At 41.3% G+C, this 72,089-nt stretch overlaps 1 protein-coding gene across 3 annotated transcripts; it reads left to right on the top strand.

Moving 5' to 3' along the window:
- Positions 1 to 11,844: 11,844 nt before the first annotated feature.
- Positions 11,845 to 46,758, top strand: PCSK1 (proprotein convertase subtilisin/kexin type 1). 3 transcript variants are annotated; one of them, XM_039545790.1, is made up of 14 exons: positions 11,845 to 12,245; positions 13,990 to 14,094; positions 17,773 to 17,883; positions 20,220 to 20,366; positions 21,492 to 21,568; positions 23,980 to 24,068; positions 27,147 to 27,319; positions 29,725 to 29,937; positions 32,845 to 32,945; positions 35,046 to 35,279; positions 36,859 to 37,016; positions 40,159 to 40,292; positions 42,363 to 42,524; positions 43,759 to 46,758. In XM_039545790.1, exons 1-14 carry the CDS (start codon positions 12,063 to 12,065, stop codon positions 44,119 to 44,121), a joined length of 2,250 nt encoding a protein of 749 aa, XP_039401724.1. In that variant the 5' UTR covers positions 11,845 to 12,062; the 3' UTR covers positions 44,122 to 46,758. The 3 variants fall into 3 exon arrangements, with proteins under 3 accessions (XP_039401724.1, XP_039401726.1, XP_039401725.1); XM_039545792.1 differs by lacking the exon at positions 11,845 to 12,245 and adding an exon at positions 12,415 to 12,558; XM_039545791.1 differs by lacking the exon at positions 11,845 to 12,245 and adding an exon at positions 12,880 to 13,134.
- The last annotated feature ends 25,331 nt before the right edge of the window (positions 46,759 to 72,089 follow it).

The following is a 72,089-nucleotide window of genomic DNA, read 5'->3' as shown; positions in this document are numbered from 1 at the left end:
AATTTGGATAATACATGGAGATGGAAATACCATCCTGCGGAGGAGTGAAGTTCACATGCAGGCCTTGCCTATATACAAACTTGCACAGGTTTAGCTACACCAGTGCAAACTCCTGTGTGGACACTCTAAGGCCTGGTCTACACTAGGGGCGGAAGGGGAGGTGGATCGATCTACGTTACACAACTTCATTTACATGAATAACATAGCTGAAGTCAATGTTCTTAGATTGACTTACCGTGGTGTCTTCACCACAGTGAGTTGACTGCTGCTGCTCCCGCATCGTCTCCACCTGTGCCTCTTGTGGCGGTGGAGTACAGGAGTAGATGGGAGAGCGTTCAGGGATTGATTTATCGCGTCTAGACTAGATTGCTGCGTGCCAATCTGGCGGGTAGTGTAGACATACCCTTTTTTCAGTTTTCTGTGGCTTATTGTGGTTCAGGGCCAGCTCTAGGCACCAGCAAACCAAGCACATGCTTGGGGCGGCACAATTCCAGCAGCGGCAGTTGCGCTCTCGGAGGTTTCTTTGTTTGTTTGTTTTTTTGCTTGGGGCAGCAAAAAACCTAGAGCTGGCCCTGTTTTGGTTTAGTATAAACCTGTTTCTAATCAACATAAACTACACCAAAATAAAGTCAGTTTAAACCAAAATTAGAATGTCCACACAGGAGTTTGCCCCAGTTCAAATAAATTGGTTTAAATTCACACCTTTTAAATCATCCACATATAGTTACACTGGTGCAACTCTACATATGAACAAGTCCTCAGACTTATTGAAATGGAGCTACCAAAATGGTGGTCAGATACAATGGTCATAGGCAAGATATAAGAGCTTAGCTAGTGGAAAACATAGCAACATCATAGGAAATAGAAGTGAAATACATTCAAGCTTCACTCCATCCATTGAATGAGAAAACTAACATGTCCAGCCACCCTTAGCGTGATGACAAATAAAGGGTTGTTATAGGTGACTGGGTGCTACCATGTAATGATTGGAGTATAGCAGAACTACCATGTGATGATTGTAGTACTGTAGTAAAAACAATCTGCATAAGATAAATCATTCATGTTCCCCTGTATCTGTACAGATCTGACAGATTTGTATTAGACCTGGCGGAAATATTTTTAACCAATTTTTTCATTGAAAAATGCCCTTTATCCAAATTGAAAACTTTTGCAAAAAAATGAAAATTTTCATTTTTCATTGATATTTTTATTTATTTAAATTGAAGACATCCTTGAAATGGTTAATAACATTTTTGTTTACTTAAAGCTGGGGTTTTTTGGTACATTTTTTTTCCATTTCCTTTCATTTGTCTCTCAAAGTGTAGTTGTTTTCCATTTGTTTCTTCTCTCTACCTCTTCCCTCTTCCATTACATATTGCTTATCCTTTATGTGGGGGGTTAAGAAGATCTTACTACTAAATATATGAATGGAAAGCACTATATAAGAAGTATTATTTATTTATTTGGCTTCTTAAAATATTTTGCACAAAAATTGCTTTTTAAAAAAATTAAACTTTTCATTAAAAATGGTTGAGATCATCATTTTGAATCCGACATGAAGTTTTCTGCTAGATTTCTAATCAGTATTTAATCAGTTATTTATGAAAATAATTTTTAAAACCATAATTGAATGTACTGAAATTTTAAAATGTTCATAAATGACGTTGATACATACAATATGACATTTAAATTAAAATATTAATAGCTATTGCAAAAAAAATTAAATAAAAAACCGGGATCATTTCAAATCCTATGCAATGGAAAGAACTTCAAAATTACATTTTTTTTCACATTTCCCCATTTTTTTAACGAGCTCTGTTATTAATCATGAGACCAGCAAGTGAACCTTCTGCATGACCTAGTGTCTAGAAATCAAACCATACCTTCTTTTGGCTTTGTCCCTTCCTCACAATAAAGTCACTGCTGCTTGTCAGTTCCCTTTGTGTTTTACACAGTCCTGCCAGTGCATTTTCCATACCTTTTGGTTGAATTAACTTGAGACTTTAAATAAACAAAAGTCTACAGGTTGCTAAGAATGGAAAGATTAAGGTTGTTCACCAACTGCTTCCTGCTTGTATACACTGTATGCAGTGGGTAATGTGTGGTGTCATTAAGCCCATATTCCAATTGCATGTGTGGCTGGGAGGGCATGTTTGTGTTTCATTTATTCAGATACTGTTAGACATCCTCAGTGTTCATCTGCAGGAGAACTGAAAATGTGTCATGCACTATTACACAAGCAAATTTAATGCCCCAAAATAAACATGCACTATTAGTTTGCAGGCAGTAATTGAAGTAAAAACAGGTGTTTCCTATATTCTGTGTGATTGCCTACACATATGGCTTCTTTTATATTAGCCTTCAATTACTTTGTAGTGTTAGCTCCAGCTCAAAAAGAAATAGTACTGATTATAAAGAGTGGGGTTTAAGAGTGTGCTTTGGTGTAGAGCCAAATTAAATCTAAGCAGGATGGGCCTTTTAATATTGAAATAATTAAACTAAATGAGCACACAAATTTTGAGCCACCAAATTATGTTTTTTGCCACTGTAGTCATCTAATTTCTTGATTTGACTTAGCAAATTAAGACTAAATGTAACATCTGGTACGAAAAATCCTGCTTATCTGTTAATTGGTATTAACATTCTATATTTGCACTCTAGAATCAATAAAAATACTATAGACACCAATGGGCATTTTTAAATTTTCCAGTAGAAAGTCTTGTTTTTCTTTTGAACCATTTAGCTCTTCTTAGCTCTTCTAAGATATCGTACTTGCTTTGTAGAATCAGTGACAAGAACTACAGAGTTTATCTTTTTATAATACTGTACTTTTTTACAATGAATCTGTCATCTGGTTTAAGATATTCAGACAAGACAATGTTGAAAAGCCCAGAAAAGCTTCAGGCTCTAACCTAGAGATCTAGCTCATTAGGGAACTACCTAAATACTCAGTGTGAAAATCAGAGGTATTGAACAACACTGACATAAAGCTCCAACTTGCACTACCCTGGTGTTGCTCAGTGCATGCCACTAGGTGCGGAGTTATGAGAGCTTGTAATGGTTACAACTGTCCAAACACCTAAATCAGGTGTAACATTTGTCATCTGACAAAAAAATATTTATTAACCATGGCCCCCTCTCTACTGCATTAAAAGCAAGGAAGACGTGTCTTGTCCAAGCCTCTATGTTTGCTGTATGTGTCTGCATGAGCACCCTTGCACTGATCCATGCAGCCAACTTTTGCTGTCAAATTACATCATGGTACAGTACAAAGGATCAGTAATACCCCCAAGGATGTGCTCCATTGTCTCTTTATGAATAAATCTTCTCTTGCTTACCAACAAGGTTGCTAACAGTTTATCTAGGAGGAAAGAACAATATTTTAGCTTAGTGGATTCTAATTATTGAAATAAGGCCCATGTGAGCAAATAAAAATGCAGAGTTCCATTCTACATACGCAATTGACTCAAATGTATGAAGTTACATCAGGACTGAATTTGCCCTATGTGTTTCACTTTATGACTGTTTCACAAAGAAATGTTGATATGCTCATGATTGTTCCTTACAAACAGTATTTCTCCCACCCCAAAACATAAAATGCAGGCATTCACTTGAAGATGTGTGATCCTTTCAACAAATCTGGGTCAAATTTCAAGTTCTTATCAAAACCAGAAACAAGGTAAGTTTTACTTGGCGTCGGTTTTCATTATGAAACTTGCGTAAGTATGATTAGCCCATATTGTGGTAGTGTTCTCCAAATTATACAAAGATGAGGGAATTTCATTGATCTCTTTGGACATTCCTCCAAGGTGTTTTGATGATTGATGACTGGTTTCTCATTCTGACAAGTCTGACTGTTTTGCTGCTGTGTCTTAAGTGTGTTTATTATCTTGTAATCAGTATCTTTGATAGATGACAGGCTGCCATTGATAGGGGTTTGCAGTCTTCTGGATCTGCCAGACCTATCATTTGTGGCAGGTTTTGACTGGTGTTTTTGAGTGATATCTTGAATGGGAAAGCTTATGGATCAAATTTGCTGCTAGTGTACACAGGTGCAACTTCACTGATGTCAATGGAGTTGAGCCCCATGACACTAGCAATGAATTTGGCCCACCGTCTATAGCAGAGGTAGGCAACCTATGGCACGCATGCTGAAGGCAGCACGTGAGCTGATTTTCAATGGCACTCACACTGCCTGGGTCCTGGCCACCGGTCTGGGGGGATCTGCATTTTAATTTAATTTTAAATGAAGTTTCTTAAACATTTTAAAAACCTTACTTACTTTACATACAACAATAATTTAGTTATATATTATAGACTTATAGAAAGAGACCTTCTAAAAACATTAAAATGTATTACTGGCACGCGAAACTTTAAAGTAGAGTGAATAAATGAAGACTTAGCACACCACTTCTGAAAGGTTGCCAACCCCTGGTCTATAGTGTGCGTCATCAATTGTAGTGAGCACATCAAGAAAGAGAGCATAAAGTGCATCAATATATAGAATACATTACCATTCTCAGATGAAATTTGTTCCAGTGTTTCAATCCCATCGAAGGCCCTATGGAGCATATAAGCCATATATTAAGATGATTGAAATGGTTCATAGGGGGCCTTGTTCAGGCTTCTTTCGTAAAGGGTTGAATTTCAGACATAATATACAGAGATGCACATACTTTTTTGAGATTTTGTACTTGGAGTTAAACTCAGGCCAATAATGTCTATTAATGAGTTTATTTTATTTTCCATACTTTTATGGATCATCTGGTTAAACTATGGCTTCTTGTAATTTAGCAACTTCCATTTCTTCCTTCAATTAAAGACCTACAATCGATGACACTATTTCTCATTCACTGATTATTTATTTTCTGCCTCTTCAGAAAATAAAACAGGAATATGTATATGTGACATCAAACCACAGATGTATGCTCCAGTGCTGTGGGCACAATTTGAAAATCTAGCCATTTGAATGACTGGAAACTGAGTTTCCTAGGGTGCGGGGGGGTGGGGAGAGAGAGAATGTAGCTCTTTCAGAGTTGGAAAGGGAGTACTATTATCATCTGTAAGATATATGGAAGATGTATTTTCTGATTGTAACTATTAAGATTTTGTAAGAAAAATTCAATATAGAAAAAAGATAGTTGGCTGCTCTGTGTTCATACGATCTGGAATTAGTATTTCACCTTGGCAGCTTCAAATATTTCTGTTTTCTCAAGTAGTCATGGTGATGACATGCTCTCCATTATAACATTCTTCAAGTGCAAAACATAAATCGCTTCTACATGAGACCATTCAGAATTAACAAATAAACAGGGCTTGATTCTGAGTGGTGCTAAGCACCTATATATCTCAGTGAAGTCAATGGAGGCTGTAGGTGTTTAGCGCCTGTCATAATCAGACCTACTGTATAGTTACTGACACTAGCCAGTTCAGTATATTCAGCCCTTGGTGTGATCAGCACTCACTGCTTCTGTTGGAATATAATGTCTTCATTTTCCTGGACTGCTACCTTAAGGGTTTTTTTGTTGCATTGTTATCTTTGCGCTGTACAGACCTTTCTTAATTGCAGTAATCACCCAAAGCAGTTCCTTGGACTACTTGGAGATATATATATGTGTATGTTCTTTCCTTTGTATCAATACTACAACCTCTCACACAAATTGCTTTTTGGCTCCTACTCTCCCTCCTCCTTCAATGCAATTTAGGATGTGTTTGTCACTAAACATTTAAACAGTTCAACAGAAGCAGTTTCTGTGTGCTAGTGGTTAAGTCAAAGACGCATAAGGGTGCTTTTGATTGACACTACAGCATCTCTGTTGCAGGCTGGTTTCAAAACATAGATGTATGAGTGGAGATTGGAAGATAAATCTGCAGTTTTGCATTGTTTACTTAATTCTGTTGTATCTTTAGCATGTATAATATATGCGGAAGTTTTGTTGCCCTTTTTGACCTGAGCAGCTAGTCAAGTGTTGGGGCTCTGGCATGTTCCAGGCAGCAGTAGAAACTGAGTGAGCCTGGTATTCTCTTTGATGCAATCTTGTTTATTTATCAGGAATGAACAATGTCCTGCTTCTCCAAACGCAGGAGGAACCAAGAACAAAAGGAGCAGATTCTTAGCTTAAAGCCCCAAGCCTCTTAACCAACAGACCCAAAAGCTCTCTCTAGCTTTTTGCAGGATCACACTGTGCTCACAGACTACAGCTTGGCTTTCTTGCTTTTTGCCTTTGTCCTCTCTGTTCTTGTCTGTTCTCAGTTTTTGTGTGTTCTCTTACACATCCACTCACATGCACCTGGTCACAATACCCAGTAGAAACCCCTGCCCACATGGTGCTAGTTTCTGGACAGACTCTTTAGGGCTTGTTTTAGGTGTAGTCCCTTAACTGTCTCGTATAACTATTTTAAATGAATGCTGCATTCACACATCAGTGTGAACAAGGTTTTAACTCATCTCAGAAAGGTATGATAGTATGTGCAGACACCTAGATTTTCCCAGGTGGTCTCTGTTCCTGTGTACATATTTTCTGTAGATGCAGAAATGTACATTCAAATATGTGGTCAGTGCTGAAAATCTGGCCTAGAATCTTTAAAGGCTTATTTACAGGGACATAGGGAAAAAAAGTGAAATTCTGGTCCCACTGAAATCAGTGATAGTTTTGCCACTGAATTTAACAGGGAAATGATTTCACCCACTGGATGAAATGACTATTTTAGTATTATATTTACCTGAAGGTCTTGGAGCAATTTACCAAACATAAATGAAATATTTCTCAAAACATCCCTATGAGATAGGCATTTACATAAGGAAACCTAAAGCACAAAGAAATGAAGTGATTTACTAGGTCAGTTAGAATCAGAACTGAGACAAGAGCCTAAGGTCTCCTGCCCGGGGGCCTGATTTTGTCTTTTTACACTGGTGTTACACTGCTATACTTCTTTTGACTTCAGTAGCGTTACTCCTGATCTATGCCAACTTGAAAATAAAATCAGGGCCTGAGGGTTGAAATCCTGGCCCCATTGAAGTCAACGGCAAAATTCCCAGGGACTTCAGTGGGGTCAGGATTTTGCCCAAAATATTTAGATACTACAGTGATGAGCACAGTAAAAATGTGAAGATAAACAAATTCCTAATTCTGTACTTTGACCCTAAGACCATCCTTTGCCTCAAGAATTTTAATGATTTTTCTTAACTTATGGACTGAAAAATGATCCTTTTCATTAATCTTTCTCTGTCCAAAGGTTGATCTTATCTCTGCCCACCTCCTATGCCTTTCAAGAAAAAAAGTCTGCTGAAAAATGAAAAGTAATATGGGTTTAGAAAATCAGTTTGTCTTTACATTAAATTGAAGTTGTGTATTTAGAATTTTTTTTTTAAATTGGTCTGATTGATTGTATATTAGCATATATTTAGCTATAGTACCACTGGGTACATCATGGAATAAACACATCTGTCGCTCATAAACAGTGCAAAGTCATGATGTTTATGGAGCATGAAACAATTATTTTTGGCTTCACCTGATTCTGCTGTACAGGCTATTGCTTTTACATTGCATTATTATTAGACAGAAATATAATGGGCTACAACCTTCATTTTTATTACATAATAAAGGCCATATTGGGTCACACCAAAGGTCCATCTAGCCAAGTATATTGTCTTCTGACAGTGGCCAATGCCAGGTGCCCCAGAAGGAATGAACAGAACAAGTAATCACCAAGTGATCCATCCCCTGTCACCCATTCCCAGCTTCTGGCAAACAGAGGCTAGGGACACCATCACTGTTCATCTGGCTAATAGCCATTGATGGACCTATCCTCCATAAAAGCCAGGGTCAGGATTTTCAAAACAATCTAAGAGATTTAGACATGAAATCCCATTCATTTTAACTGAGATTCTGTAATAGGAATTAGAATCACCTTTTTGCAGCTTTGACATAATTTCTTACACATAGATACAGCTTTTATCGAATTATTTAAATATTGAGTGAAAGTTTATCACACAAGACAATATGAGCTTGCAATGTTATAATATTGATAAAAAATGAAATAAATATCTAGGTAGCCAAGAAACTGCATTGAGTGATTGATTCTACAGTTAAGAAGGCTTAGAAAATTCAGGGAAGAGACTTATAATGTAATTGTCCAGGAAACTGAAGAAATCATATTCTTGGCACTGAACACTGATAAAATCAAGGAACGATTAAAGTGAATTAAAATTAATGGAAGAGGTATACTAATCCTAGTTGGCTTTAAAAATCTCAACCTAGGTTACCATACTTCAGTAAATAAGAGTATTCAAAATTAGTAGCACTAAATTCCAATGTTAGTACCATTATGTTAATTGCTGTTCTATTTTAGCCTGTCTAGTCCAGTGGCTCTCAACCTTTCCAAACTACTGTACCCCTTTCAGGAGTCTGATTTGTCTTGCGTACCCCCAAATTACACTTCAGTTATAAACTACTTGCTTACAAAATGAGACATAAAAATACAAAAGCGTCACAGCACACTATTACTGGAAATTTGCTTACTTTCTCATATTTACTATAGAATTATAAAATAAATCAATTGGAATATAAATATTGTACTTGCATTTTAGTGTATAGAGTAGTATAAACATGTCATTGTCTGTATGAAATTTTAGTTTGCACTAACTGCACTAGTGTTTTTTATGTAGCCTGTTATAAAACTAGGCAAATATCTAGATGAGTTGATGTACCCCTGGAAGACCTCTGTGTATCTCCAGGGGTTCACATATCCGTGGTTGAGAACCACTGGTCTAGTCTATTACTTACATCATCCTTCTTCTTCCCTTGGCCTCTCTAAACCTCTTGCTTCTATAATCTTGCTACTTCTGTCTCCTGTAAATGTGGTCCCTCCCCCTTGCCAGAATCTTTTGTCCTCTGGCAACCTCTACCATTTTCTGTCTTTTGACTTCCTGCCTCATTTGTTTCGCACTTCAGCTGAGGAGCCCAGCTCTGCCAGATGATTGACTACAGGTATCATAAGGCATTCAGACACCATGGTAATAGGCATGGTTTAAGAACCTGTATAAAGCAGAACACAAAACTACTTTCCCATGGCACTTCTCTGAAGTTTAAAGCAGCTTGCTTTTTATTTGTAAAGTGTTCTGGTGATCGCAGGTTCGTCCAGCATTACTTTCTCTTCTACCCAACCTCACCCCCACTGGTGCTTCAACTACCTTTGTCAGATTTATTTTGTATTAGGAAACTAAGAATACAATTCCACTCTTCTGCATGGCAGATCTCCACTTGATTCTAGAGTGTCTGTCTAATCAATTTTTATCTAGATATTTATTCTGAACTCATCACTCTAGAATATGAGCACCTTGGTATCTGATTTCATTTCATGTTGGAAGGACAGTATATCAGACTAGAGACTACCTTGTATCTGAGAGAAGGATTTTGTCCAAAGGGATAAGCTGTTTACTGCTCTCACATTTTAGGTGGCCTCTATGAAATAGAACAGACATGCTGGTCAGGCTGAGGAATAGTGCCAGGAAAACTGCATCTGTGCCATGATTTTGACATTTAAAACATTTTGATTTCTGTGTGCTGCATATCAGTGACTGACTTGACATCAGTGGAAGTCACGCAATTGAATATGAGGGCCAAATTTGATCTTTACACTATAATGTCTCTGAGAGGGTTAAGCAGGCCATGTAAACTACAGCATACAATGTTAACTTTTCTTATAGCATGATTGCACTTTTTTTTTCTTTTCTCAGACCTTTTTCTTAACTTTATATCTGTATGCACTATATGTAATGACAGGCCGAATTTGGAACGTCATGGGAATAGTGCAGTTGAGGTTGGGTGGTGGGCAACGGTTTGGAAAATATAGGTACAAATGTCATGTTCAGCTATATCCCTGGAAGCAGTATTCAGGTGCATTGTCTATTCTTTGTAAAAATAAACTAGGAGCATTAAGCAACCCCACTTGTAGTTGTTCAACTACAAAACCAAACTGACCAACTGTTTAGGACAGGTAATGTCAGGCAAAGCAAGGGTAGTGACTAGTCTTCAGGAGGGTTTCTGAGCTGTGAGAAGAGGGAAGAGAATTAAATGGCAGCAGAAGAGCTAAATAAAGCATAAGAGAGGGGGAAATTATGAACAGACAATAAAATGATATTGTATATATAATTTTCTGTTCATAACAAATGTCAGCATTACTGAGGAACAGAGCCATGCCATGATATGGCATTATAATATTTTAATTCTTTCAGAATTAACAATTGTACTTTATTTTAAAGACATAATCAGACTGGGGAGCGGTGCAGATTAATGCATACCTGTGGCGCGATGGAAGTAGACAATGTGCATTAATCAAGCATTACTGCATATTAAGTTCTGTCTTATTAGCTTAATTGAAAAAATGTTTTGTTGTCCCAGCTCTTCTCTTTTATTTGTTCTCTGTCTTGAGCACAGCTCTTCCCAAGGATGGCTAGCAGCTAAAAAAAAACAAAAACAAACCCATGCTGTAAAAGTTTTGTTTTTAATTAAATGACAACATCTTTATTTATTTCCAGTTTTTAGTACAGGATGAATCTTAAGAGTTTGTAGGAAAAAACACCAACCATATGTTCATCTTAAGATACCGCCAGGAGTCTGCCAACGCACTTGCCACACAGTTCAATTACTACCTTATTAAAAAAAGAAGTTGGATCTAAAGCCAGAGTCAAGCGGAGCGGAGATTCACGGCCGAGAGGGCATGAGACTATCCAGATGTACAGCTCACCCAGATGCAGCCGCTAGTCGCTGTCCATCCTAGCCATGCTGAAATGTGACATACTTTGGACTGCATTTGAGCAAACCTGCACTTAGACACAAGGAATCAATAGGACTCTGCGTCTTCCCTTTCTCAAGCTGTTTTAACTGCATGTTTACTTCTAAGCACTTAGGATGATCTTTCTTCATCCTGACGTAATGAAAAAGATTGTACTAACAAAGAGGGAAAATAAACCTTTTACGATTCTGAACGTTTTGTACTCGGCTAAATATCATTACTGGGAAGACGTGTAATTACATAGTCACTACTTCCCATTTATTTTTGTAATTAAAATTTGAAATATTTTTTCCAAGGGATAACATCAGATATTTAGGATGTACCTCTAACTCATTGTCCCATCAACCCTTTTCCCTGCAAAGAGCTCTTCCCGTTTAAACAGAGCAAGAAATGGAACAGGTTTCCGACGTATATTCTTTATCTCAATGTACGAGCTATGTTATTTTGCACGCAGCACACACTGTAATTCATACTGTCACGCTTGTTCCCAGTGCCGTGATTTTTAAAATCCCCGGGAGTAAGGAGGTAAACTAAAGTTGCATTAGAAAACTGCACATCCCTTTGCTGCAATGGGAGCTGTAGCTGCTTTAGACGAGGTTAGTGGGAGCTGTTTATCTCTTGGACGGCATCTATTTACAAGTCAGCTGCTGGGGCAGTGCAAGCATTTCCCCAGGGCGCTTAGAGCCAGCCTGAGAGCTGTATCGGGCATTAATTCTGCCTTCTGCGGGTTAGAGCAGCCACCTCCTGGAAGAGGAGCCTAAAGCTCCCTGACAAGAAAAGGCACAATAATGTTCGCTAGTGCCATGCACTTGACAGAGAGCTTATCTCTGGCAGCGCTCAGGGAGGAGGATGTGTGGGCAGGTTCAGCTCCTAGAAGAGGGTTGGCTGGATTTTTTTTCCTCCTCTTATTTGAATGTGCGTCCGTCCCTCCGGCTTATTTTAGCAACCCCCCCTCCCCCTCCCCGCTTGGGAATAGCCCGCTCGCTCGGGGGCCAGCTACATTTGACGTCAGGCTGGCGTTCGTAGTTTTGACGTGTAAACACTCGGTTCCAGCCCGGCGCGGGAGAGGGTTTGGGCTCTGTTCAGCCCCGAGCCAGAGCCGTGGCGCGCTTGGCTGGGAGACACTGCGCCCTGCAGCCTGCCGGGTGTCCGCATAGCAACCGGGAGCGAAAGGGCTCCGGCTCTGCAGCCATCGATCCGCTGCCTGGTCTCCCCCCCGCCCCGCGTGTGTTTGTTGTTTGGTTTCCCGCGTCCCTCGCCGGGCCATGGACGGGAGACGCCGCGCTGGGCGCCGGGTGGCTCTGGCTCTCTTCTGCGCCTGGTGCGCGGCCGCCAGCCTGGCGGGCGCCGAGAAGCAGTTCGTCAATGAATGGGCGGCGGAGATCCCGGGCGGTCCGGCGGCGGCCCAGGCCATAGCGGAGGAGCTGGAGTACGAGCTGCTGGGCCAGGTAAGGGGCAGCCGGCGGGTAACTTTCGGACGCCTCTCCCCGGCCCCGAGGAACCAGGGACGTCCCGGCGCTGGGCTGGCTTGACACGCTGGGGCGGGAAGGCGATGGGCGGGCGCCGAGCCAGTTAGCTGCGGCGTGCCCAGGGTTGCGCCCGGCGGCAGGGCCGGAGCCCGGGGGCGAGGCGAGGCGAGGCGTGCCCGGCTCGGGGAGAGTGGTGCCGCCCCGGCCGGGGCTGCCTTGAAACTCGCGCCCCAAGGGCAGCTGGCAGCCCCGAGAGCGCTCCCGCCCGGCCCCGCCCCGCCCGCGCCGGGAGGTGGGTCCAACATGGCAGCGCCGCATTCAGCAAGTGGCCAGCGGCGGCCACCCGGCGGCGATCTCCGCGCTAGGCGCGGGACTGCGAGCGGGCGCTTGTGATGGCAGCTGCTCCCCCGGCAGGGAACGGAGCCTGGTTAACTTTGCTTTACCCGGGAGTTGGTTCTTGCCTCCCCCGCGTGCGCGCGTTAAGGAGAAAGGTGCCGTAGTGTGTGTCTAGCCAGCGGACAGCGAGTCCTCCCCTGCCTGGTGCAAAGCCAGGGCAGGCTCCGAGCTTAGGCAAACTTGTGGCTCTGCAGGCGGGGCGCGGGGGTCGGGCGGCGCTGGCTCGGAGATGCAGAGCTCACCCTCGCCCGCCGCGTCTCTTCCCGGCAGCCAGCGCCTCGTGCGCTCGGGATGCCGTGATGTCAGCGTTGTCAGGGATGAGTAACTGCCTTGACGTAACAGCATCCTTGCTGCTCCTCTTCTTCTGGAGCTCCAGCCCCCTGGGTCGTGCTGCTCCAGCCAATGAGATTGGCGGCGTTAGGAACCAAACCACTGTGCCAGGATAAAAAAAGCCTGTATCTAAGTAACGCAAGTAGGAGAGAGGATGCTGAAGACAGAGAGCCTGGGGACCCAAGTCTAAAATCCATCTCTCCTCTTCCAGTCCCCCATTTGCTAGCACCACACAGTTTTCCCAAACATTGTCTTGGCCCACTTATTGTCTAGTGAAAGACAGGCCTTCTCCAGCAAAGAGATTTATCCTTTCTTAAAACAAACTGTACTGTGTATAATAGTAGGTCCATGATTATGGCCTGGACCTGGTCCCTTTGAAGGCAATGGCATAACTGCCACTGACTTTAGTAGACTATGGATGGATATGTGTATTACTCCCAATCTGTCATATGAAAATATAGATTTCATAGCTGTAAACAATAAACGGGGGTAGAGAACCCCATCAGCCTATTTTGCACGCACAAGGAACTCATATTTGCATACTCACTGGCTACACATTTGGATACTCCAAGAAAATATACATTCCCTTATTCAATTCCATCAGCATCCCAAAGAGATGCTGTAGGCAGTAGCATGTACCATGGTCAGAAATAAAACCTCGTCCTCAAAATGTAATATAATTAAGATATGTCAAAATAGGGACCAAGTTTTACTTTAATTTATACCAGTGTAAATCAAAAGTAACTACTTCAGCTTTAGCTTGGACTGTGCTCCTTGTTTTCCCAACATTATGCCAAATAACACAGCTTTTGTTAGTGATCAACACCTTATCTTGGAGAGAATTTTATTTTAGAATAAAAATATTATAAGCTATACATTTATTCTAGTTTTCACTCATTTGAAGATGGAATCTAATTCTGACAGGTTATGAATGTTGATATTTGTTTGCAATGGAAGAAGTATCTGGCAGTATGTAAAATATTCCTTTGTTTTATAGATTGGATCACTCGAAAATCACTATCTCTTCAGACATAGAAGCCATCCAAGAAGATCTCGAAGAAGTGCCATTCATATCACCAAGAGACTCTCTGATGATCATCGTGTAAGTGTAGCATTTACCCTTTCTGATATCCAGCATCCATGTTGTCAGCTTATTGCTTGACTTGTAATGTGGTCACAGACACATTTTACAAGTCTAATATATTCTTCCATCCATTCTCATGTGGAGTAGTACATTATTCCATGAACAGGCCCATTGACTTCAAGGAGTAAGGCACTGGTCAACGTCGGTAAGACTGGCAAAATCTGGCCCTAAGCTGCTATGTATTTTTCTGCATATTGCTGTTTTATAATTATAGACCTGCAATGGTTCTGGATTGAAATGCTTATGTGTGGTTGGTGAAAATACATACAAAGAACTTACAGGCTTGATCGAAAATCTGTTGAAGTAAATGGTAGTCTTTCCATTGACTTCAGAGGGCCTGACTGAAAACTCATTCTGTGCTATTTCTAGGAAATCTAGGTCTAGTTAATAGTGTTTATATAGTAGAAAAAAATTAGAAAAAAATGCTGAGATTCTGCTGCAATACCCAGTTTCAATAACTAGCTGTCCAGTTAACATTTTAAAAGGGCCTGTTACAGGGCCCAGTCTTTCAGTATTTGGGCACTCAAAACTCTTATGGAAATCAGACAGCAGAAATCATCAAGAGGAGTTTTGACCTTGTAGGGTCCTAGTATACTGGTGAAACAGACACTCAATTTATCTAATTTTATGGATGGTAAAGGTGGTGGCTGCTTTTTAAACATGCAGGTAACTGGTTAGTTTTTCAGTAACAGAAAGCCTAGCTTAAAAGTTAGGAATTTTCATAAAAATAAAAACTACTATCTAGCGGAACAGCAAAAATCTAAATCTAAACTTACCATAATATTTAGAAATCCAGTTGTGAAAAAACATTTAATCATTTAAGAAGAAAAATATTTAAGTGATCGGTTACTCAGAGAAAAAAATTAGACTGTGGGCTTTTGTTAGGAGGCAACATTCTATATGAGAAGCTAGTCACAGATGAGAAAAAATGGGTTAGGATATACTTTGTTCTGCTTGCTCAGTTTCAAAGTCACACTTCCCCTTGTGTCTTACTGCTAGCATTTCCTTTGATAATGGAGATAGGTTCAAGCTGAAAAATGTGAACATTCTACATTTGGAGATGTTTATATCCAGGATTTGGGTTTGGCTCATTGCAAATAAGGGTTGCCTTACCAAATGCACATCCAGATCTGGCTTCACATTTTCAACCATAATACCAAGATCAGATCAGATCCAGAGTTATATTTAATTTATTCATTACCAGGGGAAGTATCACCATTTTTGTTTCTAGTATATTTCTCTGCTGTAACACAGAAAGTGGAGGCAATTGCCTGACTGACTTTGATGACAATCATTAATGCATATTTATCTATTGAAGTAAAGAATAGAGTGCTTTGAAATGCTGCAGGTGACATTTGCAAAATCATTTCCAATTTGCTTTTTATTTACCATCTAGTATTCAGATAAGCTATTTGAAAGTGTGAGACGTGATTATGTAAGTATATACAGTAAACCCAAAGCAATGCTGTAATGCTGTACAGTTATACATAGACATCTTCACTAAAGATCTATACCTTTTCAAGAGCAGCCTGTCTTAAAAGAATTAAATACATTTTTAAAAGACAGTGGACAGAATCCTGCCTTTAGCTATGTTTGTAGCATTCCATTTACTTTAGTAGGGCTGTGTGGGTGTAAATTAGGGAAACTTTTGGCCTATAGTATTGAGAATATTAATTTGTTTTATCAAAATGCAATAAGTAAGGTCCTGGAGCTATGCCTCTTTATAATCTGCCCAGTGTTTAAAGTAAAATGTGTAATGCTTTTAACTGTTTTAAAAATGTGTAATTATCTGGTTCCCTAACTTCTTCCAATATTCAGACTAGTTTAAAAATCCATTTTCTATCGACAAAATTACATCAAATTCAAGGGATAATTTTAACTATTCTATATATCAATGGCTGGTTGGTTCACAATGGGTTAGTACAGAGCCTTGTTTCTCTCTATTAGATTGACCGTTTGAATCAAGCCCAACTACATAGTGACAAAAATTTGGCTTGTTAGACTATGTTTTTCACTGATATATGAGTTTGGTGATCTCGGCTCATTTCCCAGAAGGCAGTTGTCCTCATCACAAAAATGATGAGCACAGTTGACATTAATTGTTAACAAGCATTAACTGACAAAGAGGCCAAGCACTGAATGGACATGGAGGAGAGTGAAGGATTACCATCCTTACTTGTGTAGAAGTGGTCCTCCTGCACATTGATGGGGCAGTAGTAGAATATTTCTTGCACTAATACTGTCCATGTTCATTGGATAAGGAGGGGACTACAGTCTCCAGGGCTGTCACTCAGCACACATTTTTAGCACTAAATGTACACAAAGTAGGAAAATCTATATTATGCGGTGAACTCTCAAATTATGTACGTGTAGCGGCCTCAGTTTTTTTAGGCTATATTCTCTTATGTGGAGCTTTTCATTAACTTTCCCTTATGTGAAATACATTTAAATCATATCAGTATAACTGTTCATTAAATTAGGTTTTTCATAGTCACAATTGTGACTGACATATCCTGTGACAGATGTGTAAATCAAAAAGGTAGGACAGCACAGCATAGAGAGACGAGTCCTAATCAAAAAACTTAATCTGATATTTAGGGTTAGGGAGCTGGGAACATCTTGAGCTGAGGACTTGTTGTAAGATCTTGGCAAGTCAACTAACTTGTTTTCACTTTGCCAAGCTGGAAAATGGAGCAAAAAGCAAGTCTGTGTTAGACACCAGCTATGGGCCAGATTCTGATACCCGTACTCATGTTGAGTAGCATCTTACTTCCATGAATAGTTCCCCAACTGAAATAAATAGCACTATTTGCAGAATAAGGTTCCACTCAGCATAAGTAAGGGTATCAGAATCTGTCTCTGTTAAAATTGAACTGAATTTTTTCTGGGTAAATAGACAAAGGAGTAATTCATTCCAAGAGACAAAATGAGAAACCTTTTGAAAATACCATCAAGTAAATTAGACATAGTCAGGTATATCTATAACTGGCATGCAATTACATGCATAGACACATTCACAAACACACTTGAATGTATGCATTTTGGTGTAACCCCACTGACTTTAATAGAGTCACACCAGTGTTGAATTTGGCGTACTATTCACTGCTTTCTAATTGTTTACACTTTGAAGTGGATTGTGATCATAAGTGCCATTTGGAAAGATGCTTTGAGTGACAGATTGACTATGAGAAGCAACATTGCTGTGACTGTAGCAAGAATGGCTCTTTTTCCTTCTCTAAAAATTCACGGTTCCCGTTCTTTCTAGTTCACACAGAGAGATATTAAATTGTAGGCTGAAGAGTGAAACAAATGGTGTTTTTGCTTGTTTGAGTCACTACCACAGATTAGGCAATCTTCTAACAGCTATATACTTTCAACAAAAAAGGGTGCATTATGGGGCATTTGTGGATAAAAGATTTTCACTCTAGCTGTACTTTAAATGATTTTATAGTATCATGGTTTCAATGAATCTTCCTTCTGTTTAAGATACACTTTAATGCAGAAATGCACTTTGCAGCAATGAACCCTCCACTTTTCCCTCTAGATACCAAGGTTCTGTTTTACAATGAAACACTTTCAAAACCAGTTAATCTCTGTGGGTTTATATATTGTTATTGTTGATAAAAATACTTGTAGGTGTCATGGGCAGAGCAACAGTATGAAAAAAAGCGAACTAAGCGTTCAGCCTTGAGAGACTCAGCAGAAAACCTTTTCAACGATCCTATGTGGAATCAGCAGTGGTACCTGGTAAGAGTTTATTTTTATATGGTATTAGCAGGAAATGAACTATATTTATACTGATCACTTGTGCTATTTTGTTGATGTCAAAGAGGGTGCAGAGAAGGGAGCAGACTGTAGCCACTTTCCTTGTTGTAGCCCGTGGAAATGATAGGTCTTAGCATTTGATATCACCAAGCAACATTCTTTCTCTTTAAACCACAGTTCATGCAAAGGCTATGTCATCCAGTTCAAGTTTCTGATCCTTGGAATTATGTGATACCTTAGAAAGCTGTTAAACAGTTAAGAACCATGTTTATAATAATATGAATTTTAGCCTTACCAGATAACACCAGTCTCTAGTTTGACCTCTTTAGTTGGTAGCATATTTCTGTGTTGTAGCTAATAATGCACACTGCATATGTCAACAGGGAACAAAGCTTCAAACCTGCAAGGTGCTGAGCACCCCAACTTCTGTTGACTTCAACTGGAGTTGAAGGTGCTCTGTGTCTCATAGGATCAAATCATTAATGAAAAGGTGGCAGAGGATGAGGTTTTCTACCCTATACATGTTTTTTGACCTCCTGCGACAACCCAGCTAAATACAGCGGAACAGCTGAGTTTTACATTGCTTTTCTGAGAATCTGCTGGACATTCCCTATCATAACTAGACTTAAGCCTGTTCGCCACATATGATCACACTGTGCATCTACTTATACCTGTACCTTCAGACTTCATTGGCTCCAAAAGAGGGAATGAGGGTATGGTACTGTTAGAAGCCCCAGGCGGAGCTGGTTCTAGGGGTGGGCACTTGCCCCGGGCATCAGCTTCAAGGGGGCACTGTTTGCTGTGCCACTGGGCATTTTTTGTTTGCTTTTCTTTAATTGGCCTGCTTTTCTCCCACCCCAGTGCTGGTTGGTCAGCTGTGGGTTTTTTTGTTTTGTTCTTGTTTTTGTTTTTTTTGCAATGGAAAATATTCAGAATCTTACATTTCCGGGAGGCCTTTTCCCTGTGTTCTCTTTCCAGCTCATTTCCAATGGGGGAATGCAAATACACAGAAAGGCAGTGTGGTCTTGTGGAAAAGGCAATAGACTGGAATCTAGGAGACCTAGTTTCTCTTCCTGGTACTGCCACAATTCACTGTGTGGCTCTGACAGGTCATTTCACCTCTTTGCATCTCAGTTTGCTCAGACAGGGATCATGATACTTACCTTCTTTACAAAGTGTTTTGAAATCCTCAAATAAAAAGTGCTATTTAATGGTTAAGTATTTTTTCCAAGGTACTTCCCTGTTCATGTAATAAATATATTGCTCATTGGCTGCTCTGATGACAAAATAGAACCCACTGCCCCAGGTTATCCTCACACATTCATCAGAAAAGCAATTATTTGATAGATCCTACAGAACAACCCTGTGACCTAGAATATTTCCTTGAACTGCAGCTGCTAGAAAACAGCGCATTGTAATGCAAGAAATATTGTTCCCGCAGTACATTTCATTATCTGGATCTCACGCTTCATTCAGCATTTTTCTGGAAACAAAGATGTACAAAATTTTTTAAAAAGTCCTATTTAATAATGTATTTATGTGCTGAGAAACGCAAAGGAAACATTAGTGATTGAATCTATGCCTGTGTTTTTATAGAGGTATTAAGTAAAGCTGCATATATGAAAATATATGTATGGTTATGGTTAACATTACAAAAGAAAAATAATCTGTTTAAGAGTTAATCTTTAAAGACCTTTCCATGAAAGGAAAGAGGGCATAGGTAAATCATGTTTCCAAGAGATCGTCCACTGAAGACAGTAAATAGCAAATTGTGATTCAGCACAGTCCTTCATAATCAACCCATCATTTTAATTCTTTCCATTGCCTAATTGTTTTCCACTAGCTAACCTGGACATCAAAGGAGAGACATTAAGAGAAAACACAGCTCCTCATATCCTGGGTGGCTGCAGTTTGGTTCTCAGTGGGTGAAAGAGAACCAACCTTTGTAGATTTGACTATTAACTCAAATATCCAAGGATCATCCAGCACATCCTGCTCCTCAATCTCCCTTACTCCTGTTATCAGATGCAGGATGCCCCTTTTTTACCTAAGATATCTTTTGGGAGGATTATAAGTCATATGGTGAATAGAATGAGGGAAGTTGGGTGGGGACAGGGAGGTTTGTCAGTATCCTGGCTGTTTGAACAGGCCAGTCTTTGTTGATTTTTTGTAAAACTTGGGTAGAATTTACAAATTCCGGTCACACTCAAACCAAGGTTGATTTAAAGCACATTTGTAATATGGCTCAAACACAGCTTTGAACAGGTGTAATATGAATGTATACATGTTAAAATGCTTACTATCATTTTCCCCCCCAGCAAGATACAAGGGTGACTCCATCTCTGCCAAAACTGGATCTCCATGTTATTCCTGTATGGCAAAAAGGGATTACAGGCAAAGGTGTTGTTATAACAGTGCTCGATGATGGCTTGGAGTGGAATCACACTGACATATATACTAACTATGTAAGTTTGTGATTTAAGAACGCTGTAGAAAAAATAAATCAATTGCAGGTGTTTATATACAAACATTCTTCTTTGGCTTTCTCTCTGTTTAGTAAGACAGCTCCCACATGACAGAGAAACTGAAATACTCACCCCATGCATAATTTAGACCCTGGCCTGTATCACTAGGAATTGAGTAATAAGCTTACCAGGATAGTGGGTTCTTCAGGGTGGTTTAGTCCCTGGGCATGTTTAGACACAATGGTTTAATGCTGAATTATTAAAACTCTTTTAGCCCTTGTGGATTTTTTATTAACAGCATCATAGAAATGTAAGGCTGGAAGGAATCTTGAGTGCTCACCAAGTCCAGCTCCCTGTGCTGAAGCAGGACAAAGTAAACCTAGACCATCCCTTACTGGTGTTTGTCCAACCTGTTCCTAAAACCTGATGGGGATTCCACAATCTCCTTTGGAAGCCAGTTCCAGAATTTAACTACACAAAAATTAGAATGTTCAAAATTGTTGTGATTTCAAAGATTTCTTAAAAGATCCATATTTAATTTTGCTAAAAAAATGGAGAATTAAAACAATATTTTTGAAAACATTATTGAAATGGTTATAATTTTTTTTACTGAAAACAGATTGTAAACAAAAAACTTTCACCAATTTTTCATGAAAAAAATTGGTTTTGAAAAAAGCCACTTTTCATTTAACAAAAACTTGTCGTTCAAAACAGCTCTGACTGTGAGGATTCCTGAATTAAATGTTTGTAAAGTGATTTGATGATAAATAAACCATCCAGTGCCCTTCTTCCAGATATCCCAATACCTTTCTTTGCAGGCCTCCCCACACTAGCCTTCCAACATCCAAAGCTTTAATAGCAAAAAACCTTTCCCAAAAGCATGCTAATTAATACCTCCTCTAGAAGATTAATTTAAATGTTATGTACTTTTATTTTATGAAAGCGAACTGTTCACCTAAACATCAAGAATGATGACTAACGCTGAGGACAAAGTATACATTAAAGTTGATGTCACATCTATCTAGCTAATACTATGTCATCGCCTAGTATAGACTTCAGAAACTTTAAAACTTGTTTTAGAGGATATTCTCTCATTGTAACTATAAAGTCTATTTTTTAATTTAGGATCCAGAGGCAAGTTATGATTTCAATGACAATGACAATGATCCCTTTCCCAGATATGATCCAACAAATGAAAACAAGTGAGTAGCCTCTCATTTTGTGAAAAGAAACAAACTAATGAAGTATTATGCTGTGCCTTAGAACAGGCAAATGCACAGCTCTTCACTATTAACCTGAGAAATATTTGTACTCCGAAGGACTATTACATGTAAAAGGGAAAAAACATTATGGTATTTTTGCGCACATTATATATGGATGTTGAATAAGTTTCCAGATCAAGATGAGTTTATTCAATTTAATTTCCCCATTATCTTTTCAAGCTCTCTTCTTCATATGGTTCTATGTATAAAGCACTGATAATGTATTTGTAATCTCAAGGGAACAATCTTTTGGTGTTAGTGCTAATGAATTATACAGCACACTGATCTGACTAAGCAGACTTTCTACTCAGCTATGCCTATAATGCATAGCCTTGCATGGGGGATGACGAGGAACTACATCTGCCCGTCGGATGGCCTCTGGGAGGGACTGTGTCTTAGGCACTAGGGCAGAGGTGGGCAAACTACGGCCTGTGGGCCACATCTGGCCCGCGGGACCGTCCTGCCCGGCCCCCGAGCTCCTCATCCAGGATGCTAGCCCTGGCCCCTCCCCTGCTGTTCCCCCTTCCCTGCAGCCTCAGCTCGCTCCACCGCCGGCGCAATGCTCTGGGTGGTGGGGCTGTGAGCTCCTGGGGCAGCGCAGCTGCAGAGCCCAGCCTGACCCGATGCTCCGAGCTGTGTGGTGGCGATGGCAGCATGGCCTGGCTCCAGCTGGGCGGCATGGCTGTAGCGCCGCCAGCCACCAGTGCTCCAGGCAGCGCGGTAAGGGGGCATGGAGCAGGGGGGGTTGGATAGAGGGCAGGGGAGTTTGGGGTGGTGGTCGGGGGCTGGGATATGGATAGGGGTCAGGGTGGTTGGGGGGGAACATAGAGTTGAATGGGGGCTGGGGTCTCAGGGGGGCAGTCAGGAAGGAGGGTGGGATGGATGGGGAGGGGTCCCATCAGGGGGCAGTCAGGGGCAGGGGTTCTGGGAGCAGTCAGGGAACAGGGAGAAGGGGTGGTTGGATGGGGCAGGTGCCCCAGGGGGGCCCTCAGGGAATGTGGGGGTTAGATGAGGCAGGAGTCCCGAGGGAAGGGGCCATGACCCCCTCCCCTAACTGGCCCTCCGTACGATTTACGAAACCCGATGTGGCCCTCAGGCCAAAAAGTTTGCCCGCCCCTGCACTAGGGGAACATACCCACCGCACCATCCCTTGTGAAGGTGCAGCAGGCTCCCTCCTACACACCTGGCCAGTTATTTTAGTGGAATTTCATAGCATTTTGTGGGAGGGAATGAATGAAGCATCTTCCTGCATGACCTCCCTACCACCCACCTCTCCTCTGCACAGTGAAACGCCATGGTAGTTCTGCTGCACCTAGATCCTTCCATGATAGTTTAGGGAGAGAGCTAGTCCACAGAGAAGAGAACAGACCTCTTTACAAGCTGTAGCACAGAACAAGTCAATTATTTAAGCCAGATAGGATGTCACTATTTAATAATGATACAATGAGGAACTCACACTCTGGTTCCCCACTGTCTATCAGGCACAATGGTATCATCCACATCATGAATCCATTGGCATAATAGAAATAAAGTCACCAGAATGGGAAGTTATCAGAGGAGAAATTTTCTATGATTTTGAAAATGAATGTCTCTGCTTTGCTACAGCATTTATAGAGCAGTAGGAGGCCATTATCCTCTTATTCCAATGACATTATCTTTTAAATCTACCTGCATTACCTCTAATCTTTATTAATATGTAAATGGTATTCCATCCAGAAGCATTGAAGCATTTCGTTGCATACCAAGCTGTAGTACTAGATAAAGTAACTCTATAGTTATGCTGTCTTGTTATGCTATGAAGGGTAGGAATCCTTCATGCCAAAAGATTTTTCATGCAAAATATCTTGTTAGAGGAATCATTTCACGAAGATGAAGAGGTTTGTTTAGTTTAAATACTACCCAGTTGCATTCCAAAATAAATTAAATATCGAAATTTTTGCTTAAAAGTGGCTTTTTTCATGATATTTTTAAGGGATTTAGCATCTTCTTGGCATTCCAGATTTGCCTCACTATTGCACTCTGTTATAGTAGGCATGGTACAGCTCATGGTAGACATTGTAACAACATGATCTTTCTGTTGACTTCAGTGGGGTTTGGATCAGGTCCTTAGTGCCTCATCCTGATGATCTATTGATCACGGGATGGTTCGAAATTATGATTACAAAAGCCTAAGTACAAAAAGTGCATTCTTTTCCAAATAGATATATTTCCATACCTATTTAATATTCAAAGAGTTCACATCTCGGTGATGAAAGAATGCACCAATTCTAGCAGAACAGTGACAAGTCTCTGTAGGTTAAATAAATGCACTGACTTATAGTATGATTTAAATGATCATTTACTTTATCCAGACATGGAACACGATGTGCAGGGGAAATTGCCATGCAGTCCAATAACAAGAAATGTGGTGTTGGCGTGGCATACAATTCCAGAGTTGGAGGTAAGAAACCAAACAATAATTTAATTTAAACTTTACTTTTTCTGATGTGAATGGAAACAAAGTGAAGTAAGGGACTGGTCCTGAAAGTTGCTGAGCACTCAGTTGGAGGTGCTGAGCACCCTGAGCTACCATCACCTTGAGCTGAGTGTGCTCAGCGTGTCTCAAGAGGCATTCAGCACCTTGTGGTATTTGGGTTTCATACAGAAATAGTGTAAGTTGCTACATATATATTGTCCCAAATACAGAGCTGCCATCAGTTTCTCAGGGTTTGATCCATAATATGATTATTGGTTGCAACTAAATAGAGGGCTATATTTTTAAATAAGGGAATGGTGGGTTGGTATTTCATTTTGAACAAAAATAAATAGAACCTGCACAGTGAAAGAAAGAAAATCCAATTTCCTATCTACTCTTATTTAGAGTATTTTGTTCCTGTCTACACAGTTATATAGAAAGGTAGTGTCAGTCAAGGTATTCATATTGCTGTGGTTTCCATTTCAATTGCTTGTTTCTCCATTTCAGTTTACAAGTTAATTTTGAAAACAGGAAAAGGCTTGTTTATCTGTTAGTCAATAGAATGGTGTCTGAAAGTCTAATTTATTACAGATCTTTGAAATAGACGTGATCAAAATGTCAGTTGCTAGTGGTTATTTAGCACAAAAAAAATAGACTTGTAAATTTTTAGTTTTTCAATTTCACAATTTTTCCTTGACTCAAATGGGACAGCTGAGCTGGGATTGACAACTGGGATTACTGGTCTCACAGTTTGAGTCCTGTTTTCTCAGAGGGGTTTAGAGCTGTCACAGATGTCATTTTCCTGTCCAGCTTTATGCTATCACGCACTGTTTAAATAAAAGATCTCATTCAGAAGATGAAGACACCAAGGATCAAATATTTAAAGCAGGGTGAAGGGATGAAACTGCAAAAATGTTGAACACCCACTGTACCCACATTTCCAAGCACTTGCATTTACAAAGAAGGTTACTTCACACCTGTTTGCATGCGTTATTATATGATTTGCAAATGGAGATATAGGTTTTTACTGGTACACATCTCCAGGAAGGAATGTTCTTGTTTATTTTTCAAATATTTAACATCATAACTCTGGATGTTCTCATTATCCATATAAATGTCCAATCCTGTTTTGAATCCTATTGAATTCTTGCTCTCATTGAAATCATGTGGCAATGAGTTCCACGGGCTTATTATGCATTGTTTGAAAAATATTTCCTTGTATTAGTTTTAAAGGTTACATTTCAATTTCATTTAGTGTATACATGCACTTCCCCTCCTTTATTTTCTGTAGAAGAAAGAAATGTGGTTTATCCCATACACCATATAGTAAATGGAATTTATTTATTTACACATACATCACCACAGCATTGTTTCTCTGATGCTGCATGGAAACCAAATGATTAAGAAGTTATATTTTATGAAGGACTGGGCTGAGAGTTCCAACACAGTGAATGTGATGCTAAAAATAGCCATCTGTCAGGCAGATACATGTATCTGTCTGAAATTCCTTTTGCTTTTGCCTGCTTTTGAATTCATGAGGCTGATGATGGGAAACAAGCATGTAGAAGAAAAAGGAAAGACAAATGTATGGACAAATAATATGACTCTGCTTACTGGTGAAAACTAATTTAATGAAAAACCATTGCAATAATCATATCCCTGAGTTTATTTAGAAAACAAACAGAATTTTCACAGAGAATTGAACTGAAACAGCAGTTTTGCTTAAATTGTTTTTCACTAGTGTGCTGAGGATATAATTGTTTGTTCTTGTATTATATTACAGATCTGTACAGCTGCCTTTACCTCTATTGGTGCTCTCACAGTGTCTATAGTAGCTTCTGTGTTCTAAGTATTTCATTGCATATTACAATCTTGGGCCCTAATCCTGCAGTCAGTTCCCCTTTTTTGCTTCTTAATAATGCAAAAGAAGAAATTAAAGCCTGAGGTTTGGTGGTCCCCCCCATTAGAAATTCAGATCTTGTCTGTCCTTCTTTGGAAAAATGTATGAGAATTTCTACACTAGAAGAATTATAATCCATAGTTCAGCAACTGCCAGCAATGATACAGCTTCTCTGGTACTAAATTTCTAGCATAGACAGAGCCCAAGCATTTTTATTATTGTGCCATGAAAACCTGTGCCAAATCCTTATGACATTAACAGTTGTACTGTTGCTACCATTGCTGCATGATTGCTGGAATTTTGCAAAAGTTCCCCACCATTTCTAACATAATGGACAGTGTTAGCAATGTTGGGAGCTCTAGTGCAGATGAGCCACTGGCTGCCATTGGAATTTAGGGTATCTTGAAGATTAGCCCTGCTCTGTGCAAGATTAGATGACATGGTTCTAATAAGAATGTTAATGGCTGGCTATCACTGGGGCTTCCCACATTGCTCACAATGGTAGCAATTAACTAGTATTAGCAATGCTGGGAAATTTCTGCAATATTCCTTTGTGTATTCAGGATTGGATAGTTTAGTAATTGAGAGGGGAAGGGATTTTTTAGTCAGAGTGTTTAAAATTCTTCATTTTAAACAAAACTTTTAAACTCAAAATTTTTAAAGACAAAAGACTTTTAAAAACTCTGTTTTTGATAACACCTATCTAACTTTTGGAGAAAAGAAATCTTTGTTAAAAGATGAGAGAGAGAGACAGACAGAGAGAACTTAAAATAAGAGCATACAATACATCTTCTATGAGACATTCAGGAGGTTCTCAAGAAAAAAACACTGTAGACCAGATTTGTCCTTTTTTATATTTCAAGGGTAAAAAAAAACTGGGGGAGGGGGAATTCTCACCGTCCTTCTCTATACACTATAAAAAGAAAAAAAACAGGAGAGAAATAGCAGGGCACAGTCCAATTTTTATAAGGTCACTTTTAATATTTGTAAAATGCCCTGAATTCCTCAAAGGAAGGATGATACATACGTGAAATGTTTTACAATGATATTATAATCTTGGATCAGGACCGCATTGTGTTAGGTGCTGTACAAGCACTTAACAATGATAATGTAAAGGAAACATGAAATAGATTCATTCTACCTGTTATTTATTTTATTTTAAGGTATAAGAATGCTGGATGGAATAGTCACTGATGCCATTGAAGCCAGTTCAATTGGTTTCAATCCAGAACATGTGGATATTTACAGTGCAAGCTGGGGCCCTAATGATGATGGTAAAACTGTAGAGGGACCTGGCAGGCTAGCACAGAAGGCTTTTGAATATGGGATCAAACAGGTATGCTAACCGGTAGTTAAGTTGAAATACAGCCCAGCTTGCAGGTAAAGACTGTAGTTTAAAATGGTTCTTAGGGGTGAGAAAATGGTCCGTTCTTTGTCTATTTCTTGCTAACGCATTCTTCTCATTCAAACAGATTTGAGAAACTGAATCATTCTTTAGAAGGATGTTAATATAAAGGTTCAGCAAAATTTCCCAGCTGGGACCTGACTTATGAAAGCATTCTTACAGTGTTCTGCTTTCAAGGGGTTATTCTCTGCAGACTAGCTTTCCTTCTTCATCCTTCCTTTTGCTGCTTTTTTGCCTCCCTTCCCCCACCTCCTCTCTGTCTGCATGTTTTGCTCTGAATAGTAATTGGATTTCTGCACAGAGGCTCCTATAAAAATTTAATACAAAATGTTCGCTTCATGAATATTTCATTTTGTAAAATGGTGATGCGTTTTAGCACTGTGTGGATGGGTTGTGTTATTCTGTTACATGCACTGTGTTAATTGCTTTATGCATAACCTAATCCAATTAAAATGAAGATGGTAGGAATGCATGCTGGAGAATACTGAAAGCAGCAGCTTTTAAATTCTCTTTTATGTTATCCCTAGAGATCTGGTTAGAAGACAAGTGGTGTGTTGAATGAGAGTGCTGGGTACACACACAGAAACAGACATATAAACACTGTCCCCACCTGTTAGCCAGGAGGAGGTATCGAGACACCTAGAGATGGTAGTGTTGACAGGGGGATGCAGCAGAGAGATAAATGGAAAAAAGAAAGAGAGCCTGAAGCAGAGCTCATGGAGTTGTAGAAGAGGAGAGGAGTCTGGAGAAAAGGGAAAGGTCAGGAACAGCAGAAAGAGGGACAGAAGATGTGGGAGCCTGACAACTGTGGGAAATTCTAACCAATGAGAAAGGTGTTGGTAAGGGAGAGATAGAGATGGGAAGGGAGAAGAATGCAGGTCTGAAAAGGGAGAGAGGAAAATTGAGTCCTGGGGGGTGGGAAGGGAAGATGGGCAGAAAGGGCAGTGGAAAGAGTAAGGAACTAATGCCCCTGAAATCATGGGCCTGGACCTGGGAAATCAGGAAATGTGCTTGGTGAAGAGGACAGCATTTTTTCAAGGTTTATTTTGTACCACACTAACCCATCCTGCAAGGTACTGAGTGCCCTCAACTCCCACTGAAGTCAGTCAGAGATGACAGTGTTAAGCTAGCTTCAGGACTGGCCCCCTAGATCCGGATCCAGCAAAGCACTTAAGCACATGTTTAACAGTAAGTACATGAGTAGCCCCATGAGTATTCCTGCTGAAGTCAATGGAGTGTCTCATGTGTTTAAGTGTGTTGGTGGATTGGGGCCATAGTTACTAAAACAAGTTATTTTGTTTATTGTGATTTCCAATGGAGCCATCCTGACAACTCTAATAGGAAGAGTGTAGCTTGTTTTTCTATTTTTATTTTTTATTTTGCGATTGCTGCAATTGCCACTTGGCCCCTGAACCAGTTACGTCAATGTTGATTAGAGGGGATTAATTGATGATCTGCTTTTCTAGTTGCTCTCTATAATGAATGTACATAAATTAATACTGAATTAAAATCTAAGCTTCTGCTCTGCACATTAGCAGATACTTTCCACTTAAAGTCTACAAGAGTTTAAGATGTAATGGCAAATACTTGTTTAAACTAGGAAAAGCATGGCATTTTTCATGCTGCTTCAGCTCTCCACATCCCTAGCTGTCAGCAACTTTATAGCCGCAACTAATTTATTATACATCGGAAACTGGAATAGGAAGTGGGGGCAATTGTGACCTGAGACTGAAGAATGGAAGCCCAGAGATTTGGGAGTGATGAGTAGACTCGCTGATAAAATGAGCTTATGGGTTTGCAGTTTTTCATCAAGTAAATGCCAAACTGTAAAGGGCATAATTACAAAGGGAGTTGGATGGAAATGTCTTCTCACACATCAGACATACCGCTTACCAATATTACTGTGATCACAACAAATGCAAATGAAATTAACTCATAATGAAGTTCCATTTATTGAAAAAAATATTTCTGCTTTTCGTAAACACACTCAGTACCAAATGTGTTCATAGGAAAAACCACATCTGTTGATCACAGTCTCCTGATTTGCATCCAAAATGTATTTCCAGTGGACGTGGTAGATGCCCCATTAATTGTGACATTTAAAAGTAGACTGGACCAATCACAAGATGATGTACTATAGAGAGCAATCCTTCACTGGCAGGGAGATAGACTGGAACATATAATAGGTCTTTTCTACCTCTAACGTTCTATGATTTATATGAACAATTATTCTTTATTGTCTGCAGATCATTTAATTATGTGGATTTTTGGTGTGAATGTACTAAAGAGACTGTAGACTTTCTTCCTTATGATAATCATCCCTTTCTTTTCCTTAGGGCCGAAATGGAAAAGGTTCCATTTTTGTATGGGCTTCTGGGAATGGTGGTCGTCAGGATGATAATTGTGACTGTGATGGTTACACAGATAGTATCTACACTATATCCATCAGCAGTGCTTCTCAACAAGGTCTTTCTCCCTGGTATGCAGAGAAGTGTTCCTCGACACTGGCCACAGCATACAGCAGTGGGGATTATACTGACCAGAGAATTGTAGGTTGTTTTTACCAGATTTAATAAACATGCTTGAGGAGCACATGTAGAATTGTTTTATACATGAAAACGACAAAGCAGAAACAGCTTTTAAAGGCCTGACTTTTAAGTCTTCATTTACTTATGCTTTATATGCCTAATACTATCATGCTGGAACCCTGGAGAATTAGCACATTGAAAAAAATGGTTGCAACCCTTTAACGTCCCTTAATTTTAAAGCAATAATTACATAATACCATCATTTCATTACAGTTGATCTCTGAAATGATATGCTATTTAAATGTGATAGAGGTTTGAGATGATATCCTGCAAAAGGGAAGATATTCAGAACCACATCTCATCTATCCTTGTGTTGGGAGAGTCTAAAAAAAGTTGTTGGGGCCTGACGCAAAGCTGGTGAATCATAAAATACAAAACTATGGAGGGTTCATACCATCAGAAAAAGGAAGGAAAATTCCCAAGTGTAAATTCATGCTGACCTCAGCTGGAAGAATGTATGCTCTTCAGAATTAAAACATGTGACATCAGGGGTGATTACATGTTAGGAATATAGACAGATCCAAACCCCTACACTAGACCAAAAGGCCTGAAAATCTGGAGAAGTTCAGGTTCAGATCTGCTTATCATAATTCAAATCCATCTCTAGTTGGGACCTTGACCTTTTAACACAAACATAAATGTGCTTCAGAATATTACATTCCCTGCTAGTAAGAGGATCATTGTATTTTCAGGTATGTGTCCTTTGAGACCAGAACAGGAATTTAAATCTAACCCTAGATTCAACGTTTTGTTTTGTTGTTGTTTTTATCTCCAAGTGTTAGGAAATCTCTAAGAATTTCCACTGCCTGTGATTAACAATCAGTTGGCCTAAGTGCCTATCATCAGCATTAGAATGATTGACATTTTTTGAGTTGAAAAATTTTCTACCCCAAAATATAGCTTAGTCAAAATCTAAATTTCCAGTGGGAAAATGTCAAGTCTGATGGGAAATTTTGGTTTTCCTGGGAGAAATTTCAAAATGAAAATTTTTACTTCTAATTGACACTTCAAAATGAAAGGAAAATGTTCATTTTGGTCCAACTTAAAATGTCATTTCATGGCACAGTTGAATCAGCAGGGGTGCCTCAGCTGTATCCCCCTCATAATCCAAGATAGGAGGCAGCTGGCAGGGCATTCTCTGTGAGGACTCTAGGACTCTGGAACTTGCTCCCTGTCTCATCCTTTGTCTGAAATAGCCTGAATTTAATGACCTTCAGGGGACATTGAAAAAGACATCTGTTGGTGAGGGTTTTCTAAGAGGACTGAGGGTTTGTTTCCTAGAACAATGAAAGGGATGGAATGGAGTTTTATAGGTGCCTGGCTGGTTAAGTTGAAAATATTATTGTAATGCTGTTGATATTTAATGATGAGTTAGAGTACCTCAGGCATTGGGTCTCTTTTTTTAATTATTATTGAAATGTAAGTAAATGAGTTCAGGTTTTTGTTTTAAAGTCAGGATGTCAATTTGGAACAAAAATGATCACTTTGAAGCAGTTTGAAACTTTGTACAATAAAAGAAAAAAGATTTTGTTCAAAATTTCTTGTGGGAATAAAATTGTAGTTTTCCAACCAACTCTAGTTTTCCAAACTCTGAGATTGATTGTGCTAGATCAGGGGTCGGCAACCTTTCAGAAGTGGTGTGCCCAGTCTTCATTTATTCACTCTAATTTAAGGTTTCATGTGCCAGTCATACCTTCTAAAAACGTTAAAATGTTTCTTTCTACAAGTCTATAATATATAACTAAACTATTGTTGTATATAAAGTAAATAAGGTTTTTACAATGTTTAAGAAGTTTCATTTAACATTACATTAAAATGCAGAACCCCCCCCGACCAGTGGCCAGGACCGAGGCAGTGTGAGTGCCACTCAAAATCAGCTCGTGTGCCGCCTTCGGCACACGTGCCATAGGTTGCCTACCCTTGTGCTAGATGTTCAGCCCTTTTGTTGTGGCTCTGAGCACTTTCCACTCCCACTGACTATAGTAGGAGCAGAACTGCTCAGCACCTTGCAAATGATGCTCAGCAGGAGGCAGAATTGGGCTCTATGTTGCCTTCATTTTTTTTTATTATTGTGGTAACACATAGAAGCCTCAGTCAGGGCTCAGGATCCGATTGTGTTAGGTGCTATATATGTTCAGCACCTAACAGTGTGCGTGTATATATGTATATAGTCCCTGACATAAAGAGATTATGTGCGATAAAGTAGCATTTAAGTAACTATAACAGCTCTGATCTGGTTGATGATAATCTTACAGTGTACTGCATAGGTGGAGGTTAAAATAACTTTTCATTTCAGTAGGTCAAAAGAATGCCCTTCCAAAGTGGCTTCTCTGTAGCTGAGATGTAAAGCTCTCAGCATACTCACTGTCATATATTGCAAGCACATGGGCAGAGAAATTAGGTACTTCATTTTCAATGAAAATGCATGTTTCATTTACAAATTATAGTGCTTCTGAAGAGAAAGCAGAGCGCTACTACTAAGGCTGTGAGTAATTTTTAAGCAAGCAGTAATTTTAAATGTTCTAGACCAAACACAATGATGGGGTTTTATGATTCACAGATGAGTCTGAATCACTTATTTTTATATCTCTCAGCTCTCAGAATATGGCAAGATATTCAATGTGGGAGTACTTTGTTCCAATACAAGGCATTTTGATACAAAAATTATAGTTGAAATAGATATAGTAGGAGGGGTAGATTGAATTATCATCAGATTTAAGCGTCCATTATTTTGTTCACTGGAGGGAAGCTTTTCTACGGTGAATTAAGGTGCACTGGGTAAAGGATGCATAACTATGTATCCAAACATATAAACAATAATGCTTATTCAGCTTTTTTCATGTTAATTTTAGTCGTGTTTTCTTTCAGACAAGTGCTGATCTTCACAACGAATGTACTGAGACTCACACTGGGACCTCTGCATCTGCTCCATTGGCAGCAGGGATTTTTGCTCTAGCTCTTGAAGCAAAGTAAGACTTCCTAAACTCTCTACATATGTAGTCCACTCATACTGTGACTGTACAAAAATGGCACCATCTCACTCAACTGGTACGCTTCCTGTCAGAGTTAGGCCTACTAACTTTAGTGATAAACGTAAGTTAATAGTCCTTTTAACCCCTGCTAGTCAGGCAAATCAACATAGATAAGATAGGGTGAGCCTGGGGATTCTGTTTCATTCTGGGCATCAGCAACAGTCTGTTTACTGAGAGCTTATCTACACTGCCCTGCAGTTTAGACTGTGGAGGTATGAATAGCCTTGCACACTAAAGTGTGGAGTGATAACTCCCCCATGTGGAAGCTACTGGTGCAAACTAAAAGGTTCTTAGTTCGCAATGCCATCACCTTTTTCAAATAGGAGTACATTAATGAGAACTAAGAATCATTTAGTTCATGACCATGGCATCACACGGGGAGCGTAACAGGGTGCGCTTACCACTCTGGCACCTTCTGCTGGCTGTCTTGGGAATTAGCTCTGCGTGTTAGTATGCCCTCTTCAGGTGGTGCCTTGCCATCATCATTCCTGCTCTAGGGCCCACGTCTCTCCAAGGACCACACACCCTCTTCAGTGACACAGCCCTCCAGCCATGCCACACACTGTGCTCCCCCTTTCTGGGGGACCTGCAGTCCTCTGTTCAGCCACTTCCCCTAGTGGCTACTGCAATGAATTGTCTGGTCATTTCCTCATGGCCCCAGCATCCTCTTTGCCCTTGCCTCAGGGCCTCTGCCAGCAAATCCCAGCAGCCATCCAGGAGTTGTCTCTCACTCTTCTGGTTCCTGCTAGCAGCACTGCGCTGTCCAGGGTGCTGGCAGTTCTCTCAGCCCTCCAGGGACACAGTTCTTCTTCCCTGGGCTCCCAGCAGAGACTGCCCTTCTTTACCCTGCAGCTCCCTTTTTATATGGGCCTGCTCGGCCCTGATTGGCTCTCCTTTCAGCCCTACTCTGATTGACTGCCTCTGGCACAGCCTCCCTAGGGCTGCTTTTAACCCCTTTTCTGCCAGTGAGGGGCAGCCGCCCCATCACAGGGCATTACAGTGTAGCACTTTGGTACACACTACCATTCACACCCCCTTAGTCCAAACTTCAAGGCAGTGTAGACATAGCTTAAGTTCCAGTCAGTTACCTGTGAAGGCAATGGGATTGCACATGTGTCAGTGAGCACCTAATGTGAAGACAATAGGGTTGCCCAGGTTTAAATGAGGTGCTAATTCAGTCTGCAGAACCCGTAGTGCTAGTGATGATACATGAACTGGAAAGTATCCAAGACTGAGTCTCTAGGCAGGTCTACACAACAAATTTACAGTGGTGTGACTGCACCGATGCAGCTGCAGCGCTTCCAGTGAAGACTCTACGTTGATGGGAGAAAGCACTCCCATCTTAATGGAAAGTGGGAAGTCCACTTCCACAAGAGGTGGTATCTATGTTGGCGAGAAAAGCTCACTGACATAGCGCTGTCTACACCAGTGCTTAGGGTGGTATAAGTATGTTGTACAGAGGGTGTGAATTATTCACACCCTTGAATGATGTAGTTATACCAAAGTAATGTTGTAGTGTAGATCGGGGCTCAGAGAACAATGCTGAGTTTACAGGTCTGGTAGTTAGAAAAAATGTCTTCGAAAAATCATGTAACCTCACAACAGCATTTTCACAAAATCCTTTTTCAGAGAAGAAATGCACTGTGAGGGAGGAAGGGATGGTCCAATGTTTAGGGCACTTGGAAGTCCTGGGTTCAATTCCCTGCTTCACCAGAGGCTTACTTTAGGCATGTCATGTAGGGCCAGATTTTTAGGAGTACTCAGGACCCTAAATATGTTTTAAAATCTGTCCCTTAGTCTCTCTTTGCCTCAGTTCCCCATCTGTATAATGGCCATAATAGTACTTCCATATTTTGTTGGGGTAAATACATTGTGTGTGGGGATCTCAGATACTATAGTAATGGGGCAAGGGTGCATATAAGCACCTAGCAGAAAAAGATTGCTTTTTCAACATCTTTGTGCATGTAGAGTAAAATTATACCATTAGAGAAAGCTGACTGACAGTTTTGTAGGAATTAACCAGACTTTTTTAAACAGCCCTAATCTAACCTGGAGGGATATGCAGCATTTGGTAGTCTGGACTTCAGAATATGACCCATTGGCCAACAATCCTGGATGGAAGAAGAATGGAGCAGGGTTGATGGTGAATAGCAGATTTGGATTTGGATTACTTAATGCCAAGGCACTGGTGGATTTAGCTGATCCTAAAACCTGGAAAGGAGTACCTGAAAAGAAAGAGTGTATAGTCAAGGACAACAGCTTTGAACCTAGGTAAGAATTTGCATTGAAATTAATACCTCATATCAATTTATCTCTCTCTAATATAAGGCAAGAAGGTAGTATCTTGCGCAAATTTGTCCAATAGGCATAAATGAGATTGAGATATTTAATTTCAGTTTCTTTGGTTTTGCCAAGCTCTATTTCTCACAAATCCAGGGAGTGAGTGAGTAATTCCCCATCTCTTTGTTTCATGTAGTTCATTGTAAGACTGCTGCAAAATACTAAGATCCATGATTCAGTACAGAATGAAGATTCTGCCTGCATGTGTAACCGGCATCTGGATGGATGACACTGCAGGACTATTAGCATTGTTATGCTAAATCCAACCAGTTAAGATGAAGAAATACAAGAAATAGCCCTGATATAGTTTAATTTGTTTTTTCTAAATTGTTCCTAAAATATTTTTTTCTGTAACTTATGTGACATATAGCCCATACCTGACAGTAAAGGTTGTGTCAGCAGTACTCGTGGGGTGATCTGCATAATTCACACTTATCCTGCCATTCCTATGTACAAAACCATCCCAAATGCACTCTGATAAAACCTCGTATATCATACCTGCAAATATTTCCTATACATTGCACATAGACTCAGTATTAACACAGGCAAGCCACAACGACTCTCTTGATAATTAACTTGTTTAATCAATAAGGACCTTTAGACTCTCTTCTTTTTGGTTTTCACATGTTAATTTATGGCTTTGCTGTCTGGAATAAAGATAGTTATAATAAATCTTTAAATGACATCATCTAAGTGCACCAAGTAGAAATATATTACAGCTATGTGGTGTTTCACTTCTTGGTAACCTGTTTATTTATGTTATTTTTATTATAGTGCTTTTTTTTAACTCTCTTGCCTTTTTTTTCCCAATCTGATCTTTTTTCCTTTGTGTTTTGAATTTAATACAGAGAGCTGACGTACATGAAACTTATTAGTTAGGTATTATTACTGCAATCCTTTTATGTTACATTACAAAAACAAAGCTCGCTAGCTCCTACATTTTTAATGCATTGTGTAGGGAGGGATTCAAGCACCAGATTCTCATTAAAGTTAATGAGAATTGTACAGAGAAAACCATGCACAATGCTTTGAAAATATTGGGAAGGTGTAGGCTCTATTCTAGGAATGATTCAGAGGGCTACAGCTGCTGCAGCTTTTTCCAGCCATTTTAACTATATAATAATATTCCTGCTGGTGATTTTACTGAGGTAAACAACATGTACAGCTGATACACTCGTGTGATGCTGTAATTTTAAAGAGAATGTCTTTTAGGAGTCTCTTGGAGAGCAATGTAGACATTAAACCTTGAAAGAATATATTGATTATCCAACTTGCTTGCTTCTGTAGTGTGTGGAAGAAATCAGGCCCGGTCAGTTTAAACAGTTTGGCTGATTTCTGTATTTCATGTCCACTCAGAGCTCCCGGAGGTTCCACTGGCAGTTTTGGATGAGTAAGGAGTGCAGTACATCTTCCCCCAGTCTGATCGTTCATGATACAGGTGTAAAATGCATCCATTGGACTTTATGTAATAAGCTAGTAGGTAACCAAATAATCCCTGTATCTTTGCTAGGTTATTAAGAGCAAACGGAGAAGTAACTATTGAAATTCCCACAAAAGCTTGTGAAGGGCAAGAAAATTCTGTTACATCTCTGGAGCATGTGCAATTTGAAGCAACAATTGAATATTCCCGCAGAGGTGATCTTCACGTCACCCTCACTTCCCCATCAGGTACAGGAGGCAAACAAATGTATTCAAAGAAATGATTAGTTTCTGCTGTTGCAGTGTAAGACATTGATGTTATTAATCTTTCTATAAGAATCACTTAATCTCCCTGTGTTAGAAATGGGTGAATGCATTCTAGGAAAAGTAATTACTTCCAAAAAGGTGCATGCTTGGTGTGGTGCTCAGTGATCTCTCAGTGCTTCAGGTGCTTGCAAAATCTCTGCTTTATTCTATGTCCAGTTCCAACTGGTTGTGCACAACAGCAGGAGCTTCAAAGCACGTTGCCCAGACTCTGTCCGGGAAGCTCAGCCCTTAAAGGTCCAGATCCTCAATGCCTCTCTTGGAGGAAACATGTGGTGAAGGCAGGGATTTGGCTGCCTATGCCTCACTATCTACCTCCATGTCTTTTAAGTTATTCTTGAAAGCAAAGACCTCAAAATGATAACTGAAAATGATACTAAAAGTAGGTTTGCCACACATCCAGGTTTTCTGAGGATTGTTCCTTTTGTGAGGTAGCTGTCCTGAGAATTCTGTAAGGATGCTCAGTAGACACTGCCAGCTCTTCACTTTTACAGGCTCAGAATCACTCCAGATGTCCCATTTTTTGTATCTCAGAGGTAGCAACCATAAATGAAAATGATATTGCAGGGTTGGAAACAGTGATTGGTTAGTTTTGAGGCATCATTTTCTGATGTCCCATATTCCAGAGACAAGACTTCTGGGTATAGTGTTCCAGTGCTGAGGGTGTGTAGCCCATATTGGGGGTTTCTGTAGGACACCAGCTTGTAGTTTATGCTTTGTAGGGTCCAGACAATGACTCAGTGAGTCAACGGAGCTCTGGGATGGGAGTGAGCAAATGCATCACCTGAATGGAGGCATTATGTTTATATCAGGCACCTAGATATTGCAGTAATGGTTGCCTTAAACTATAAAACAAGTAATCTTAACTTTGCCCTGTATTGACACAGGGTTGAGGGGTAGCAATTTAATATGGTCTTTGAGATCAGTGTTATCTGATCTGGGACCACAAACACTAAACTGCATTAATCCTAAACATATACTCATGGCACGGTGTCACTAGAAGGCAGAGTTAGGGTTCTTTGAGTTGTGCATTTGCACCCTTAACTTGTTTGGATTTCTTTCAAGTATAACCTTAACTCTGAATTTCCTGGGTTTACAATGTCTCTTTTGGGGATAATTGCAACATCCTTGAAACGTATTTTACTCTAAATTACTGAGCCATACTCTCAGCATTGACTCCATCTTAGTTTAGATTTTGTCTGGGAATAGATAGGTAGAAACTAGGAAAATACAACCTAGATGGAGCTACTATAAGGTGGATGCATAACAGGTAGGAAAAACATTCCCAGAGAATAGTTATCTTCATAGTCAACCTGGAAGGGCATATCAAGTGGGGCCCCACAGGGATCTGTTCTGGATCTGGTTTTGTTCTATTCTTCATCAATGATTTTGATAAATGACATAGAGAGTACACTTCTAAAGTTTTTAGAAGATACCAAGCTGGGAGGGGTTGCAAGTACTTTGGAGGATAGGATTAAAATCCAAAATGATCTGGACAAACTGGAGAAATGGTCTGAAATAAATAGGATGAAATTCAGTAAGGACATATGCAAAATACTCCACTTAGGAAGGAACAATCAGTTGCACAGATACAAATTGGGAAATGATTGCCTAGGATGGAGTACTGCAGAAAGAGATCTGTGGGTCAGACTGAATAACAAGCTAAATATGAGTCAGCAGTGTTACACTGTTGCAAGAAAAGCGAACATCATTCTGGGATGTATTAGCAGGAGTGTTGCAAGCAAGACGCAAGTAGTGGCTTTTACTCAGGCCAGTACTATAGTGAAAATGCCTTTCCCCTGTTAGAGCTTGTCACCATGGTGTTACAATGTAACCCAGGCCTGGCCTATACATGAAATTTAGGTCCACATAGCTACTTTGCTCAAGGGTATGAAAAAACCACCCCCTGCATGGCATAGCTACAGCTTACACCAACCTAATCCCTGGTACAGATTCAGCTAGGTTGATGGAAGATGCTTCTGTTCAACCTAGCTACCATTGATCAGGGAAGTGGTGTTCCTACAGCGATAGAAAACCCCCTTCCATCACTGTAGGCTATGCCTGCACTATGGGTTACGCCAGCATAGCTACGGCACCATAGCTGTGCCACTAACGTCCCCGTACTGTAGACTTGGCCTGAGTATGAGGCTGGTATACCCTTAAAAGTTAGGTCAACAGAGCTACAGCACTCAGGGATGTGAAAAATGCATTCTGTCAACCTAACTCCTGTGCTAGACATGGCTAGGGCAACAGAAGAATTCTTCTGTCGACCTAGCTACCGCCATTTGGAAAGGTGGATTAGCTACATTGAAAAACCCACTTCTGTCATTGTAGGAGGTGCCTACACTTCAGCACTACAGCAGTGTGGCTGTAGTACCGCAGCCGTGTTGCTGTAGTGCCCTTAGTGTAGACTTGGCCTAAGATACACCCCAAACTCATTGAAAACACAGTGATAAATTTTGCTCTCATTTACTCCTATGCAAACTTTGTGAGCAGAATTTAATCTGCAGAGGTTAAAGTGGGGAAAGCTTTCCTCAGTTCTGTTTTTCATTACTGAATGACTTCATAAGGTAGGAAAGCATGACATTGCCTTCCTAATTCCTGCAAGCTCTTCCCTTGTGGGTGTATGTTACTGTCTGTTAGGGTGTGAGATCCTTGCTGGTGTGATTCTGATACTCCATTACATCTCCTGGATTAACTGCAACCCTCCGTAGTAAATCCTGCTTTGAAATTGGTTTAACAGCTAATATCCAGAAGTAACATTGTCCCATCCCATAATCAAACTAAAAGCAAGTGTAACTGCTCTAGGTGATAGTAGAGTGCAATTGGTGGTTTGATAGTATGCAAGATAAGAGAGCCTTGGATCAACAGTCAAATGGTCTATTCAGTCTTAAAGCAAGCATGGGTATTGTTTAACAAGGTGGGCAGTTCTTGACGATAGGCAAAAATCTCTAAAAGATGATGAATGGAGAGCAGATACAAGGGGAGGATTTACAGGAACTGTAGTTCAACAAAATCAGTGGATGCTTGCTAACTCCATTAATGTTTGTTTGTTGCACTAATACAGGCACCAACACTGTCTTACTGGCTGAAAGAGAGAGAGATAAGTCTCCCAATGGCTTTAAAAACTGGGACTTCATGTCTGTTCACACATGGGGAGAGAATCCAAAAGGCACTTGGACTTTGAGAATTACTGATGTGGTAAGTATGTGTGCGTGCTAATTAACCAAGTAGATGAGTTGGTGACATAGACCAGTGGATCACTAACATCATCCAGGATGGAGAACAGCTGGAGTTTGTTCAGTGAAAAACTAATTTATTTAAAAACAAAACAAAACATGCACCTGGATTAAAGTGGAAAAGGACAGGCTAAAGAGATAGAAATTCAAAAGATAGGGCCAAATTCAGCTGTGTAAAACCAGGGTAACTTCATGGAAGTGCGACTATCAGCCAAATTTAGCTTTTAATAATTTACCATGCTGTACATACTCCTCACATGGCTGAAGAATAACCATTTAATGCACTTTTTGTGGGTTTTGAAATGGAATATGTAATGGATTACTTGCAAATTAATTTCCTGGGGAGTAAAGCACAAGAAGAGGTCTAGTCTCTTCTTGGTATATGCACATAATTTTCATTGACTCAAAAGCTTGTGAGTCTATTAATTCCTGGTGACCTGAGAGAGCAATTCTGATGTATATCTTCCCCTATATTCTCTCTCAAAGTAATGAATGGTCCACAAGGATTATAGCCAAGAAATCTAGATATATATAATAAATGTTTAGTAAACCTTATGGGAATATGGATTACATTACAACAGTGAGAGGTTTGAGAAGAAACTTGCTTGGTAGATGACTGAGAAATCATTCTCTTCAAAGGGAGAGCAATCAATCCAAGCTCACTCACCTCTCAAGACTTTCACGGAAGTAGTTTGGTAATAAGCTTGTCACTAAGGGCAGATCCTATCAGGTGCTGAGTGCCTCCTATGAGACATATGAGCGTATCCAACCCCTTTGGTCTCTATAGAAATCAGTGGGAGTTGAAGGTGCTCAGCACCTTTCAGGATCTATCCTTTAGACCTTAGTCCTGGAAAAGGAACACTGATTCTGTTTTTCTCTGTGGGACATCTTTAATTGGAGGATCACCATGTAGAGAAATAAATGCTGCATTGTGGAATGAGAGGAACTTGTAAGCAGCAGAGTAATGCCAAGCACATAGCAGGTGGAGAAGGCAGCAGAAACAAACATTATTCTCCACAGGGAGCTCTGGAGTAGTGTTAATACTACCTGTAGGATTTGTAGGATTGTCAGATAATCCCATGGTTAGAGGTGCCCTAATCAATAGCTCATTGTAACAAGGCATAATATTTCTTGGAATGTATATAAGAAGAGCATTTTGTTTTTAGTTAGATGGATAGTCATGCTCCATCTTCAAATACGAGATACCTGAACTCTCAAACAAATCCCGCCTTCTCCCTGAAAAACAATGTACCATTTCTTCAGCTTCTGGCACTTTTTGTTATTCCAGAAACAGTTTCTCACACTACTGACCCCACTTGTAATTATAGCTACCCAATGAGATCCTCACTTAGATTTACTGCTAACTTTAAATAGTGTTCACAGCCTTTAAATCTCAAGGCTAGTAATGTAGGGTTTTATTAGAATAGGTGTATCTTCAGCAGCTGTCTTAGTTCAGGTAGACAATTGAGCAAGAACTCTGAAGATGATATTTGTTGAAAACATGTTCCAGAAAATTCCATATTTGACTTTTCCCTTATCAGATTTTAAAATTACTGTATTACACAGTCATGGTCCCAAACCCTATTGCTTGCAGTAATGAGCAGTGTTACTACTGTACAACACTATTAAAAATCTATTGCTCACAGTGCAGAAATTGCTGTCCAGTGGCTCAGAGAACAAGTACTAACAATATGAAATATCTGCTTTAGTAATTTTTGGCATTCTGTACTATATTTCTACCTGTAATGACTGAACTAATGATAATGATACTTATTAAAAACATACATGTACTTTTGGCATAGTTGGGAAAGTTTAGAATCACTGGACTCATTCTCATCTTCTGCTGTGCATCATACATTATGTATCATATCAGCGGTATATTTCAGTGCTTGTAAATCAGCATCTAAATTTACATTTAAAAAGTACTATAAACCATTCGTGTGACTCCTGTCTTTGTTGACATCAGCCGTCCTCTCTCTTCTCTCTCATTCCCTGAGTCTATGCTAATACAATACTCATGCTTGTCCCTTAGTCTAGGAGAATGCAGAATGAAGGAAGAATTGTGAACTGGAAATTGATTTTGCATGGCACTTCTACTCAACCTGAACACATGAAGCAGCCTCGTGTATACACATCCTACAATGCTGTGCAAAATGACAGAAGAGGAGTGGAGAAGATGGCAGACTTTGTAGAGGTATCAGTCACTTTGTGGTGTTTCCTACATATTTTACTTTTAATTCTTAAAACAATTTAGAAAAAATGGTGGTTTTGCTTTTTTGAATGTGCCTATCTCTCTATTAATTTCAACCAGCCCTGTTCATTTGTGAGCTGTGTGAGTATTGTGATGTGATCTGTACCAACAATGGACTATTTCATTTATCTTGTGGTTTGATACATGACATGAGGGACCTAGTGATCATTTTATGTTATCAGTTCTCAAAACGAACTATCCACTCAGTCTGTAAAGAAGCTGAATAATGTGTGTGGGGGGGACCCCTCCAACAATCAAGCTGCATTTTAAGGTCTAATCACTTATAATGATTCCAGTGGGAGTAGGATCAGGCCCTAAAAGAGCATGCCAGCTCTGGTGCCTGCCGTGAGGTTTGGAATGAAGCACCTACAAATGGTTCTATGTAGTTTAGGGAACCTCTGATCCTGAATGTTTACCAGAAAACATGTTTACAGCCTCTGTGTCTGGGACTTGGTGACAGATACATATGATTATAATACTTTCCACTTTTAAAATACCTGCTTATCTGAAAGTTTTCAGAGCACTTCACAGGCATTAACTACATAGTCTCACATCACACCTAATAGGTAGGTTGGTATATCCATAGGATATATAGATATCAATTCATCAGTCTGAAGAAGCACAGCAACAGTCCACAACAGTGTATAATGGGAAGAGAAGTAAAACTGTAGTCAGATGACACTGCAGAGGGAAGTTGCTTGGCAGAATGTATCTGGACATTATTTTCATGTCTCATCTGAAACAGCACCCCCAGCAGAAATTTATTCACTATTTTGGGGTGTTGATTTAGTCCTGTTTGAGAGGGGAAAATGCCACCTACTGAGTCACCACTTCATGCACTAGCTCCTGAGAGGTGTTCTTTCCAAGTTTGTACCCAATCCAACTGTATTCACCTTTTAAGATCTGCAGGGATAACTATATAATGTAGGATGGTAGCTAGGTACACAGAATAGATAACCAGCTAGTAGAGTCCAAATTAACACTTTTATGATATGTTACTTATTTGGGATATTAAACATTTTGCACAAGATATTTGCAATCCCTTTCCTGGTGCCAGTGGTTCCTAAATGATCAAAGTAGCATTTATTCATGCACACAAATCCCTATTAATAACAAGGCCTACTTCAATCAGCATTTCACTGATACCTAACACTTTTGATGCTGTTCTGTATTTTAGGATCATACCACGCAAGAGAACCTGAGTGCAAAACCCAAGGTCACCGAAGGTACCAGCAGTAGCACTGATAAAATGGGAGACAAAATCCCGTCAGAGGCAATGCTTCGTCTATTGCAAAGTGCTTTTAGCCGGCACATGGCCCAGAATCGAGCACCAAAGAAGACTCCAAATGAAAAGTTAAATATTCCATATGAACATTTCTATCAAGCCCTTGAAAAATTAAACAAACCCTCCCAGTTAAAAGACTCTGAGGACACTCTGTACAGTGATTACGTTGACCTTTTTTACAATGCCAAACCATACAAACATAGAGATGATAGACTGCTGCAAGCCTTGGTTGATATTCTGAATGAAGACAACTAAAATATAGGGTATGGTACTGAGTTGGAAATATTCATGCTCCCCACCCCCACTGCCCTTTTCTGAAGTATATTCTACACTTTACTCATGTGATTACTACTTTGATTGCTTCATACTTAACGAGGATGTCAAGCGGTGGGAAACAAATAGGAAGTGTAATTTGTTAGTGGCAAGGCACTAAGTTGAAGGGTATCAGTGACCGCTCTATTCCAGGGCTTCTTAAACTTCATTGCACCACAACCCCGTTTTGACAACAAAAATTACTACACGACCCCAGGAAGGGGGACCAAAGCTTGAGCCCATCCGAGCCCCGCTGCCCCAGGCGGGTGGGGGGCGGGGAAACCCAAAGCCCGATCCCCACTGCCCCAGGTGGGGGGCAGGGGCAAAGCCCAAGGACTTCATCCCCAGGCAGGAAGCCTATAACCTAAGCCCCACCACCCAGGGCCTCAGGCCTCAGGCTTCAACTTCAGCCCCAAGTCCCAGCAAATCTAACACCAGCCCTGGTGACCCCATGAAAATGGGGTCCCGACCCACAGTTTGAGAACCTCTGCTCTATTCAGATCTTGTCTTCATTATCACCAAAAGAAGTAGTTTCTTCCCTCTGGCATGAAATGCAACTATATTCCTCTGAAAATACTACAGCTTCACTTCAAACTCTGTTTCCTTTCCCTATTGTTTTCCACTTGATTCCTGTAGCAGGCAGTGTTTTTGAACAGAACTGCCAGTGCTTTGTGAACTGCCAAGGAATGGGGAAATACCATTTTCCCTGTAGTGAGTGTATCAGTCCTTCTCACACCTGGTATTCTCACAAGACTTAATGCTGGCTGCAAATTCTGCCTCGTGCAGATTCTAGAGCAGAGAGGAAGCTTGCAATGGGTTTGAGCTTTGCAGACAGTTATAAATCAAGAGAATTCAGGAGATTAACTATTCTTTATGATCCATGGCTGGAATAAAGTATTGGACTTGATTCTGATCACACACCAGGGAGTTACTCCTGATTTACACTAATCCAGAGTTACACTGGTATAAAAGAGCTCGGAATCAGTAACTTCAGTGTTGAAAATATTGCACAAAAGTCTGTGACCAGCTTGTCTTCTCCCTAATCTCACTGTGGCCTAGGGAGAGGACCTCTATCCACAGAGAACACGGCAAGACTGGATGTGGGCATGCCAATGGCTGATTGCAGCATTTCTTAAATCTTTTGGAGGGATGAGGGGTAAATGGAGAGAGAGAAAATACCAAGATAGGAAGAAATTGTATAGGCCTGAAAAAGGAGGGAAAGAATAGATAAGAGGGGGAAAAAGGATGAAATGGAATGTGAGTAAAGAGGAGGCAGCAGTCAAAGACAAGGAAGAGAAAAATGAAAGGTCAGAATCAAAAAAGAAAAGAGAGGAGGGAGAGGGAGATGGAGGGAAGTCCCTCAGAATGGTCCCTGCAACTCTTGTCAAGTAAAGTGCTGCATCCAGAAGATCTGATTCAAACTGGGGGACTGGCTGAGTGGAGGAGTCAGACCACCTTATCTAACGTAGGAAGACAAATTCTGAGACAAAATGACTGAGGGATAGTGGATGTCAGAGTAGCAATGTTTCATATATTTATTTTAATTGAAATCAAGATGGGCCCAGGGGTGCTGGAACTAGGAGTGCTAGGGGTGTGGCAGCACCCTAGCTTGAAGTGGCTTCCATCATATACAGAGTTTACAGTTTTGTTCAATGGCTTGCAGCACCCCCACTATACAAATTGTTTCATTGCCCCGAATGGGTATAGGTTTTGTTGCTCATAGAGTCAAAAAATAGTGCACAGCTGAATACTCAGTTAAAAAATTGAGGGAACCCTGGGCAGGGTAATACAAAGACTGTAAGTGAAATGGAAAATGTAATGTTTCTCTACAATGCCAAAGATACCTGATATTGATATTGACTAGAATTTACATTATCTATCTATCTATCTATCTATCTTTTTCCAAACAGCTTTTAGAAATACTTGTCACTGTTTCAGTATCTCCATTTCATAAATGATGCTGGTATCTCTCAAACTAGGAGCTTAACATTTTGCTAATACTTCATCAGATTGAACACAGACTTTCAAAGCTGTTGTGAAATTCTGTTGTTTAAAACAAAACCTGGTTACTCTCATAGTAACGACTGTTAAATTAACAATAAAAAATAGCAGGATTTCTTTTATAACAACTTTGAAAATCTCTGATTTCTCATTCATTCCAACAGTAGCATACATTTGTAGGGCCTAATTCTGCATGAAGCCAGCTTTACACTAATGCAACTCAACTGATGTAAGGAATTTCTCCTGATTTACACCAGTATGAGTGAGAGGAGAATCATATTCTACCCACTTTTCAAAGTTGTGACTTCCTGTTTGATCTGTCTCTTGTTACTAAATCTCCTCTTCTCTGTGCTAATTTGCAACATTTTCTTTAGCATGGAAAGCAGTCAAAATGTTGAAATGGTCCAAGCCAAAAAGCATTCTCATGATGTTCCTTAATTCTACTACTGTTTAGAGAGACAGGCAGTTCAGAGACAACTTACCTTGACTAATTTGAAAGGTAGCACTGGGCAGGGGGAAGTGCAGGATAATTTCCACCCGCGTTTTAGTTTTTAGAACAGGGAGCTACCCTGTCAAGAACACAACACTGCTAGGATGTGTGTACAGCTGGATGAATAACTGATTTTCTGGTGCATTGGCAATTCCAAAAATGTTCTAATTTTATTTTCCGGTTGGCCTCAAACCAAAATCTTTCAGAATTCTCATTAAATCCAAAAGTAGAAAAAATTGTTTTGGGTCAGATATTTTGTTTGACTGAAAAGGAAATATTTCATTTCAATTTCAAGTATTTTCTGTTGTTTTTTAAAATAAAAGTGAATGAAATTTTAAAATAAAAAGAACATAACATAGGAATTGCCATACTGGGTCAGACCAAAGGTCCATCCAGCCTAGTAATCTGTCTATTGACAGTGGCCAATGCCAGCTGCCCCAGAGGGAGTGAACCTAACAGGTAATGATCAAGTGATCTCTCTCCTGCCATCCATCTCCACCTTCTGACAAACGGAGGCAAGGGACACCATTCCTTACACATCCTGGCTAATAGCCATTAATGGACTTAACCTCCATGAATTTATCTAGTTCTCTTTTAAACCCTGTTATAGTCCTAGCCTTCACAACCTCCTCAGGCAACGAGTTCCACAGGTTGACTGTGTGTTGTGTGAAGAAGAACTTCCTTTTATTTGTTTTAAACCTGCTGCCCATTAATTTCATTTGGTGGCCCCTAGTTCTTATATTATGGGAACAAGTAAATAACTAAAAAGGTACTTTAAATTGAAAATCAAAATGTTTCATTTAAAAAATGTCCAAAGAAAATATTTTGACATTTTCAGAAATTTTATTTGTTTATATACGAACAGTTAAGATAAAACACACACAAATTTGCTAAATGTTTTGGTGTCACCAAATCTGCATTTTTTGCCAGACAAAATTTCAGCTGCAAAATTTCAGCTAGCTCTTGTATCAGTCCAGCTCTATTGTTGTGTCAAGATTCTTAGAGGCTGCTTTCTTCAATGAACAGCAGTAACAGCTAGTCCTCGCTGTAGGTGAAAATGATTACTGCTCACCTTTGGTAGCAACAGCAGTAGCAACAATGGCCAGTCCGTGAATGCATTGCTCATGTTAACCATGTGGAATATACATGACCCTTCCTTTGCTTTAAGCCCAGTCCCCATGCTGTAGCCAAAGTTTCATCAGAGACCAGCTTTAAAACTAACCTCCTGAAAATCTCTCTCTTGAATCTTTCCAACCCAGAGTATATTGTACAGACGTAAATTATTTTTATTGTTAGTCTTTTCTTGGTGCCTGTGTGGGTTTTGTGAAAATGTAAAAGGAAAAAAAAGACTAAAATGTTTTCTCTCAGAATTTTAAATTATATTTTCTTTACAGGTATTTATAATATATCAAAGCTTTTATCAAACAGACAGAATTTTAAAAGGCATAATAAAATATATTAAAGCACCAGATTTTTCTTGAGAAAGAGACAATTTCATCCAATAAAGTATTTTTAAAAGGCAAGTTCAACTACAGCTGCAACATGTATGTGATGTGATGTTAAAATTACATTTGTCTAATAATAGCATAATACAGTATGTTAGCAGAGCCCAGAGTGTGTGGTCTTAACATTTTTAAAGAAAAGACAAAGGCACTTAGCTTAGCTAAGAAATATGAAATGTAATTAGATTTACAAAGGATGAGTGGCCTCATCCCTGAGACAGGGGCGGAGGGGGAGAGGAGATAATATATATTTTGTTGTATACAGAGAATTTACAAAGGATTTCTCTGGCAATGCAGAAGATGATATTGTGAGGCTGATCTTCCACCATTCAAGTCAATGGGAGTTTTGCCATTGTCTTCAATGACAGCAGGATCAGTCCCTGTGGGTCTGAAATATAAAAGCACTCTATTTGCCTGCGATCACTAACAGAAGCACGTGTCTCACATGTACCAGCTTTATAATGAAGTGACACACAAGCATAGGGATCTTGATTTTTCCACTGCCTTGCATCAGAATAGCAACATTTAACATCTGTTTTGCAAAGCTGGTAAATAACAACCCAAGGTACCAGGCAAGGGAGCATCAGGCCCTTTTACAGTCTCACGGTAAATTGTCCATGAAGAATTTTCTTTGAAAAGGGGAACTCTTGGCTGGTGTAAGTCTGATGGAGATGTAGGGGCATGGCAAGGAAGGGCAGAGCAGGGGAGCCAAGGGCTGGACAGGGACCTGGTGGAGGGCAATTCTGGTATATCAATCTTCCACTGATATACGGCTCATTAGGAACCATATACTAGTTATTCAATTTAGAGTACACCCCATGCTGTTCTGATGTTAGCACCAAACCAGTTCAGGGCCAGAAAGATGTAACTGACTCCATAAGGCTCCCCTCATCCAGTCACTACTGCATCCGTAGATCTCGTACACAGGGGAAAATTGAGCCTTTAAATCTTAGCTTTCTAAAATTAAGCTAGGTGGAAAGGGTTAAAGTTCTACTATTTGTTACCTTATATACAGATGGTAGGCTTATAGAAATGATATTTGAGTGTTCATTTCTGTGTGACTAGAAATAGAAGGAGGCAGCTGGTGAATCATTACAACTCATAGATTTCTGTTGGAACAGCAAACTAAAATCTCCCAGTGCCATTTTTCAAACAGTACAGACTTTAGGAAGCAATAGGCTCCTAACAAGTAGGCTCCTAAAGTCTGCAGTGTTCAGCTTTGAAAATAAATTGAAATGAAAAAATTGTAGGAAAACCTTTTCCAATCATTTCAGAAGCATTATTATGATTGGGGGAGTCTAAATAAACTATGTCCTTACCTTACCTTACCTTACCTACAACATACTTGCATAGTTAAAACGTTGCTATACAATCAGATGTGTCCTTTTATAATGCCCATTTTATCCCAAGACCTGTGGATATACCCAGCCTCACAAAATGAGAACTCACCAGCTACTCATTCAAATAAATGGCATTCTAGAGAGCTCCAACCATGGAAAATGTATATTTTCCCTTGAATCAACTCCTCAACCATTAACGGTTCAGTTCACAGATTGAAAAGACTCAAGCTTCCATCCCATTAGGCATAAATATAAATTATTTAAGCAAACACTTTGCGAGCCTAATGACAGGCACTCATTAAAAATACCGTTTTGTTGTACTGTCACAATTTATGAGCAAATGTGAAGCAATAAAGGATGGAAGTTTTGCTTCAAACACAAGGAATACCTAATGTAAAAATTTAAGCCAAGTACTGTCAAGTTCCATTAATATAACAGAGAAAAATAGAAAGATGGTGTATAAAGGAATAAATAGTTATCAGGAAAATAGCTCTTAATGGTTATACTATTTCAGCTATTTAGATCTCTATGACCGCATGTAGCTGAGAGTAAATCTTTTTCCTGTTGTGACATTCTTCACCATGAATAAATGGATTTGCTGTTATTTCACGTTGTAACATTTTATTTAACTATGCATGTATGTTATCAGTCAATGCTCCAAATCATTAGTATGCAATATAATGCCATGCCATTTGTTCTGATAAGGAGATGCACTTAGAACTCAAGGCCTGCAGTTTTGCTTATGGTGATTTGCAAAGTGCCCCTGTGAAATAAAACAATAAAGGTTAGACTAAAAATCAAGCCATATGTCAGCTCCATTAAATGTAGTGAATTAGTGCAGTAGTCCTACATTTTAAGACCAAGTAGGCTGTAGTGCATGGCACTGCAAACATCCAGGAAGCAAAGGGCATAGCCAATCAATAGCTCAGTCAAATATCCTATGGCTTATAGTTATAAACAAAAATATTAAAAACAGATTTTTAAAAGCTGTAGCTATTAATTTATCTCTATTATTTAATAGTATTTCAGTGATTTGGCTTTTAGACTGATACAGCATGCCTGAAAGATGTTTTTCAAAAATACTTAAAGATGTAAGAAACAGACTTTCCGTTAAAAATGTGTTTGTCATGGGCAGAGTGGACCCTGACTCCTATTAAAGGGGCCAGTCACCCTGTGACAATATTTAACCATTAACTTCCATCAGCTCCTCTCAGGCCATTGCAGTTGATCAGCCATAAAGAAGATGCCATTAGAAGAAAGCTTAAATACATATTTATATGATAAAGCCATTTACATTGATGGCAGAGCATGGCGTTATTTGGAAAGAACAGGAATGGCAGAGGGTCATACAGAAGGAGCAACAGTGTGATAAAGGCCAAGTTCTAAGCTGCTTTTTGTTTCCTTGCTTTTCTTGATTTCGTGTCAGGCCTTAATATTAACAATATGTGGACACTTTTTTTTTTGAACTGTTAATGTGATAAATAGCTGATATATCTGCCCTGCTAGAAAACTGACCCTTATCCATAACGAACTATTGATATTTCTAAATTAGCAGTAAACTGTTTGGGAGCCTTTAGGGTGGAGAGGGTTAAATTGTTTTTAAAAGAAATATTTGAATAACAAGGCTATGTATTGCATTAGGTACAGTAAGTGCTTGATCTTGGATCTTTCATGAAGACACTACAGTGAAATTTTTTCCAAAGTATCTATTCATTTTGGATTGTTCGGGTTTTGGGAGCCCAATTTCAGACACCTGGGGTCTGATTTGCAGTGAGGCTGAGCATCTATAACTCCAGCTGATTTCAATGAGAGCTACTGCTGCTTAGTATCTCTGAAAATCAGGCTCAAGCTGTATCTGGTTGAGCACCCACCACAAAATGGAGACACTCCAAATCAGTGGCTAATTCTTAAAAAATTTGGCCTCGGTATAGTAATTGGGTCAAAGGCTGCACTCTCAGAGGGTGTGATAGGGTGTTTACACTCCAGTTGCCCAGAAGGGGTCTAATAAACCCAACAAGCCACAGTTGAGGGGAATTAGGTGGCTAAGTAATCCCTTGACTGACTGAGGAAGCCCAGCTGAGGAGTAACAAACTGGGCTGGGACTATACAGACAGGAAACTGGTAGCAGAGGAGGTAGCTGGGAAATAGACGGCATTCACTTCCTAGGGAAAGGGAGGAGATTTTAGAGGCTGCAGAGACCAGTAGCTTGCAGTTGCTTCCCAGGAGGAGAGAGTCATGAACCTGGCAAACCTGGGGGGGAGTGCTAGATGGTAAGGAAAAGGCAGTAAGGTTCAGGGAGAACAGACCTTGATTGCTGGCTTAGAGGGTCCCTGAGCCAGAACCCAGAGTAGAGGATGGGGCTGGGTTCCCGTGCCAGCCACTGAGGGAGAAGCACTATGTGTCAGTGAATGGGAAGATTGTCCAAGATTGCTAAAGGAAGACTTTAGTATCTTGGAAGGGGAAAATATGTACAGTGACCTGGCTGGAGGGCTGAGTATGAAGAGTCAGCAGTAGCTTGTGGACCAAGAGAGCGGCTGGAAACCGACAGAGGCGAAGAGATGGTGTGGAATCATAGGAAGGGGTGTTGACTGTGTGAGCTAGTCTGCAGAATGACCAGGAGGAGGTGCCATCCTAATGGTGAGTGGAGCATTCCCTAACAGAGGCCTATACACTATCTTTAGGCGAAATTCCCTTTGCCTACAATGAGCCCCACTCAGCCAACCATTTAAGTACATGCTTCAGTCCAACTTTCTGAAGCAAAACACCTCAGCATGTGTCTAAACTCTGGCTTAAGTCCCACTTAAATATGTGCCTGAGGTTAGGAATGTGCTTTGCTGAGTAGGAATGGACTGTTGAATTAGGGTCCTTCTGCACAGAATAAAGGCAAGTGAATTTGAAGGTTTATTCTAGTTATTCTGAATGTCTATCTGCAATTCTATATCAAGAGTCATGCTTAGATTTCATACACTGGCTAACTGAATTTCATTGAATGGTTACATTTCAGTGTATTGGATTTCATATTAGTGAATCTCATTCCTTCTCCTTTAGAAAAAAAGGAATTTTCAGTGTATAAGATCCTTTGTCTTTAGCAGTTAGTTTCACAACAGTTCTCTAACAGCAACTCCAGACATCCTACTGTCTACACAACTTAATTTTTATTTTATCAGCCATCTGACTATCTTAGATTCTCTCAGAATATCTGTGACAAACCTGAAGGTCAGACAATTTTATCCTTTTGGCATAAGATGATAAACAATATCATCTAAAATATTATTATTGCCTGTCCAGCATCTTGACAGATGAAAGGAGATGCAACAAAGTTGATCCACCAGTGGTGCTTAGCCACGGCATGGAAAAAGAGCCCGATGAGCCAGTGGCAAACCTTCCCACAGTGCTACAGGTCCACTTGCCAGATGGAGGTTGAAGCACACTCTGCTTCCTGGCTCACCTGTGGGCCTCAGCCTGGGCTCTCTGATGGCTCTTGTTGTCAGAGTTGCTACCGGTGTGGTGCTCTGCTCTCTCCAATGTTGATATCACTCAGCTGCGTGCGTGTGTTCCCTCTGTGTGCTGCCCCAGCTCTGCGCAGATAGCTGACACAGCAGACCCGATGAGAACCCCCAATGACCACAAAGTCCAGTAAGATGCAAAGTCACATCGACTAGGTTTATTGCGACCTTAGACACAATGGCAGTTCCCTGTAGGTTTCTTAGCCTAATTCAGGGCATACTACGAGAAATTGCCTCTTGGCAATGGACCTGGCTCAGTCAGTGGCGGGACTTTCCACTGCCCCCTCGGCCGGACAAAGACACCGCCCCAGGGATGCATTCTTATACACAGATACAAACAAGTTACACATCACTCCTGACATATTGAGGGGCCACCCCTCTACGCAGCGAGGTTCAACCTCTCTACGTATTAAGGTGCCGCCTTCTACCTTGTACATGTTGGTTTGATCAAAACAACTCTATCCATCATTTTACCCTTTTGCCCCTGTCATTGGGATGGGTCGGCCTGTCCTTTTATTATCTATGGAATGTTTCAGTATAGTGTATTGTAGTGCTGTGTTTATACTTCAGTATGCTAGATAAATATATGTTTATGCAGCATCAGCCCTTTTCTTGCCAGCTTCTGTGAACTGAGCCGGCCTTCAGCTCACAGCCTCACTTTGCTTTTTAGCTAAGTCTTGTTCATTACTTTAGTTCAGGCCTCAGGCCTCATACTGGGCCTTTATCAGGGCCTGCACTTACTACAGCTCTCTGCAGTGACTGCACCACCCTTAACCTGGCTTCTCCAAACTGAGCGATTGTGGGCAGGATTTTCCCGGTTATCAGTGGGAATGCTGAATTTCTTGAGGTCTTGCTTGACCATGTTGCTGTATCAGAGCTTTGGCCTTCCTCTGCATCTCAGGTGGTTCTTAAGTTGACCATAGAACATAGCCTTCAACTGATGATCTTGAGGCATTATTATAATTATTGGTGTAATCTCATACTGCACAGTGCTTTACAAATACGTAAGACCCGTGCCCTAAAGAGCATACAATCTCGGGGACAAATTCAGAATTTACATTGGGGTAAGTAAGCACAGAGTAACTCCACTGTCTTTGAACTTATTCCACATGTGTAACTGAGAGGTGAATCTAGCACTCAGATACAAGTCAGACATCCTATTGCAGACGGAGGGAATGGTGAAAGAGTAAGATGGTGAACTGGGGAGAGGAAGGTATAGACCCAGGAGAGTGTTTTCTGCCTTTCTTTTTCTTCCTTTACCAATAACTTGCTATTTGTTACATTGTCTTGTTTCCAAGTTTCCCATATAATCTCAGGGATATTCAGGACAGTAACATCACAAAAACTTTCTGCAGCTCATTGCTGATCAATTGTAATTTATGTTTTAAAATCATGTGCTTGCTTGTTCTCTGGTGTCTCCCATTCCTGCCAACATCCGTACTCCTAAAACCTCATAGACAAAGGCCAGCATTTTCCAACTGGGGTGTCCAAGGTTTGGCACTTTAGGCCATATCCTTAGTTGGTGCAAATTAGCATACATCCTGTGATGGGGTATACAAACCTCACACTGGCCAGGAATGGTTAATGAGGTGCTGTGGTCTCAGTCTGCCCACCCTGCTGCATCTGCAGTAGGTGTCAGGCTTGGAGGGGGAGGTTAAAAGGGGACAGCAGTGCTCAGGTAGGAGCTCCCTGAGATGGCGAGGAGATGGCTGATTGGAGCCAGGAAGTGCTTTAGCTTCTGCTGCCTGCTAGATCCTCCCTGAGGGAATGTGGGACTCCACTTGATGTCCTTGAGCGGCTGCTACCTGCCCAAGTCTCCCTGAGGAAAGGTAGGCCTGCTGTGAGACTAGTGCTGTGACTTGCTACCAGAAACTTGCATCAGAGGCTGCTGCCTGCCAGAGCCTCCCTGAGGGAAGGTAGCCCTGATGTGAGACCACTATTTGCTACCAGTGCCTTGCATCCAATGAAGTGGGTATTCACCCACGAAAGCTCATGCTCCAATGCGTCTGTTAGTCTATAAGGTGCCACAGGACTCTTTGCTGCTTTTGCTTCTTACTGTGAGGTAAGACTGGCAGGTGATGCTTTGTCTGACGGGGTAATAGCTAAATAAACCTGTTTTGGGTTTTGCTACACATGGCTGAGGTCTTGAAACTATGACCAGGACAAATCACTTCTATTGACTTCAGTGATGCCAATTTACACCAAGTGAGGATCTGGCACCTCTGTCCATGTTTAGGCATATGAATTAGTGTCCTGATTTTTCAGAGAAGTTAAGCACTCTGGACTCCCAGTGAAGTCAATGGCAGTTGTGTGAACTCAGGAGTGAGGCATCAGAGACAGAGTTCAAAACTCATCTTAAGTCTGCAGTATAATTACAAAATAGTATTTATTATAGGCTCTCTGACCAGCAAAGACTGGGATTTTCAAGAAGCCTGAAGATGCTTGGTGTGCAACTCCCATTTGGTTTTCAATAGCATATGACATCTAACTCTCAGGCTCTTTTAAAAATGCCAGTGCATAACACAGGCTTCTGGAACCAAATATGTCTCCTACAGGTTGCAATGCATGACAAGGGGATTATTCACCTTTGCTTTAAAAGCTAACATGGGTACAAGCATTCTAATTAATTAAAAAAGAGCTGAAACTCAAGTGGTCAGTGTATCCTGTTTGCCTGCATCTGCTTCATTGTCAAGTCATACAATGAGGTTCTTTGTGTGGATGGGAGTGCCAATCAGTTGTAGAAGAAAATATTTAATTTACTGCATTGTACCTTGCACGCAAAAGAGGTCGCTAGCTGGATTCTATTGTCACTTAATGGTGGTCAGAACTCTCTTCTGTATCACTAATGGAGTTGATCCACCAGCCATAATTACTTTTTTATATATTTACACTATTGTCTTTCAACCCATTCAAAAGAACTGAATCAAGAAAAAGTTAGCAGCATAGTTAGCCACTTACATTTTAAGAGCGACCTTTTTGCTTCGGTAAGAAATCTTCTGAAATCCACAGAAAATGATTAAAGGAAGGTGTGGTATGGTGTTGTTGTTGTGTTTGTTGTTTTTAAAGAGTTCATCTGCATTATAGAACCACATGGGGGAACTGAGCAACAATGTTCAGTTTCCAAATAAAGTGAAAGCTTGACTCATCTAGCAGTTTGAAGACATGGTGTAGACAGTATCACAGCATTCACAAATTATACTATCTGCCAGCTAGAATACCATTCTCCACTTGCATGTACTATTTGCAGGACTGAGAGAGGCAGGTCTAGGCCTGCCCAAAAGTAAAGGCCCATCCCCTCACTAATGGGGGGGAACTACTGAGCCCAGACCACAACTAGTATATGGGACAACTAAGGAGAGAACAGAAACAGGAGTGAGATCAAATGTTAAAAATGAGGGGGGGCACTGAACAGAGCAACCTGGACAGCACCCACCAGTCCTCAAAGATATCTAAGGAGTAAGTGGGTGCTGCCCAGAAGAACTCTGCCCAGAGGCATGATCATATGAGGAACTGAAAATAGGCCCCCAGTTGCAGAGCACCCCCATTCACCTGCATGTACCTGCAAAAAGAGGAACTGAAAACTCATATCCTGTCAGTTGATTTTCCCATACTGCCCCCTAAAGACACACCAGCATAGGGCTTGCCTACACTGTAATGGATTTGCCAGTATAACTAACGTAGATGCTGATCGTATAGCTTATAACAGTTCTCTGAACAAAATAAAGCGTTCTCTTGCTAGTATAACTGTCTATAATATGGCTTTTGCTGGTATTTAAATGTCACTTACAAAAGTCACACCCCTAACCAACATTATTATACCAGAAAAAGCTTCTAGTGTAGTCTTGGCCTTAGTTTCTCTCTGCCATTTGGGAGTGGGGGACTGGACGGAACCCAAACTAATTAAATTAACTTCATTTTTAATCAGGAAAATATATTCCTGCATAAGCAAATCTGGAAAATTGTGGGACTCCAGCACTGTCAAATGTTGCCACCTGTCTGGAAACTCTGGGTCAGATTTCCCAATTCCCTGTATTGCACTTGGTGTAGGAATGGAGCTGAACCCACATTCTGTGTCCCACTGAAGCCCAGTAGTCTTGTACACAGGGAGCCAGCTGTAGAAATAAATGGACTGGGATCATTCACCAGCTGACCGCCTGTGCAAAGGGTTTCTTCTGTAAGTGCTACTTCTTGGCAGCTGATGGTGACCCAAATAAAAGAAAGATACTGCTTCTGTATACACCTAACATTGCTTCAAGCACAACAGCAGTTATATAAAAATAATTTTCCAGTCTTTAACTGTTGGAGCTGAGTCATGTTTTGTTGCTTTGTGCACCATCTGCTGTATAAGTACTTTAAAACTCCCATCCAAGCTTGGATTCTTCTTAATAGACATAGAATATGTCTATCATGAAGTAGATTGAATGTATTTATTCCCCCCTCCCCCCAGTGTTATTGTATATGTAATTTAGGTTTAGAAGATGTGCACTTAGGCTGGTGGGTATGTGAATCTGCAGTGGCACTTAACGATTTACTCTAACAACTAGGGGTCTCAGCAAGATTGTGGCCACATTGTGCTAGGTATTGTATAAACACAGAGTATTACAGTTCCTGTCCCAAATAGCTTCCAGTGTAAAACACAAGACCTAATAAAGAGCAGTAAATGGACAGGGAGGCAAGGAGAAGGACAGAGGTGACACAATAATAGGATGCCTTAGTATAGACTAGCTGTGTGCACTGTTCATACTCAATTTGCGGCAGTAATCACCATAATCACAGCTCATCATATCTATCCCATTTCCCAGCAGCAGTGCTTTGTTTGAGTGAAGTCCATGCTGGTGATTACAGCATCCCATTTGGTACTGTTGTCATGATCCCCCTGTAGCAAATCCTTCACATGCAGAGGAAATGCTGCTACTTTGCTGAAGAATCAAAATTACTGCCTTGAATTTTCTTAACAAAATGGGTTTCCTTTGCTTAGTACAGATAAGAAAACAGGAAATTTTTACAAGAAGCCCCCGTTACCAGTTTCCAGGGAGCTCTGTAGTCACTCTTTCTGAGTGCTGTTCAGCATTTTTCCAGGGAGTACTCAGCACAGCATTTTCAGGCTGACACAAAGGGCCAAGTTTACCTCCAATTCAGAGAGATTCTGACTTCGTAGCTGTTCGTTTACTGCATAAACAGTTCTCAACAACCACAATGGGATGTGGGAAAATCACATACTGGAGAACCTCAGAGTTATGAACACCAGAGTTACAAACTGACCAGACTACAAAAATAAAGAGCATCATTTTTCTTCTGCATAGTAAAGTTTCAAAGCTGTATTAAGTCAAATTCAGTTGTAAACTTTTGAAAGAACCACCATAATGTTTTGTTCAGAGTTGTGAACATTTCAGAGTTATGAACAACCTCCATTCCTGTCTATTAAGCCCCTTGCTTGCAAAGACGAGACAATGGATTTCGGGAGGGTATTCAAGTCAGTTGTTTGGAGCTCTCTGCTGATGTGTTATACCTTTCTCACACCCTTTGTATATCTCTATTTAGATTGTAAGCAGTATGAGGAAGGAACCATCTCTTACTAGGAGTAGTCCCTTTCTTCACATGTAGTTCCATTGAAGTTAAATCTGACCATTTGTTTATAAAACACTTTGCAGAAAAAAGCCCCAACTGCAGCTGGGGCTTGTAGGTGTTACTGTGATACATAAACAACTTGCAGTACAGTATGCTCATCACTTTCAACTTTCTCACAGGGGAATCCTAAAGAAGAGCCATAACAAATTGAAGACTGAGGACCAACAGCATGTGCTGTTCCTTAGAAAGGAGTCAAAACAATTCAGAACATTTTAAAAATGTAAACAGAAGAAGTTCAACTTGGCCTCTTAAATCTGGCAGTTTATTGTATTCTTTTCCAATCAGTCATTCTAAAGCAGATAGGAGGAGAGGGAAGGGGAACCTTTTTCTTTCAAGCCAGGGATAATCTGAAAGTATGAGTTGAGAATAGTCACCAAGAGGCCATGAAACCAGTACAGCCATTTTGTATACTTGTCTACAGACATTGTTTACTTTGGTTTGGGAAACACCTCCCAGGAGTGAATAGACCATCCCATACTGCTAGTGATGAAAACACCAACGTGTTCACTTCATTAGAACTCCTAATTCTCTCTATGAATAGCTGAGCCCACTTGGCATATAGAAGGGCAAAGCAGGACACTTGTATTCATTTATTACAAATAATTGACTGCAATAATTATTCTTCCCTGCCTACATCCAGTGGAGAAATTCTCTCTATGCGTTGAATGACTGAGCACATGAGGAAAGAAGATTGTGATAAATGAGAGGGGAGGCTAGCTCCTTTTTTGTGGACAGCCAGCCAGCCAGTTGGCTGTGGAATCCCTCTTGGTGGTGGTTCTCTACTTGCTTTACCTGTAAAGGGTTAACAAGCCCACAGGTAAAAGGAAAGGAGTAGGCACCTGACCAAAAGAGCCAATGGGAGGGCTAGAACTTCTTAAAATTGGGGGAAAACTTTCCTTTGTCTGTGTGTTGTGGTTCTCCGGGAAAGAGGGGAACAGGGAGCAGTTATGCTGTGAGAAGTTTAAGCCAGATTTGAAAAAAACATCAAATCATACCTAGAGGTTGCTTATCTGAAACCCCAGATATGTAAGTAAATTAGAGAATGTCTAGAAAGACATGATTAGGTTTATTTCTGTTTATTTCTTGTTGGCTTGTGGACTCCTCTGTGCTAACCCCAAGTGTTTTTTTGTTTTGCTTGTAACCTTTAAGCTGGACCTCAAGAAGGTTATTCTTGATGTTTAAATTTTGTATGTGGGTTTTTTAAATCTAGCAAAAGCCTAAGTTCCAGATGTATTTTCTTTTTGTTTTTAATAAAATTTACCATGTTTAATAAAATGTACCTTTTTTTAAGAACAGGATTGGATTTTTGGTGTCCTAAGAGGTTTGTGCATATGTTGTTAAATATGGCAACAGCTGATTTCCTTTGTTTTTCTTTCTTAGTTCTTCCCTGGAAGGGGAGGGAAGGGTGTGAAAGGGCTTGAGGGTACCCCACAGGAAGGAATTCCCAAGTGCGCCTTTCTGGTTTCAAAGGTTTTTTTTTTTTTTTTTTGCATGTATGTGGTGGCAGCATCTACCCATCCAAGGTCAGAGAGAAACTGTAATCTTGAGTTTAATACAAGCCTGGAGTGGCCAATATTAATTTTTAGAATCTTTGCAGGCCCCCACCTTCTGCACCCAAAGTGCCAGAGTGGGGAATCAGCCTTGACAGAGATTATCAAACATTTTCCCTCCATATGTGTCTTAAAAGAAAGCGTTGCAGGATTCTACAACTGATGGAGCCTTGTTAGAGTTCAGGAGCACTAATTTGGCAGCACAGATCTGTAGAGTATTGAGCTTGATGCTGCTATGTCAGCTATGCCAGCATGAGGGAAAAAGTAAAAGCAGAATCCGGTCCATGAGGTATACTAACATACATAACATAACTGTCCTGTCTGGAGTGCTGATATCAGGAGGAAACCACTGAACTCACCCAGAAAAATCTAATGCTCTGCAGCAGGGGAGGAGATTTTGTAAAGCTGATAGAGCCAAATCCTGCTCCTTTTGAAGTCCATGGGAGTCTTGCCGTTTACTTAAATGAAACCAGGATTTGGCCTGTCAGCTACAAAGCCTTGGGCCCCAGTTCTAGTCCCCTGCCTTATGCTGCATATAGCGAATTACTATGCAAGTAACCCCGTTGCTTGTCTACACTATCACTGTACCTGTGAAAACTGACATGTCACACTGCTTTGAAGAATATTCTATTACTACAGCAGTCTGGTCTTTACTATAATATGCAGGGGAGGGGAAGCCTGGGAACCATGTCCATGTTATAGCGAATAGCAACTTTATATAATGCAATAGATTTGTAGTCTCTTCTTAAGATTCCATATCATCTTTTCCAGGCAACCCCCTGCTGTTGCTGGTCTGGCTAGTGAGTATTGCGCAGTATGATTTGAAAATCTGCTCACTAAAGACTTCCCAGAAATGGACATCACACAGCAATAGGCCAGCTTCTTTAGTATGTGCAGTGTGTGCCAGAAAAGGAGACTTGTCAATACTAGCTAGAATTAGGAACTCACAGATGGGGTCTGGCGCTCTGGCCACAAATGGTGACTCAACACTGTCTGGCAGCTATGCTGAAGCAGTATCAATGATGCTCAGTCAGTTACTGACCTGATTGTTTGCCTTATTTTTATTAATAAATCACATTTCATAATAGCAGTTAAGACATTCCTGGCAGGGCATCTGAGGGCAGTTATTGCACTTCTCAGATGATTAAAGTTACTTGACCACTGGCCTTTATCATGCAACCCAAAATTACTTAGACATGAACTATTGTATCCTATTGCATTGTCACTGTCCTCCTGTCTATATCTACTGTTTAAGGCTCATGATTTATTGAGTCCCATTGATATTTCAATTAGAGTAATTCAGAGAAAACTATATTGCATTTTCCTTGCTTAGCAGGGTAGATTATGGCTTATGCATTTTGAGCTCCATTATTTGTCAGAAATAGTAAAGACCTATTAGATGATTCAATCTATTTCCTTTCATTAAAGGCAGCCTTCTGCCCAACTGCAAATTTTCTAGTGTTCTGTCCAGTTTAATTTCAAAAGTCTCAGGTAACCTACTATTCCACCTGGAAAACTTTCTTCAGCACAATAGATTTCACTACCTGTTTTTCCTGGTGTTCAACCTATATTGTCCTTTGCTTTATTTCATTGTGGCAATGTTGCCAATGCCAAACCTTTAAAAAATCATGAGTCTGACGCCCCTCCCCGAAAAAGATATTGATTAAAAATTGAGATTTTAAAAATCAATTTGATATTTTTAATCTGTCTTCTGGATTTTGAGCCTTTAGGTTTCATGTCTTGCAAACTGTTCTCTGAAACCACGAGGGCTAGAAAGCTACTGTTAAAATGAAAGCTGAGATTCTGAGGTACTAACATGACTCCAGGAGTTGAGGCTTTATGAAAAACAAAATATTACCTGACCTATGATTGCAAGAGTTGGCACCATTGTTTTCATGACTCCTTAAATGCAAACTGCCATGCTTCTCTTTTCCCTTTCCCTTTAGTTGTTGCTTCTCCAAGGCAAGCTGTAATTGTCAAGCTATTTAGTGCTTTTAATCTTTTTTCATAGATCAATCCATCCTGACCACTCACAATCACTTTTATTACTGCTTTCTGAGCTCTTTCCAATCTGGTATTACATTTCTGGCAGTGAATTGCCCAGAACTGAACACAATATCCCAGGATGAATAGCATAAAACTCATGTAGGGAGAGACTTACCTCTTTGCCGTATGATGCAGCCGCAAATTGCTTTGGGCTTTGTTGCAACCATTGTGTAATTTGCTGTACGTCATCACCCATAGGCTTCTCTCAGTGCTACTTCTTCCTTTCTCTCATTGTGTGTATTTATTTGTTGTTCTAAGGTCAGTCTCTATTTGCTGTTTTCTGCCCATATTTCTAATCTCTGTAGAGTCCGTTGTATTATTTTTCAGTTTAGTGGTGTTTGCAACTCTTCCCAAATATCAGATTTCATTACCTTGTTTACTTCCTTTGCCAGATCATTAATGAAGATATTGAATAAAATGAGTCCTAACACCTGTCTCTGCACTACTTATGAGATAATTCTCTCCAGTCTAGTATATTGCCATTTCATTTATTTTTGCCATATGAATATTCCTACTGAGGCCAACTTTCATTTATTAGTGAAGATTTCATTAGTGCATCAAATGCTTTCCTACAATCCAAATATATATTTTCTCATCTAATGCATTCCCCTACTCATTGTGATTGCTTTTTGGGGTTTTAAAAGAATCAAATTTGGTTTGATTGGTTGCTTGTTACTCATGGTTCTGTTACTTTTCAGATCTTTAGTGATTTTTCTCTTAACGAATTATTTGGTACCTCAATTTCATTTCTGTATTGATAATCTGCTATTCCTTTCACTGACTAATAAAATCTAGTATGCAATTCACCTGCCAGAAGTGGCTGTGAGAACAGATCCAATATTTCCACAGAAAAAATACAGCATATGAGTATAGGACAATACTCCTTTGATCAATTTTCACGTTGTTTTTGTGCAGAACGCTTAGTGTGCCTTACGATGCCAGGTAAGGAGGGAAGACAAAGATGAAACAGTTTGGTAAGGAAAGGTATAGAGTGATCACTAATAAGCAGATAAGTGTAGGAGAAGGATTCGGGCAAGGGGGGGAATGGGTTTGAAGGAAGATTTGAGGTAGAAACAGTGCTAAATGGGAAAAGTGAAAGATTGCTCAAGTCATTTCTACCCTTCAGTAGGGCAGGTGCAGAGTCTGCCTCCATGGACATCATGGCAAAGGGACTGAGCCTTGGAGTCAACAAGGGAATCTTTTTTAAAGAAGCAGATTAGTCCTCTGAAAAAGAGGCATGAATGGGGAAAGAAGATGAAGCGAGCAACAGGGCCAGTTCTGACAGGCTGGAGCCTGTGGTTAGGGGCATCTGCTGAGAGGTGAAGAGTTCTGCTTTGTATGCACTAGCACAGGGATCAGCAACCTCACCCTAGTGGGCCGGGCCAGTTTGTTTATCTGCTGTGTCCTCAGGTTTGGCTGATCGTGGCTCCCACTGGTCACGGTTTGCTGCTCCAGGCCAATGGGGGCTGTGGGAAGCGGTGCGGGCCAAGGGATGTAAGGGTAAGGAACTGTTCCACCTAGTGAGGCTGGTTGAGTAACAAATGCTGCTTCAGTCTCCAGGTGTAGGTCTTTTAACCAGCTGCCTTTTGGGGAGACTCTAGCCCTGAAAGGAGAAGGATTATAACTGAGGTTTTTTGGAGGGGCTGGACCCTAATCCCCCATCTACTGGAGGCAGAGTGCCATCAGGAAGAGGATAAACTGAGGCATGGACATGTGACTCTTACACTGCCCAAAGAATGTCTACCAGCTTCTGCATCATCATCCTGTTCAAGGGAGCTATCTTGCTATTAGAAATGTTCTGCAACTTCACAAGCTCCTGCAGACATCTTGCAGCTGCAGTTTTGCTTCCAAGCATCATTAACGTTCAGTGAGCCAACAACACTGATGCTGTCTCAAGGTGTTAACAATACTAAGGTCTGGTCTACACTGTGGGGAGGGATTGATCTAAGTTACGCAACTTCAGCTACATGAATAACGTAGCTGAAGTCGACGTACTTAGATGTACTCACAGAGGTGTCTTCACTTTGGTGAGTCAACAGCTGATGCTCCCCTGTTGACTCCGCCTGCACCTCTCCCTCCCGTGGAGCACCAGAGTCGACAGGAGAGCACTCGGCAGTTGATTTATCGCATCTAGACTGGATCGATCGCTGCCCGTCGATCCTGCAGGTAATGTAGACAAGCCCTAAGTAGGCCAAGATCTTGTTTTTCCAGGCAAACCTCTGTTCTTTCAGAGAAGACTATAGACCTTTCCAAACTTCTAATATTCCTTGAGACTACTAGGAATGGAAACTAATAACTTTTTCACTGATTTCTGATGTGGTCAGAGAATAGAATATTATCTGATTGATATGCATGATGTACTCCCTCGAACTAGAATTCTAAATATTAAAATATAGTTTGCCTTTAATTAGTCATAGTGCTCATAATGGGAGGTCAAAGCAAGAAGATGGAATACTAAAAGTTTTACAATTAATCAAATTAGCTGGAAGAATATCACATCACCATAAGAAACTCTACATAACCTTAATCCAAAACTGATGTATTTCCTAAATAGTAAGGAAAAGCTTTAGCAAGATCAATTAACCAATATCTAGTATGCTGGTAACATGGAACGAACAAAGGTTCTGATCCTGCAGCACACGGTATTTGCGAAGCCCTGTTTGATTCCAGTGAGACTGCATGTTGATAGAGGTGTCCGCCCATGTGGCACTCCCTGCAGGATCAGGACTTCAGAATCAACAAGGCATTTGTTTAGAACACTTTTTTTTTTTTTAGCATAGATTCCCTGAGAAGTATCTGACAAGAGAAGGCTAGGAATCTTAGTGATCATTTGCTGCTACATCTTGGACTTCAAAATATCTTTGGTCAGTAAGAGCTCTTATTTTGTTTGACTTTCTTTACTTCCAATTGCTAATGGGAGTGAAATGAATGTTTGTGAAATGAGTTCAGAGTCTTGGGCCAATGCTATCCTAGTGGAAAAGTTATTCATACTACAAAAACCTCTGCAGTGGTTCAAATCACAAAGTTTAGGTCAAGAATCAAACTTTAACGCTCTGGGTCAGTTAGACAGAGAGAGAGGATGAGCCACAAAGATTGGGGAAAGCCTGATTCAGACCCAACCTTCAAATGTGTTCAGATTTAGTCTTGACAGGGGTCTGAACCAACAGTCTAAATCTGAAAGTAGCAGAAGAATCTGGAGGTCCTTTCTGCCAGGCCTGGAAGCTAATAGAGAAAGGACCTACAGATGTGACTTGTTTCTCTCCTTCTTAACAAGACAATGTGAGCTTTCTCTCTCACTAAGAAATATAAATATTAGGCAGTGTGTGCTGGTGGGACAGGTTATTCATCTCCTTTACCGCAAGGGAGGACCTGAAGGGGTTAGCAGATTCCTTTCTCATCAGGGTTCATTCTTGGGGGGGATTCCTTTTCTGACAGGATACTAGAACTGAACCTCTGGATCCTGATAGAAAAAGCCCTGAAGAACGGTTTTAAAATTTTTATGGATGGATTTTTCTTTCCTTTCTAGTCCATGGCTGCATGGTAGAGTCGCTTGTGCTAATCATGTAGCAAGGACCTAATTGATTTGGTGAATCTATTAAAACAAATAAACAACCTTCTGTCAATGAAGACCTAAATTTATTGAATTCAGTTTCATTTGTGTCTCAGCTATGAATAGCTTTCATTATTTAGAATACATGACTTTAATAATAGGCCTGATCCTATTTGAAGACTTAGAAATACCAGTATAAAGAGAAAATACCAGTGGAGAAACTGTAGGTAAGCCTTTTTGCTAAGAAATGGGAGTACAATTGTAATGTGGGATTTAATATGCCATATCTAAAAAGTCTGTTGGTTAGATAGTCTTATGCTTGGTTTCTTCTATTTGCTCCCCTGTCTCTGAGCCTGGACCTCCGTGATACTACGGCCACCGCTCTACAATACTACATACGAAAGGAGCTTGTGATTGTAGCTAGTAAGACGAAAAGTGCACTGAGCTCAGTGTGGGGTGCGCCCCCGCCACCCCCACCCGTGGGATAATACAGCTGCCAGCAAAGCTCTGTTTCAAGTTGTTTACTTAACCCTTATGCTGAAACAAGGTGCCAGAGGAACTGAGTACAGCTCAGTGTGTTTAAGATGCTGTTGAAGACTTAGAGAAGGGAAAGAGCCTGGACTCTCACTGAAGTGTAGACCTACCCTTAGGCCAGCCACAGGTGTTTGTCAGCTGATTCAAACTCACAGGGCCCAGGCTGCAGGGCTATACAATTGCCATGTAGAGACTTGGGCTCAGACTGGCTCCTGGACTCTGGGACCCTCCCCTCTCATGGGATCCCAGAGCCTGGGCTCCAGCCCGAGCCCAGATGTTTACATGGCAGTTTCTTAGCCCTGCAGTCCAAGACCCACAAGCCCAAGTCAGCTGACACAGGCCAGCCCTAAGTGTTTTATTGCAGTGGGGACACTGCAGTTCCACTTCAATCCCCAATCTCTTTCCAAGTGAGATCTGGCTGCTAATCTTTTCCATGAAATAATGAAGATCCAACTAAAGTGAAAGAGGCCCTGAGATAAGGATTGCTTTGTTAGATGAGGAAATACTGCTTCTGTATTTCACTGTTGAAATGGGCTGTCATACAGACCCCTTGAGAAACGTGTCCAGCTACCTAATATCTCTACTACAATAGCCCGAGGATGTTCAGAACCCATATATTGGGATGTCAAAAAGCAAGAATTGTGCTACTGAAAATTCAAATGCTAAACTGACACTCTGTTCTCTAGGGCTGTATGCGCCAACAGTTGGGAGATTATTAAATATGCTAGTGTGAGATCCATTAGTAACAGTAGCCATACTAGTGCAGAGTGTCAGCTTCTTGGTGTCGGCTAAACTTTAGCTGGTGCGAGTGCTAGTGACTGGTCTGCATTAGCAGTGCCACCAGCAGAGCTGCACTGCTGCTAATGCTAAATTACTCAAGTTGCCAAGGCTTATAACAGCAGGGAGAGGAGAAGAAGAAAGCAAGCACTAAGTACAAAAGCAAACTCTCATGTGCCACTGTTATGGCACCAAGCACGGTAGGAATGGCAAACTGTCCCACATTGGAAGGCCGTATACAATAAGAAAAATCAGTGTTGCTGTTCAGAGTGCTTGACAAAATAGGATGCAAATGGCTGAGTTAATGTTGCATATTGTACATAGCGGAACAGAATAAATCACAGGAAAGTAGTGGTAGATCATTCTGAACAAGGGCACTGACAAGCACCCTTATGAGGAAATGCTGTGCTAGATGGACTGTGTAACCTCTTCAATCACACAGTAAATATCTTGAGATGAGAATTCATTATAGGTTTTATATGAAGCGCTTGTATCCTGTGCATAGTGAACTGTATATAAGATAAAATAGATATTATTCCTATTCTGCAGAGTTCAAGTTGCAGCAAACTAGATGTTCTCTGACAAATAGGTCTTGCTGCCTCATGCACAAAGTCTGCATCTCGCTTATGGACAGACACATCTCTGCACTGAGACAAAGCACAGGTTTGATAGATCCTGAATACTGCTTGTATTGCTATACATTTCAGAAACCTGGACCCTCTTTCAGGCAGACTTGAAATAGCTAGAGGCGTTCCATTTGCAGTGCTCTCACCAAATGCGAGTGTAAAGTGGTTTGACTTTGTACAAGATGTCAAAATCTTACAAAAATTGGGCTGCCCTTCAGTCACTCACTATATTCGAAAGTGATGTTGAATGCTCTTCAGCCATGTCTCCAAGATGGACAAAAACATCCCCCCCATACCCACCCACACCCTCACACACTGTGCTCTCAAACTCTTCATTGACTCACAAGGGAGTGCACACCCTGACACTACCTAGCACTGTTCACAGGGCTGCCCCAGATATTTGTGAATTCGAAGAATTGGGCCAGACTGCTTCACATCATTACATGATACGTACCATGACACCATCAACCATGGTCACTCTTGCTGGCACAATGAGCCTCCCTAGACTATGCATGTTTGACATATAAGTAGTAAAAATGATGCAGAATCCCCAAACCATGCATGAGGAAATGGGTGTCCTAGCAAATGTAGAAGAAACACTTTATAGTGACCTGGGGAAAAAGGCATCTGATGTGATAAGGGGTGGCTCACTAATCTGCTTCTTGGACTCAAGAGCCTACTAAGTGAGTAGCATTGGGAGATGAGTGCTAAAGCTAAGTCAGTACACTAACCCATGTAAAGTACCAAGACTCCTAAAACAGAGCTCAGGACAACCTCATGGAATAAGGTGTTTTGAAAAACATCAGAGCCAGCTGACTGGATCTGTATGGTTATAGAAATCCAGTTAATTTCTAACTGAGTAAGATCATTCTGGTGACCTCAGCTGACCACTGAACTGTACACATTCCCTGAAAACTATTTTTGGGTCGGGGTAGGAGAGAAGATCTTGCTTAGCCAAGCAAGTCTCTTCCATCTTGAATACCAAAGATGGCTTTGAAAACAGTGCACATAATAGGGTCCAGAAAAAACTTAAGTTAATACTGGCTTGGAATGCCAGTTTCCTGAACTTGCTGTAATTTTGAGTAGCAGAGGTGACTGAAGCTGTGGCTAGCTTGTGGCATGGAGTTTACTGTAGATGACATTGGTGACTGGCTGCAGAGATGCACTGAAAAAAATGCAGATGACCAAGACTGCAGGCAGCTAGAGGAACAACACAAAATAGATTCAAGCTGAACAAAAATCTGGATTGACTGGCCTTTCTTATACTAGGCATCTGCTCATACCGCAGATTCAGGGGGAAGTTCAAGCTGGTGTGGATATGCTCAAATTAGACAACTCGCAATCAGCATGGCTTCTCTGAGGTTTGAATTATCCCTCGACATTCCTTTCCCACTATTACAGATGAGAACTTCCTCCGTGCCTAACCAGCAATGACAGAGTGCAAGTGCTAACGCTGGAGTAACAAAGGCATTGAATAGATACTAAGGGCTTGGCTACACTTGAGAGTTACAGTGCTGGTCGTATAGCTGTGTAGGGAAAGTGCTGGTGTGTGGCCACACTCACAGCTACCAGCGCTGCAGTGTGGCCACATTTGCAGCGCTGTTGGGAGTGATGCATTATGGGCAGCTATCCCAGCATTCAAGTGGCAGCAACGTGCTTTTCAAAAGAGGGGGGTGGGGTGTAGTGTGACAGGGAGCAGGGGAGAGAGAGAGAGTAGATGTTTGGAGCCAACACTGTATCAGCTCCCTGCCTTGCAAAATCAGAAAATTTTCCCGACCCCTTACTCTTAACTGCAAACAGCCTGCAGACCAGATAAGCAGCTGCTCCAACTGACTCCCTTTCTCTGCCCCGCCCCCGCTGTTTCTCTCGTCAAGCAAACACTCTCCCCATGCCTGCCTCATTCACAGGGGTTATCTCATTTGATTGTTCACAGTCAGTTACAGATTGATCACAGCAAACAGGAGCTGTGTTTGTTTTTTAGATAAGCAGCTCCCGGAGCCCCGAGTACATAACAAAACAAAGAGAGGCTGCATAACAAAACAAAGAGAGTAATTTAGTTAAAAGCATTCTGGGATATCTCCTAATACCCTGGAGGCCAATAACAGCGCTGGTGTGTGGCCACACCTGACGAGCAGTGCTGCATCACCAGCACTGCACTCGTTACACCTCAAGCAGACCAGGTGTACAGCCAGTGCTGCAGCCAGAGAGTTGCAGCGCTGGATGTGCCTTGCAGGTGTGGACAGTTCTTCTTCGAGTGATTGCTCCTATGCATTCCAGTTAGGTGTGCGCGCCGCGTGTGCACGGCTCTTCGGAACATTTTTACCCTAGCAACTCCGGCGGGCCGGCTGGGCGCCCCCTGGAGTGGCACCGCCATAGCGCTGAATATATACCCCAGCCGGCCCGTCCGCTTCTCAGTTCCTCCTTACCGCCCGTGATGGCCAGTTGGAACAGTGGAGTGCTCCATTACCTCCACAGCCCTAGCGTTTCTCCATTTCTTCAGTGTACATAGTTGGTTAACTTAGTTTAGTTGTTAGATTAGTTGAGTAAGTTTAGTTAGATACAGTATAGTAAGGGAATTAGGGGGGTTTAGCCCCTCTTCTTCCACGACTGGTGCGGGCTCATGCCCAAGGCACCGGGGTTTAAGCCCCGTGCGGCTTGCCAGCGGCACATGGCCGTTGGGGACCCGCACGACTCCTGCCTGCGCTGCCTCGGGGAATACCACAGAACAGATAAGTGCCCGATCTGCACGGCGTTTAAGCCGCGCACCAGAAAGGAGCGGGACTCTCGCCTGAAGCAGCTCCTTACGAAGGTGGCACCTCAACCTCCTGCGCCGTCCCCAGCGGCACTGAAATCGTCCTCGGCACGGAGCGCACCAGCGGCACCGAGCCGCCCCAGTACCGACACTGCTCGGACTTCGCAGCCGGCACCGACGTCCCGGCACCGTTCCCTCTCTCCACCGAGGAAGCGGAAGACGGCGCAGTTGGCTTCTAAGCCTCATGCTCCGGGACAGCTAACCCAGCCATCACCGGTACCTCCGGCTCTGGCTGTGGTAGTGCACAAGCCGTGCACGGTTCCGTTGACTCCAGCACCTCAAGAGCCATCGAGTCCGGTACCTCCCTGCTCCCCGGTGCCAACCGCGGTCGAGCTACATCTCCCGTCCACGCCCGAGACCTTCTCGACGGCGAGAGAGCTCATAGAGCTCACAGAGGCACCGAGCCTCCGGCCCCCGGCACCGCCGGTGCGGGCTGTTCAGTCGGTGGGCAAGCCGGCGATGATGCGGCCCCCGACCCCTGACAGACGGGATAGACGGCGCTCCAAGTCTCGGACCCGGTCCCGATCCAGGAAACGGTCACCGTCACGCCGATCCCGATCCCGGCACCGATCAACGTCTAGGTACCGCTCTCCGTCTCGGCACCGGTCGCAGTCCCGGTACCGCTCAGCATCGCGGTACCAGTCGCACTTCCGGCGACAGTCCCGGTCCCAGTCACCGGACCGCCAGTACCGTAGGAGGTCGGGCTCCCGGTACCGTTCTCGGCACCGCGACTCCCGAAGCCGCTCTCGTCACCGTCGATCGAGATCGCGGTCATGCTCCCGGTACCGAGGCAATTGACGGTCCCGATCTCCATCCTGGCACCGCAACGGTCGGCACCAATCCTCGGCACCGTCCGGGGACAAACTGCCACCTTCCACGGTGCACTCCATCAGCGCCTCTGCCCCCCCCGTGGCCTTCGCGTCAGCCGTCAGTCGCCTCTCAGGCGGGCAGTGGGAGAGATCTTCGGGCTGGCACCCAGAACCAGGACCTTGGACCACAGCAGTGGGGTTTTTGGGTCCCTTGGGCCTACCACGAGCCCCAAGGGCTCCCTTTCCCCCTGCGTCCCGCGGGTGCTGAACACAGGGTGCCAGAAGCCACAGTGAGCAGGCCTCCCTCATCACCACCGGGTGAGGCCCTGTCGCCACCTCGTCCCGCAGAGCATCCGGGGCACGACACGGCTTCCCACCCTCCGGAGCAACCACCGACAGATGTGGTGGTCCAGACTCTATCCTCATCTTCCTCACCGGATGAGGCGGTGGCGGGGGCTTCTACGGCGGACCCCCCTCCGATTGACTTGCGGGCCCACCAGGACCTTCTTCGCAGGGTGGCAAAGGCTATTGACCTCCCGGTGGCGGAGGTCCCGGAGAACGACGACCCGGTGACCAACGTGATCGGAGCTGAGGCCCCGCTGCGTGTGGCTCTCCCGTTCATCCAGACTATCCAGAAGAATGCCACTACCATCTGGCAGTCACCGGCGTCCGTCCCTCCTACCGCACGGGGTGTCGAACTAAAATACTCGGTTCCCCCCACCGGCTACGAGTATTTGTAC

The sequence above is a fragment of the Mauremys reevesii genome, linkage group 6, assembly GCF_016161935.1.
Source record: "Mauremys reevesii isolate NIE-2019 linkage group 6, ASM1616193v1, whole genome shotgun sequence".
NCBI lineage: Eukaryota > Metazoa > Chordata > Testudines > Geoemydidae > Mauremys > Mauremys reevesii.
Note: the sequence above shows the minus strand (reverse complement) of the source record. Positions and strands in the feature narration are given on the sequence as shown.

Coding starts and splice junctions, on each gene's coding strand:
- PCSK1 (XM_039545790.1), top strand. CDS start 12,063: ATGGACGGGAGACGCCGCGCTGGGCGCCGGGTGGCTCTGGCTCTCTTC. Junction 21,569..23,979: donor GATCCAACAAATGAAAACAA/GTGAGTAGCCTC, acceptor TACTTTATCCAG/ACATGGAACACGATGTGCAG. Junction 27,320..29,724: donor TTGAATATGGGATCAAACAG/GTATGCTAACCG, acceptor TCTTTTCCTTAG/GGCCGAAATGGAAAAGGTTC.